The sequence below is a fragment of the Megascapheus bottae genome, chromosome 17, assembly GCF_031878675.1.
Source record: "Megascapheus bottae isolate mThoBot1 chromosome 17, mThoBot2.hap1, whole genome shotgun sequence".
NCBI lineage: Eukaryota > Metazoa > Chordata > Mammalia > Rodentia > Geomyidae > Megascapheus > Megascapheus bottae.
The window spans coordinates 11,326,822-11,386,619 of record NC_143525.1 but is presented as its reverse complement, the minus strand read 5'-3'; the positions used below and the strand labels follow the sequence as shown (position 1 = coordinate 11,386,619).

Below are 59,798 nucleotides of genomic sequence, written 5' to 3'. Positions count from 1 at the left end.
AAGAAAAGGTCTTTATAACTTTTGCTTGAGCTAACTTCAAATTGTGCTGCTTCTATCTTTGCCTCCCAACTTGGTGGGTTATTGGCATAAGCCACTATGCCTAGTTTTATTTTTTAAGAATAGTTAATTCTGGGGCTGGGAGTGCTTGCCTAGCACACATGAAGACCCGGGTTCAATTCCTTGGGTACCACATACATAGAAAAGATGAAAGTGGTACTGTGGCCCAAACAGTAGTCTTGAGGAAAGCCCAAGGACAGTTCTCAGGCCTTGAGTTCAGTCCCCAGGACTGGCAAAAAAAAAAAAAGTTAATTTTTCCAGTTAACTGATGGGATTCAGATTGCTAAATTTTGCTACTATTATCAAACATATTATGATTATTATCTTAAAACATGAATGATTAGAATAAAAGAGGCCATAATGGCAAAAAAAATTTCCATTCTAATGTTCACCAAAATGAAAAACAATGCTAGGAAATGTTATCTCCATGAAACTAAGGCCCCAACTTCAACGTTCAAACACCAATAGCCACATGGTCCATTTTCAATGGAATGGAGTGTGTGTAGGACCATGCTTCAGGACCCATGCACAATTCTTCTAGTGTGGATCATGGTGCAGGTGGGTGATGGAGTGTGTAGTTCTGAAGAGCCTGGTCCTGGTGCGCCTACCAAATTCTGAGGAGGGCAAGGCCCTTTGGTCAGATCCAGAACAGAGAGCATCTAGACTCAATAGTTCATGTCACTAAACATTTCCTTAGGTTTTATTTCCTTCCATCTAAGCCCCCTGGAGAGGAAGTGAAAAAGAAAAAGATGAAGATGGATAACCATACATGGTGTGGGTGTAGGATCACTATATCCTCAGCCCAGTAGGTCAGGAATGCTCTGTCTAGCATGTATAAGCAAGGAACCAGAAGCCAAGTGGGTATAGAACTGGCACACTCCAAGTTGGGTGGGGTGGTTCATGCTTGTAATCTTAGCTACTCTGGAGGCTGAGATCTGAGGATCAAGGTTCAAAGCCAGCCCAGGCATAAAAGGACCTGAGACTCCAATTAACCTCTAGAAAATGGGAAATGGTACTTGGCTCAAGGTTAGGGTGATAGCCTTGGGTTGAAGAGCTCAGAGGCAGCGCCCAGGTCCAGGGGTAGGGTAGTAGCCTTGAGCTGAAGAGCTCAGGAACAGCGCCCAGGCTGAGTTCAAGCCCCATGACCCACCAAAAAAAAAAAAAAAAGGAAAAAAAGAAAAAAAAAGAACTGGCACACTCCTGCTTATCATTTTGTTCGAGGCTAGGGCTGTATCATTTTAACATACCTTAGTTGTAGCTTTCTGCTGGTTAATTGGAGTTAAGAGTCTGCAGAACTGGGATTCTCAGCTCTCAGCCTCCTGAGGAGCTAGGATTAGAAGCATGAGTCGCCAGCACCTGGCTTGGAGAGGCTTTTGGAGCCCTGTTTACCTGTGACTGAAAATATTTGCATTTCTACTTTTTTTTTTAACTTCAAGAGCTTTTAATTGGCTTGATCAAACTGGTTTGTGGCATGTTACTTATCAACTTATCAACATTGGTAAGAAATGATTTGAACTGTTTTGTAGCACTGATAAAATTAATACTCAGTTTATTCTTATCCCTGTATTCCAGCCAGCCACCATCAATCAACATGCCCTACATTTCTCTTGATGTGATGCACAGTCTGGAGAATTGTCCTTTAAACAATACTTTCAAAATCAGAAGAGGGCATAGTGCTGATTTAACCATTTTTATGAGGTCATTATTACAAGACAACTTTTGCTTTTTAAATATGTATATGTGGAGTCCACATTGGAAATCTGTTGGATCACTGAAGACCACTCAGGAGGCCAGGGAGAAAGGAAGCCATAGCCAAATTGTTGCTCACTTTTTTTTGCAGGTACTGAGCTTGACCTCAAGATCTGGGCACGGTCCCTTTGTTTTGTTTTGTTTTGTTTGTTTTGCCAGTCCTGGGGCTTGAACTCAGGGCCTGAGCACTGTCCTTGGGCTAGCACTCTGCCACTTGAGCCACAGCACCATTTCTGGCTTTTTCTATGTATATGATACTGAGGAATCGAACCCGTGTCTTCGTGCATGCTAGGCAAGCACTCTACCACTAGGCCAAACTCCTGGCCTTCCTTCATCTTTATTTTTTCCTCAAGGTTGGTGCTCTACCACTTGAGTCACAGCTCTGCTTCCAACTTGCTTGCTTGTATTCTCTCTTTCTTGTAAGACTCTGCTTCCAGCTCTTTCTCTTGAGTGGCTAGGATTAGCAATATGAGCCACTGGCTCCCAGCTATATATAATCCTCTTTATGTAACACACAAACCAATTGAGGAGAGCATCAAATGATATATTTAAAATCAATGGTATATTTAAGTAATATTAAATTTATGTGTATATTTTAAGTGATAAGTTACATAATGCTATGTAACCTATTAGATTAATTGTGCTATTTTTATTAAAAACAGATCAGTTTGAGGGTAGTTACTGGTAGCTCATGCCTATAATTCTAGTTACTTGGGAAGAAGGTCATGGTTCAAGGCCAGCTCCTGAGGAAATAGTTTGTGAGACCCCCCATCTCAACAAATACAGGAGCTAGTGTTACATACTTACTGCCCCAGCTATAGTGCAAAGTGTAATAGGGCGAGACCAGCCTGGGTAAAAAGTGTGCCTCTATCTCAAAATAACCAGAATAGCAATAACAGAAATGGGATGGGGTGGGGTGGGAGGAAAGGGTCTGGGAGGGCTCAACAGGCACAGTGCCTTGATTTCAAACCCCGGAATCATAAAATGTACCTATCAATTTTTGCATAATTCCAATAAGCAGGTGTTGGATTAATGAAAGAATTGAGAAAAGAGGAGCAGCCAGGTGTGGTGGCTCACACCTGTCATCCTAGCTACTCAGGAGGCTGAGATCTGAGGATCCAGGTTCAAAGCCAGCCCCAGCATGAAAGTCCATGAGACTCTTATCGGCCGGCCATTAACCACCAGAAAACCAGAAAAGTCGCTGAGGCTCAAGGGGTAGAGTGATGGCCTTGAGATAAAGAGCACAGGGACAATGACCAGACCCAGAGTTCAAGCCCCATGACTGACAAAACAAAACAAAACAAAAAAGGAACAGCAACAAGGGTTTCATGGACATTAAATTCAAAGAGCCAGTAAGCTCTGGGAAAGATAGCCTTGGTAGGAAAGATGACAGTACAATCTCAGGAGGTTGAGATCTGAGAATTGTTGTGTGAAGCCTCCCAGGTAGTTCATTTTTATGTGTGTGTGTGTGTGTGTGTGTGTGTGTGTGTGTGTGTGTGTGTATGTCCATTTGTTTGTTTGTTTTGTGGGTCATGGATCTTGAACTGGGCCTAGGTGCTGTCCCTGAGTTCTTTAGCTCAAGGCTACTGCCCTACCCTGGAGCCAAACCCCACTTCCCGTTTTCTAGTGGTTAGTTGGAGATAAGAGTCTCAGGTCCTTTTGTGCCTGGGCTGGCTTTGAACCTTGATCCTCAGATCTCAGCCTCCTGAGTAGCTAGGATTACAGGCATGAGCCATCATGCCCGATGGCGGTGGTGGTTTAGTTTTTTTAGACTCTTTTCTCCAATTACCCAGTAAAAGCTGGAGCCCAATCCTTAAGTCCAAGCCCCAGTACCTGCCCCTTGCCCCATAGAAAGCTCCCATTTCTCACATAAGACTGGTAGTATTTTAAAAGTCCAAGCTCACTATCTCCCTGAGAATATCAGGCAACAAAAGTGCCACTAGCAAGAGAATCAAGAGAGGATAAGTAGTTCATTTGGGGAAAGATTTTGGCAGCACAGGACCTAGTGAATGTGACAATGCCTACACCCTGCGATGCAGTGAAGCCATCCCCTGGGGATGTGCCCTAGAAAAGCATGTCCCTATGTGCCAGGAAACAAGTACGGGGTGTCAAAGGAAAAGCTTTAAATACGGAAATGTCCATCAGCAGTGGGAGCTTCATGTAATGAAATACCACAGAGCAGCACAGACGCACGAGCTAAATTAAGTCCCATGCATTGACATGAGCTGGGTGGGAAAAAGCAGACTGCTGCAGAAACTATACAGCATGCTGCTTATGCAGTGTTACAGATCAACACCAAACAGTCCAGTCCAGCATGGGATGTGAGTGTCGCAGCCAGGTGAGGAAGGAAACCACACAAGGGCTGGCCTGGCTCAAAGTAGTGAGGTGAGGTCCATCAACCTGGCAGAATGACTTGGGGTCAGGACATGGGCCAGAGAAACCAGCTGTGAGGAGGGATGTGGTAGAGATGGCTACTTATGCGGATCTCATTAAACACATGGATATATTCCAAGCAATGGGAGCCAAGTTTCTCACTGTGGAAGAGAGGTGCTGGTGACTCCCATCTGTAATCCTAGCTTCTAGAAAACTCAGATCTGAAGGATGGCAGTTTGAGACAAGCTGAAGCAGGAAAGTCCATTAGACTCCATCTCCAGAAAAGCCAGATGGGAGCATATGGCTTCCAGTCTAGCAAGCATGAGCACTGAGTTCAACCCCCAGTACCACTGTGTGTGTGTGTGTGCGTGTGTGTAGAGAAGAAAACTGGACTGAACTCTGACATCAAGTTGCAATCATGTTTCATGATCTTGGAGACAGCCCTCAACACACATGTGAATTAAGCTGGTATGTCTACATGCATTGACACACTTCCCAGTGATAGCCTTGTATTATTAGTTCCCAGGAGGCTAGAAAAAATTACCACAAGGGCTGGGCGCAGTGGCTCATGCCTGTAATCCTAGTTACTCAGGAGGCTGAGATCTGAGGATGTGTTTCAAAGCCACCCCAGCACTAAAGTCCGTGAGACTCTTATCTCCAATTAATAACTAGAAAACCAGAACGGTAGTCAGGTACAACACGCCAGCCCAGGGGGTAGGATAGTAGCCTTGAACTAAAGAGCTCAAGGACAGCACTCAGGCCCAGAGTTCAAGCCCCAGGACTGGCCAAAAAATTACCACAAATCAGATGGGTTCAAAAAACATTGCCTTACATTTCCAGAGACCAGAGTCTGAAATCAAATCAAGGAGCTGCAGTATCCTCTCTGAAGGCTGCCTGCTTAGCTTCTGCAGGAATTTGCTAACAGTCCTGGATATTTTAGGATTGTAGCTGGATCATTCCAGTCTCAGTCTCCAATGTCATAGAACATTCTCCCTGTGTGTCTGGGTCCCTGGGTCTTCCCATGGCCTTTTTCTAAGGACATCACATTTATTGGATTTAGGGCCCACTCAAATCTATTCTGATGTTATGCTAAATTTGTAATGGAAAAAAATGTCCAAATACCATAAATTTTATATGTGGTTTGACTTTCTATGATTTCCTTTCTCCATGATCAGCTGTAATCTGAAAATATCCAGAAATAAAGTACCTTTTTGTTGTATACTTTTTAAATTGTTTATTATTAAAGAGGTGATTACAGAAGGGTTAGTTATATAAGTCAGGTAACGTAAGTCAGTGTCACCCTTCCCTCCTTCTCTCCCAGTTTTCCTCTTCTGTCCCCACCCACAAGTTGTCTAGTTCATTTTCAACATAGTGTTGAGGGGTAACACCGCTGCATTTGTTCATTTGTTCACCCTTTGTCCCAGTGCTTTTGCTGCTGCTGCTTCTCTTCTCCTTCTTCTTCTCCTTCTCCTTCTCCTTCTTCTTCTTCTTCTCCTTCTCCTTCTCCTTCTCTTTCCTCTTCCCCTTCCCCTTCCCCTTCTCCTCCTTCTCCTTCTTCTTTTTCTTCTTCTTCTTTTTCTTCTTCTTCTTCTTCTTCCTCTTCCCCTTCCCCTTCCCCTTCTCCTTCTCCTTCTCCTTCTCTTCCTTCTCCTTCTCTTTCTTCCTCTCTTCTCCTCTTCCTCCTCCTTCCTCTCCTCCTCCTCCTCCTCCTCCTCCTCCTCCTCCTCCTCCTCCTCCTCCTCCTCCTCCTCCTCCTCCTCCTCCTCCTTCTTCTTCTTCTTCTTCTTCTTCTTCTTCTTCTTCTTCTTCTTCTTCTTCTTCTTCTTCTTCTTCTTCTGTTGTTTAGATACAGGCTCTGTGACACAGGCTGTCAGCAAACTTTGGGCTCATGCTATCCTCCTGCTTCCAACCTCCCAAGTAGCTGTGACTGCATGTGTAACTACCATACCACTAGGCCAAAGTCCTGGCCTAAGATGTTTTTTTTTTTTTCTTTTTTGGTACTGGGGATTGAACCCAGGACGTTGCATTTGCTAGGCAAGTGCTTTGCCATTGAGCTACATCCAAGCCCTAAAAGATTTTTGTAAGAAGAGGATATTTACATACTTAAAAAAAAACTTACAGGGCTGGGAGTTTGGCCTAGTGGTAGAGTGCTTGCCTAGCATGCATGAAGAACCAGTTTACTTCCTTGGTACAACATACATAGAAAAAGCCGGAAATGCTGTGGCTCAAGTAGTAGAGCTCTAGCCTTGCAGAAAGCCAAAGGACAGTGCTCAGGCCCTGAGTTCAAGCCCAAGGACTGGCAAAAAAAAGAAAAAGAAAAAAAACTTATAGCCAAAGCAGATTATTGCAAATATGACAATAGAACAATGAAACCTGTTGAAATTGTTTTGAGAAATGGGTAGAGGAAGAAGTCCTTGATAGAGGAAAAGGTGAGATTGATTAGAATTTAGTCTAAATATGTGGAAATGTAACAATGAAATACCCCTTCTTTTATAATGAATGTAAGGTAATAATAGTTAAAATAGCAAAGTAACCCTTGATGAGGCTTGTTCAGAATTCACCAAGCCCTGGGTTCCCTCCCCCAAATCATAAAACATAACTTTTTTCCCAAAAATCTTTAAAAATATTTTGGTTGTGCTGGGCACGGTGTCTCATGCCTGTAATCCTAGCTAGTCAGGAGGCTGAGATCTGAGGATCAAGATTCAAAAGCCAGCTGGGGCACAAAATGATCTGAGACTCCCATCTCCAATTTATCCATAGACTAATCAGCAAAAAACCAAAAGTAGAGGTGTTCAAGTGGTAGAGTTTTAGCCTTGAGTGAAGGAGCTAAAGGACAATACCCAGGCCCTGAAGGTCCAATCCCCAGTATTGGCACAACAAAAATAAAAAGATTTGAAGGTTAAGGATGTAGTTCAGTGGTGGAATAGTTAACATTCGAGGCTCCTTATTCAACCCCCAGAACCATAAAAGGTAAATAAAATTTAAAAATAAAATACAACAATTAAAACTAACTCATGCCTGCACAAAATACTTGTTCATTATAGTGATGGTGGTGGATAGTAACTTTATCAGGAAGACCTGATGAACCTCCCAATCAAGCCTTTGGAGTGAGCCTCGTCAGTAGAGTTAAATAAATACAAGCTGTCTGATAAGACACACAAGGGAAAAGCGCTGGATCTGTTCTACATTCCCACCCAAGATGCATAAAATGAATTTAGTGATAAAGACATCACTCACAAATGTGAATCTTCAAGATTATTGGCCTGTAATTTTCTCAATTGTCACAGCCACAGAAGGCAGTTAGAGATGAACCAAGCGTTCTAGATCAGAGTGATGAAAGAGCTATGAAGCGACTCATGCCTGTAATCCTAGCTAGCGGGGAGGCTAAGATCCGAAGATTATGGTTCAAAGCCATCCAGGCAGAAAGGCCTGAGAAACTACACCTCTAGACAGAAAAATGCTAGACTAGAAGCATGGCTCTATAAGTGGTAGAGCACCAGAATGCAGACGGTTTCTATGCGTGAGGATTGACTGCTACAATAATGATTCTATTGTGTGTATAGTTTATGAATACAATATTATACCCATCTCATCCTGTATCAAACATGTCAGAGTAAGAAAAATACACTATGTGTTTGTATTGCAAAAATTAATGTGCAGCCAGGAGCGGTGGCTCACGACTGTAATCCTAGCTACTAGGAAGCTGAGATCTGAGGTTCAAAGCCAGCCTGGACACTAAAGACCATAAGACTCTTATCTCCAATTAACCATAAGAAAATGGGAAGTGGCACTGTGGCTCCAGGGGTAGGGCAGTAGCCTTGAGTTGAAAAGCTCAGGGACAGCACCCAGGCCCAGAGTTGAAGCCCCATGACCCACAAAAAAAAAGTGCAATGGGCACTGGCGGCTCCTGCCTGCAATCCTAGCTACTCAGGAGGTTGACATCTGAAGATCGTGGTTCAAAACTAAACTGCCCAAAGAAGCTGGAAGTGGAGCTGTGGCTCAAGTGGCAAAATACTAACTTGGAGCAAAAAAAGCAGGGACCAGTGTCCAGACCTTGAGTTCAAATCCCAGGATTGGCACCAAAAAATAAACAATGTATCCATGGGCACCTATGGATATAAAACTACATACATATTTATAAAATGCATAAAGGCTTAGAAAGGCACTGAATAGCAAACACAGAGCATCTGAGATATGTATGTTTGCATATACGTCGAATTTTTTGATGGCTCACAGAGGAAGATGGAGAGGACACAAGTGTGTTCCAGCAATTTGTGGAAGTCTCTGCTGTGAAGCCACACGAAAGCATTACAGTGCAGCTGGAGAGGGAGGCTCTGTAATGAAGAAGGGAGGCTGATGCCTTGGAGTTCATGGCTTCTATAACTCAAATGCTCTAACTAGTAGCATCTTAAAGTATATGCTGCTTTTTACTGGGGTAGGAAAAAACCAATTTAATGAGTAAATGTTTGAGATACATTGCTTTTCTTCCCCCCTTTGTCTTTTTTTTCCTCATCAATATTTCAGGACCCTCAAAAGCATGGAAATTACCTGACACCATAATCCTAGCTACTCAGGAGACTAAGATCTAAGGATTTAAGTTCAAAGCCAGCCTGGACAGATAAAATTAAAAGACTCTTAACTCACAACAAAAAGCTGTGGCAGTTACCTGGGCCTCCCTTGTCTTCTAAGCTGCTTTCACTAGAAATTTTCTTGTTTGAATTTTACCTTTGTCATGTACATGAATTTCTTTCTTTTTGCTAGTCCTGGGTTTTGAACTCAGGGCCTAGCTGCTGTCCTTGGGTTTGCTCAAAGCTAGCACTCTACCACCTGAGCCACAACACCACTTCTGGCTTTTTCTGTGTATGTGGTACTGAGGAATCCAACCTAGGGCTTCATGCATACTAGGCAAGCACTCTACCACTAGCCCATGCTTCTGGGCCCATGAATTTAATTTTATTATTTTTGCCAGTCCTGGGTTTGAACTCAGAGCCTGGGTTCGGTCCCTGAAGTTTTCTGGCTCAAGGCTAGCATGCTGCCACTTGAGCCACAGCTCTACTTCTAGTCTTTTCTGAGTAGTTTATTGGAGCTAAAAGTCTTGTGGACTTTTCTGCCCAGGCTGGATTCAAACCATGATTCTCAGATCTCAGCTTCCTGAGTTGCTAGGATTACAGGCATGAGCCACCAGTGCCCAGTTCATGAATTTTATTTTAAAGTGATAATGTAATGACTGGGGCTACAAGCAGAGAGCACTTGCCTTGTGTGCACAAAGTCCTGGGTTTTACTACTGAAAAGAAAAAGCTTTATACATAATAACCATGTCTGATAATGAAGATCAGAGAGTATATCTCACTGTCTGTGAAAAGGCGTAAGGCTTACTTTTAAGCATTAAAGCCAGGATTTCCAACAAGACAGTGTTGGTAGCACTGGTGGTAGGTAGTGCTTGTTGGAACAAGATTTTTTTTTTTTGCCAGTCCTGTGGCTTGAATTCAGAGCCTGGGCACTGTCCTTGGACACTTTTTCTCAAGGCTAGTGCTCTGCCACTTGAGCCACAGCACCAATTCCAGCTTTTCTTGTCTAGTACCAAGGAATCCAACCCAGGGCTTTGTGCATGCTAGGCAAGCACTCTACCTCTAGGTCACACTCCCAGCCCTGGAACAAGAGCATTTGGGGATGGAGGGGGAGAAAGAGAGAGAGAGAGAAAGAGAAAGAGAGAGAGGGAATAGGAAATTTCAGATTTCATGTGGAAATCTGAAATCTAAGACTGACTGCAATACTAGAAATGGAAAATTCCACAGCATGAAGTTTTGTTTCATACAGAAAATTACAAAAAATATTACATAAGGGCTAGAGGTACCACTCAAATGTAGAGTGCTTATATAGCAAGTAGAAGGCCCTGAGTTTACCCTGCTACCAAAAAAATATAGCATATAAATTTACCTTCAGCCTATGTGTATAGGGAGACTATAAAAATGTAAATGAATTTTCTGGTCATTTGGTTCCTGTCCTCAAAATGTTTCTTCGTGTGTATACAAGTATACTGAAAGCTAAAACACAAACTCAAAACACTTCTGATCCCAAACATTTCAGATAAAGGATACTTAAGCCACCTGTATATGCGCATGTGTATGTATATATGCATACCCATCACGTGATAGTTGTGTGGATAAGAGGTTAAAGTGAATTAACCCTCTCCTAGGAGCATTTTGTAAGGACTTAAACACTATGAATAACATTAATTTCTTTTGGATTTATTTTATGTGGTACCAAGGAATTAAACTCAAGGCCTCACGTATGGTAGGCAAAAGTACTCTACCATTAAGCCACATGCCTAGTCTGAACTGTGGGCCTGGGTACTGTCCCTGAGCCTATTTGTGCTCAAGGCTAGTATTCTACCACTTGAGCCACAGTGCCACTTCTGGCTTTTTCAGAGTAGTTTATTGGAGATAAGAGTCATGGATTTTCCTGTCCAGCCTGGCTTTGAACCGCAGTCCTCAGCTCTCAGCCTCCTGAGTGGCTAGGATTTCAGGCGTGACCCTCCAGTGGGTGCCCAGCTCGTCTATACTTCCTGATGATTCTCTTTCCTTTGAATACTTTGAACTGCTGGGGCAAAGTCATTTAGTGACTTGCATAGCTGGTGCCAGATCCCTTCCCACATCTGGCTGCCACAAGCAGGGAGCTTCCAGCCAAGCAGTTCCTTTGGCCAACAATAGGGCTGCCGCCAAGACAGCACAGCTGCTTCCAATCCCCCAGCACAGCGCTGCAGAACACTTCATTCCAGCTGCAAGACAGCTACAACTGTTGTCATAATTCCTGCTCCACAAGCCCTAGCTTCAGCGATGGCCAGACCTGGAATCACAGAGTTCCAAGATGAAACTTGGTGAACTCCCCATGACTCTGCCCCCCACTCCCCCCCAGCCATTCTCATCCAGGGCAGGAAGTGAGCATCTGCCCTGCCAGCTTAGAGAAAGCTTGAGATTGGTGCAAGTCACCCATCTCTGTATAAGGCATGTGATGATCAGAATCGCAAGTTAGGCTGTGGGTAAAGTACACTCACATTTGCACTGAACTCCCTATACCACGTTCATTGTCTGGTTACCAGGCTGAGAGCCTGCTCCTGGGGCTTGAATTCAGGGCCTGGGTGCTGTCCCTGAGCCTCTTCCAGGTTTTGAGTGGTTACTTGAAGATGCATCTCACCAGGACTTTTCTGCCCCAACTGGCTTTAAACTGTGATCCTCAGATCTCAGCCTCCTGAGTAGCTAGGATTACAGGCATAAGCCACCGGTTCCCAGCTTTAGAACAAACTTTTAACCAGAGAGATAGATGTCAGGGTCAAGCCGTGTTGATGTAAAATCAACTGTCATCTATACTTCGGACATAAGATGTTTTACATTCTTAGTCAGTTGAACAAATCCTCCACAAGTCCATGGGTTCAGGAGGTAACAGTGTGCGAGGGCAGGCATGGTGTAAGTCAGCATGGAACGTGGACCTCGACTTTGTGAGGTTCAGGATCAAACCTAGGGCCTTGATCATGCTAGGCAGTCACCCTTAAGCTGTACACCCAGCCTCCCTACCTGTTTTAGTTGTTTTTTCAAGTAAGGTTTTGTGGGGTTTACCTTGGCCAAATCGAACTATGATCATGTTAACATACATCACTACATTATCCTCAGCTGGTTGGTTGAGATGGGGATCTGGCTAACAGCTGGGACCACAGGTGTGAACCACCATACCTGACCTCTTTTGTCAGGTTTTTCTTTTCTTTTCTTTTTTTTTGCCAGTCCTGGGCCTTGAACTCAGGGCCTGAACATTGTTCTTGGGCTTTCTCAAGGCTAGAGCTCTACCACTTCAGCTACAGCACCACTTCTGGCTTTTTATTCTGTATGTGGTACTGAGGAATCGATCCAGGGTCTTTGTGCATGCTAGGCAAGCACTCTACCACTAGGCCAAACTCCCAGCCTTTTGTCAGTTTTGATCGCAGAAAACCACTTAAGAGTACAGAGTAATGGTTTCCTTTTTTGACACAATGATTTGAGTCTTTTGGTGTTTTAAGTAGAATTTAGGCGTCCTTCAAACTCCAATAGGGAGATTCTAGTAGTATATAATCCATTACTGTCAAGAAATTTCTACTAAACTGCTTTTTTGTGTGTGTGCCAGTCCAGGGCCTTGAATTCAGGGCCCAGGCACTGTCCCTAAGCTTTTTTGCTCAAGACTAGTGCTATACCATTTGAACGCCTTTTTTTTTTTTTTTTTTTGCCATTAATCAGAGATAAGAGTCTCCTGGACTTTCTTGCCTGGGATGGCTTTGAACCATGATCCTAAAATCTGTCTCCTGAGTAGCTAGGATTATAGGTATGAGCTCCTAACAAGCTTGTTTGCTTGAACACAAGAAAGCAAAGTCACAAGGAAGACTTGGGGTTTCAGAGTGCCCCCAAGACTGGCTCAATTATAATTCTAGAAAAGGACACTCATGGAAATCACTTGCATGTGTATCCTGTATTTCCAAGGTCAAGGAAAAGGTGGCATTCTGACTCCTGTTTCCTGTTATTTTCCTAGGCTTATGTATTTTTGTTTTCTACATAATTATATGCACACTTGTGTATGCTATTTTAATTTATACTTTAACATAAAAATGTACATTTAGCTTGTGGATATGAACATTTGTATTAGACCATAAACCTTCTCATACATCATAATTTTTTTCTGTTTGTTTTGGCTGTGTGGGGATTGAACCGAGGGCCTTGCACATGCTAGGCAAGTACTCTGCCAAAGAACCACATCTCCAGCTTATACCATCACTTCACAAAGCTACAGAATATTATATCACATGAATAATTGGTGTTCATAACATCTTGTAATCAGTTCCCTTGGTTTTGACAGTCATATTTTCCTTTTTTTTGTTCTTTTTGTCAGTCCCTGAGCTCTTCAACTAAAGGCTACTGCCCTCTCCCTGCAGCCACAGCCCCGCTTCCCATTTTCTAGTGATTAATTGGAGATAAGAGTCTCACATTCTTTAGTGTCCGGGCTGCTTTTGAACCGTGATCCTCAGATCTCAGCCTCCTGAGTGGCTAGGATTACAGATGTGAGCCACTTCGACTGGCAAGATTTTCCTTTTTTTGTGTGTGTGCCAGTACTGGGGCTTAGACTCAGGACCCCATATTCTTTTTTTTTTTTTTTTTTTTTTTGGCCCCTTCTCTTTCTGGCCCCGCTCGCTCCGGCCCCGCTCGCTCCGGCTGGCTCCGGCTGGCTCTGGCTGGCTCCGGCTGGCTCTGGCTGGCTCTGGCCCCGGCCCCTTCTCCGGCCCCGCTTGCTTGCTTTCGCTCTCTGTCGCTTGTTGCAGTCTCGTCTCTGCCACTTCCGGCTTGGTTGTGTATGTGGGATACCGAGGAATCGAACCCGGCTCTTTGTGCATGCTAGGCAAGCACTTTAACCGCTAGGCCAAACTCCCGGGCCCGGGACCCCATATTCTTGTTTAGCTTTTTTACTCAAAGCTGGTGCTTTGCCACATGAACCATATTTTCAGTTTCAACTTTTTGCTTGTTAATCAAGGAATCTCACAAACTTTCCTGCCCAAGGTGGCAATTCTTAGATATCAGCTCCCTGAGTAGCTAGGATTACCGACATGAGCCACCACAGCCCAGTACCTGCTCCCTCCTCACATCTAACAAGAATAAAATTTACGATGGGCCCCAGTGGCTCATGCCTATAATCCTAGCTATTCAGGAGGCTAAGACCTGAGGATTGCTGTTTAAAGCAAGCCCAGGCAAGAAAGTCCATGAGACTTTTATCTCCAATTAACCATCAGAAAACTGAAAGTGGTAGTGTGTAGCTTAAAGTGGTAGAGCACTAGCCTTGAGCAAAAAAGCTCAGTGACAGCATTCAGGCCCTGAGTTCAAGCCCCACAACTGATTTTTTTTTTAAAGTCTATATAGCAATCTCCTGAATTCACAGATACACAAAGTCCTTAATAAAATTCTAGAAATCAGAATATATAGTAACTTTAGAAGGAACATATAGCTTAACCATTTTATTTTTCCCCTACCAGAGCTCATGTGTGCGCATACCCAATAATATTATTGGAAAAAAATTGTAAAAATACATATAATTATTTCTATAAATGCACAAAGGGAAGTCTTCATTGAAATTCTTCCTAAAAGCAATAAAACGTTGCCTTGTTCACATGACAAAAAAGATCTATTGAAAACCAAAAGCTGAAATTACAGTTAATGGAGAAACATGAATTATTCCTCCTTAAAGTAGACAAGGGCATATTAACATTCATATTTAACCCGAGCCTAAAAAGAAATCTGACAAAGCTATTTGAAAAAAGGTTATACATAAAGAAAAGAAGGAAAATCATCATGTCTTGCAAATGAAGTGAAAATCACCTCCAAATTGCTAGAGACAATAAATGAATGCTCCAGAAAAAGGGAGACATACCTCTAATTAACTTAGAAGGATTTTCTCTTTTATAACTGTGCATTTTTTATCTTTGTTATTTCCATTTATCTTTTTTGTGTATGTGCCTGTGTATACTAGTCCTGGGGCTTGTACTCAGGTCTGGGTGCTGTCCCTAACCTTTTTTTTTTTTTGCTCAAGGCTGGTGTTCTATCCCTTGAGCCATAGTTCCACTTCTGGATTTTGGGTGGTTAATTAGAGCTATGGGTCTCAGAAACTTCTCTACTGGGGCTGCCTCTGAGCTGTTATTTTCAGATCTCAGTCTCCTGAGTAGCTAGGATTACAGGTGTGAGCCACAAGTACCTGTCCTTATTTTTTTTTTTTAATTTGAGATAAGATCTTGCTACATTGCCTAGGCTGGTTTCAAATTTTTGGCCTCAAGCTATTTTTTTTTTTTTTTTTTTTGCCAGTCCTGGGCTTGAGCTCAGGGCCTGAGCACTCACCTTCATTCAAGGCTCTGACATTCTACCACTTGAGTCACATCAACACATCCTACATTGTGTGATGTTTAAATAAGGTCGCACACGTTTGTCACCAGCTGCTGAGGGTTCTTTGCAGTGATTTGGATGGAAATGGTGACTAGACAGCGTTCCCTCCTTTTGTGTCGGCTGTTCCAAGATTGGCAAGCTGTAACACAAGTGTTATAGTGTGTAATACCAGTGTTAGAGCTTTGGGCTTCCGTGCTAGTGCCCACCACTCAGCAGCTGGTGAATTACAGCTCTGAGCTGAGGCCGGCAGGACCTTGGCTCCTGGTTGACAGCTCCGGGCTGCTCCTTGGAAGTGGAAGCCAGTAACTCTCAGAGGCTTTCCGAGACTCTGCCCGCGGCCTGAAGGGCAGCTCTCCGGCAGCCTCCCCTCCTGGTCTCTCCTGCAGCTGCAGCTCTCCGCAGCCCCTGGTCCCCAGCGTCTCTCGGGCAGTCCTGGCCTGGCCTCAGTTTCCCAGCTGCTCTCTCGCGCCCTCTGGTGGAGGCTTGGTGCACCGGGGACCCGCAGCGCTAGGCGTGGCCTGTTAGTCCACCGCGTGATTTAAAAAAAAAAAAGACCCCAAGGAGGCAACAAAACCGGTTAGCCGGGCCTTCCACTGGGTCCTACGCCGCAGGACTGAGGCCGGGCACCGGAGGGAGGTCTCTCCCAAGCGGTCCGACCCCGCACTGGGTGTCCAGGCTGGGGGGGGGGGGGTGAGAACTGTGGGCGTGGCCACCTGGAGGGAGGGGCGGGGCGGGGCGACCTGGGTGATGAGCGGGGCAGTCTGGGACTGTGGGCGGGTCCATCCGGGGGCCGGGGAGCGGGGCGGGAGGTCCTCTAAAGGTCCTCGGAGTCTCTTGGAGCCGGGCCTGGCGTGGGCCTGTGGCCTTGACAGCTGGGGTGTTTTCCCCTCGAAGCCTCTCTGGTGTGTCTGCAGCTGGCCTGCAGGTGTCGGTGGGGTCGCCCCGCCCTCCAGCTGGCAATTATCCAGATGACAGCTGGAGGAACCCCGAGGGAGCTGGCTGCCACCAGCCGGGGTCCTTCAGGAGCAGGAGCAGAGGGGGTCACGGCGCGGGGAGGGGAGACGGGGCGGGGGGGAGGGGGCGCAGGGACCGTGGCCAGCACAGTAGCGAGTCCCGGGGTGGCCGCGCCACGGAGCTTCTGGGTAGGCAGATGCTGTGGGAGGGTCTGACAGCTGCCAGTCCACAGCCCGTCTGTGTCCGCCCACCAGTTTACAGCAGACCTAATACAGTGTTTCTTGTTTTTCCTCGAACGTTTTCTAATGTGTTCTAACAAGTAACCTGAGGAGGGTGCGGTCCGCCTGACGTGTCTCGAATTTCTCCCCTGAAACATCTGCCATTTGTGGGGAAAACAGTCTCACTCCTTTCTTTTAGCCTTTTGAAATTTGCTGTTGTTATTGACAGTATACTTGATTACTATCTGCTGTGTACTACCAATAACACCTCAAAGCTGTGTGTGTGTGTGTGTCTCTGTCTGTCTGTCTGTCTGTCTGTCTGTCTGTCTGTCTGTCCTGGAGTTTGAACTCAAGACCTGGGTGTTATCCCTGAGATTCCCTCAAGGCTACCCCTTGAGCTGCACTTCCACTTCCAGTTTCTTGGTGGCTGTTCAGAGACTTTTTCTGCCAGGTTGGCTTCAAATTGCAATCCTCAGATCTCAGTGCTCTGAGTAGCTAGGATTACAGATATGAGCCGCTGGTGCCTGGCTTTCTTCAAAACTTCTTACTCCTGTCAAACTCTTACTACTTACTTTTCCTTTCCTCCATGCTCATTTTATCTTTTTATTAAGTCAAATCAGATTCTTTTTTTTGTCAGTTGTGGGGCTTAACCTCAGGGCCTGGCACTGTCCCTGAGCCTCTTTTGTGCTCCAGGCTAGTGCTCTACCACTTGAGCCACACTGTCACTTTCAGTTTTTGAGTGGTTAATTGGAGTTGTGTCTCATGAGGATTTTTCTGCCCAGATTGGCTTTAAACTGTGATCCCCAGATCTCAGCCCCTTGAGTTGCTAGGATTACAGACATGAGCCACCAGCACCCGAATAACTCAGAAATTTGGGGGAAAAAAATAAAACTAGTTGCTGACTTCCTAGAAGCTGACTTTTTACTCATTTCCAAACTTGTTTCTGAACAAGGCTGGACTTTTCTTTTCCTCCTTAGAATCACATTTAAACACATGAAGAAAACAGAAGCAAATTTAAGAACAAGTTTCCTTTGCCTTTAGTTTACAAAGAGACAAAAAAAAAAGACAACTTGCGCAGGATCATTTAAAGAAACAGTATTTAAATGGGTCCGTGTGTTCTGTCAGTTGTTCAAATAAACAAAAACTGTGAAAATCTGGTCACCTCAGCCTAAGCAGCGCAAGGACTAGATGAATGGCACCGACAGTCCATCTTTGACTCAATTAGGCTGAATCAATCTTGTCACTGAGTTCCCAAGGAAATTCAATTACAGGTCAAGTGTAGGAAGCCCCGTAATTGTGGCTTAAGCAGCAGAAATGACAGGGGATCGATAGCAGCCTGAGGATGAGGTTGACTTCAAAGCCCCTGAATGGGGAGTGGGGAAAAGGCTCACAGAGAACCAGCCATTAAGAGGTTTGCCTCAAGCTGAAGTGACAGTGGTCAGAGCAGAGCCCTGGAAAGGGGATTTATTCAGTTACTGGCCCTTACTGGGGTAACTCATGAGGGGCAGAGACCCTCTTTTCTGGTGGGAGTTATGGGAGTGACTGCTCCATCTAGTGATTAATAGAGTTTGCAAGGAAGACCAGTTCTACATTAAGCATTTGTGTGGCAAAATATTTTTAAGTCATAAATATATTCTATGAGTGTCTTGAAGAATGCTACCATTTGGGAATGATGGGTAAAGGGTCCAGGAGATGAAATGCTATTTTTACTCCAGTACACGGATTTACACTTATGTCAAAATAAAAAGTTAAGCTAAAAATTAATAAAGTCATCTTGGAAATATAAATATCAGTATATAGACATAAAAATCTATGATGGGTTATATACTCTATAGACATAATGTTTTATTACATAGATTAATATGTATCTATGACATACAAACTCTCAGCTTAATTTTAATTATGTTCTAAAATCTATGTGCCAGTGGTTGTATATAGAAATTCCCTTCCTGAATACTTGTTTGTTAAACATGACATTTGAAATATGATAAATTTATTAACTCAATGTTAATAAATTCTTTAATTAAAAAGTTAATAGTCAAAAGACTTACATTACAGTGGGGTGGTGGTAGGAGGAAGATAAAATTGAAACCTATATCAATGACCAAAGCCCAACTCTCTACAATACAAAGAGCTTCTAGAAATTGTGAAGAATGGTGGCTCACCCCTGTAATCCTAGCTACTCAGGAGGCTAAGCTCTGAGGATCAAAGTTCAAAGCCAGCCTGGGCATGGAAATGTGAGAGTCTTATCTCCAATTAACCATCAGAAAACCAGAAGTAGTGCTGTGGCTCAAGTGGTAGATCAAGTGCTAGCCTTGAGCTGAAGAGCTCAAGGACAGTACCCAGGCCCAGAGTTCAAGCTCCACAACTGACCCCCCCCCCCGAAAGTAAGCAAATGACATGGAGAGGTAGTTCACAAAATAAAATGAAATACAGAAAGTTGGGCTGGGAATGTGGCTTATTGGCAGAGTGCTTGCCTAGCATACATGAGGCCCTGGGTCCAATTCCTCAGTATCACATAATCAATAAATAAAATTAATTTAAAAATAATCTATAAGAAGAAACAGAGAAAGTCTGTAAACAGATATTAAATGCAAACTAAAGAAAAATATAAAGTAAAACTACAGTGACACCATTCCCTCCCCCTCTCCCCCCATCTAATAGACTGGTAAAAATCTCCAAATCCGAAAGTTAGGCAACATCATCTATGGATAAGCATGTAGAAAACATATTTGGATTTTTGTCTTGAGACAGTATCAATCCAAGTATCTTGTAATAGTTGAATAAATTATAGTCTCAGCCACACATGGACTAAATATAATACAAACTAAATAACAATACAAATACAATCCATGTTTCCATTTCCTTTCTTACTTTTCTTTATCTTTCTTTTTTCTTCTTCCTTCCCTCCTCTCTTTCTCTCTCTCTTTCTTTTTCTCTTTCTCTCTTTCTTTTTTTGCCAGTACTGGGGCTTGAACTCAGGGCCTTGATATTTTCAATTACTTAAGCTAAGCTACACCTCTACTTCTAGCTTTTGGTGATCAATTGGAGATAAGAGTCTTACAGATTTTTTCTTCCTACCTGGTCTGGCTTTAAGCTGCCATCCTCAGATCTTAGCCTCTTGCGTAGCTAGGATTACAAGTATGAGCCACCAGCTTCTGACTTTATGGAAGATTGCTTTGTACTGATAAAAAAAATTCTTGAGTCATTATTACTAAGAAAGTACTGCTCAGAAGAGTGTAGAGGGCATGTTGCCTCTTAAGGGGGAAAAAAAAAAAGGATCAGAGTACATGTTTGTAAAACCACTGCTTCTAGCCCATAGAGGAGAAGGGCATGTGAAGGAGACAAGAATAGACTGAAGTTTCTCAGTAGATCCTTTCATGATTTTAAATCCCCATGGCCCAATGTCTAGGTGCTTCTGTTCCGTAATATTTATTGAAATGCACACATGGAAATGGGAACAAGAGGCCTTTCCTCTGTTGTTGTTGTTTGTTTCTTTTCTTCTTGTCTTGTTTATCTGTCTTTGGGAGTGGCAAGAGGAGGCACAGAAATACAAGGGTGAACAAATACAGGAATGGTACTCACTGGACGCTTTGTGGAAAAGGAACTAAACGGAACAGGAGGTAGAAACTGGAGGAGAACAAGAGAAAGGGTGACATTTTCAAAAGGATATGTACTCTTTTCCTGGCTTACGTACCTGTAACCCTTTTGTATATCACTTTTGTAATAACAATAAGAAAAAAATATTCAGCTGGTCCCTGGCTGCTCACACCTGTAATTCTAGCTACTCAGAAGGCTGATATCTGAGAATCGTGGTTCAAAGCCAGCTGGGGCAGAAACATCTTATCTCTAATTTATTAGAAACTCTAATTTATTAGAGACTCTTTTTTTGTTTTGTTTTGTTTTCTTTCTTTTTCTTTTTCTTTTTTTCTTTTTTTTGCCAGTCCTGGGCCTTGAGCTCAGGTCCTGAGCACTGTCCTTGGACTTTCTCAAGGCTAGAACTCTACCACTAAAGCCACAGCACCACTTCTGGCTTTTTTCTATGCATGTGGTACCAAGGAATTGAACCCGGGTCTTTGTGCATGCTAGGCAAGCACTCTACCACTAGGCCAAACTCCCGGCCCTTATTAGAGACTCTTATTTCTAATTAACCTTGAGCTGTGGCTCAAGTAGTAGAACACTAGCCTTCAACAAAAAAAGGTCAGGGATAGACCCAGGCTCAGACTCAGGACCAACAAACACAATAAAATAAAATAAAACTTATCCCTATGATATAGAGATGCTCTACAGGGAAAGCTGAAATGGAGATCATTTATGGGGAAAAAAAAAAGATGTTCACAGAAGCTCAGGGATACATGTTTGGAATAGTAAAGTTTGGCAACATTAGAGAAGAAAACAACCTTAGAATCTGCTGGGTGTGGTGGCTCATATGGCTCATACCTGTAATCCTAGCTACTCAGGAGGCTGAGATCTGAGAATTGCAGTTCAAAGCCAGCCCAGGGACTAAAGAAATTGAGACTCTTATCTCCAATTAATCACTAGAAAACGGGAAGTGGGGCTTTGGTCCAATGGATTGGGTGGTTGCCCTGAGCTGAAGACTTCAGGGACAGTGCCCATGACCCACAAAAGAAAGAAAGGAAAAGAAAAGAAAGAAAGAAATCAGCTAGTGCTTCATTTTGCTTTGCTTTGTTCTGTTTTGGTAGTGCTAGGATTGAACCCAGGGCCTCCCCTATGTTAGGCAAGCACCCTACCACTGAAAGATACTCCAGCCCACAGTTCTGTATTTCTTATATTACACACAGATGAATGAGACTAAGACCAGAGTAGGCTGGTGGCTCATGCCTGTAGCCTTAGCTATTCAGGAGGCTAAGATCTGAGGATTGTGGTTCAAAGCAGGCTCAGGCAGAAAAGTCTGTGAGTTACTTATCTCCATTTAACTGCCAAAAGGCTAGAAGGGGAGTTGTGGCTCAAGTGGTAAAGTTCGAGCTTTGAATAAGAGAAAGCTCAAAAACAGTGTCCAGGTCTTGAGTCCAAGCCCCAGGACCCATGTACACACACACACACACACACACACACACACACACACACACACACACACACACACACAAAACCAGGGTGACTGGGTAAAGAATGAATTCATGAATTCACTAGCCTAAAGAGGATTACCGTGAACAATGCGCAGATGCAGTGGAAAGGAATCCGGGTCGCTCCGTTTCTGTGGATAATAGCTCTTTCACAATATGGTCACCACTGAAGAGATGGGGCAGGTTGGTGAGGAAAATGGATCTCTCTTCACTGGATGGGTAAGAATCATCCAGAAGCCATATGCTCTTCAGACAGTTGACAACACCAGTACTTGGCACAGGTTCCACAGGAGATTTCACTCCACCATCTTGTGATTTCAGGACTGGTGGAGCTGGAGTGTAGCCCTTACCAAACAACCCAATGCACAGGTGACAGAACACAGGACTGACTCTTTTAGGACCTGGCCAGGTTGGGGAGACCCTTGGAACAGCACATCCACCCAGGAGCAAAGGGACAGGAGCCATTCCTCAAGGAAAGAGGATTAAAAAAAGACAGATCAGATAACTAAGAATTATTCATTTCAACTAATTCTAACCCTGCCCCCTTTTATACACCGGTACTGGGGCTTGAACTCAGGGCCTGGACACTTTCTTAGCTATTTTGCTCAAGGTTGGTACCCTCCCACTTGAGCCATAGCTCCACTTCTAGCTTTTGATGGTTAACTGGACATAAGATTCCTATAAACCATTTTTTTCCCCAGTCTGGGCATACCTCAGATCTCAGCCTTCAAAATTGCTAGGATTATAGGCATGAGCCACTGGCGCCTAGCTTCTAAATAAAAAACAATAGAAATGCTTCTTTTTCTGTTCTGAAAAATTGAAGCCCATGGTTTAGAATTTAACTTTCCCAATGACTCAGTGCCTTCATTATAAAAATAAATGTGCCATCATTATAAAAATAAATTAGCCTTGACTGTGACACTGGTTGGTCCCCTGGGACACTGGCATGAAGGTGCAAACCTTTGTTTTTCACACTCACAGCCAGACAGCTCTTCTCTCCTCTCTCTGCATGTGCTTTTTATAGCCTGTCTGTTCTTTATTTCAGCTGCCATCTCCCTAAGCTAGCAGTGCCAGAGTCTCACTTAGAATTTGACAAAGGAGGAAGGCTCTTTCCTGTACAAAACCCCTTGTTTTATTTGTTTGTTTATTCTCACTCACTTTATGTTTGCCAGGAATGGGACCTGAACTCAGGCCACCCACTCTTTTTTTTCTTTATTGTCGGGGTAATGTATAGAGGGGTTACAGTTAATTCGTCAGGTAGTGGTTGTATTACTTCTTGCACATTGACACCCCTTCTCCTGTTTTTGTTCCCATTTCCCTCCCCCACCCAGGCCACCCACTCTTGCTTGCCTTTTTTACTCAAGGCTGGCACCCTAGCCCTTGAGCCACACATCCACGTCTGGCTTTTTGTTGGATAGTTGGAGATCAAAATGTCTTGGGTTTGTCTAACTGGGCTGGCTTCAAAACATGACCCATGAACCTTGATCCTGAGTAGCAAGGATTACAGGCATGAGCTATTGCTACCTTGTATTCTCCCCCCACCCCCCTTCTCTCTCCCCCACTCCCACCCCCATAGCCAGTTTCAACAAATTTTCTGCACTCCTTGCTCCGTATCCATTGTTCCCTGTCTTCGCTGCTATCATGGCTTGTTTGAAAAGAGCAAATGTAGCCGTAGCTGGGCATAGTGGCTCACACCTACTCCTAGCTACTCAGGAGGCTGAGATCTGAGGATCAAGGTTCAAAGCCAGCCCGGGCACAAAAGGACCTGAGATTCTTATTTCCAATCAATCTCTAGAAAACGGGCATTGGGGCTTGGCTCTGGGGTACGGCGGTAGCCTTGAGCTGAAGAGCTCAAAGACAATGCCCAGGTCCAGGGGTAGGGTGGTAGCCTTGAGCTGAAGAGCTTGGGGATGGTGCCCAGGATGCATTCAGACATGGCCTCTCTCTGCTACCCTTGTCTTTTTGCACCTGCATCTCCCAAACCTTCATACTGTGGTCTCTGAAATCCTAAGGTAAGCAAACTTCTCTGCATAGATTTCCAAAATGAATTCTATATTTAGCCTGGTGAGGCATTCATCTGGTCAAAATCATGAGTTTTAGAAATTCAGAAGTACAAATACTGTTCAACCATCCCTTCCTCACCCCCTACCCCCACACCAGAGGAATCTCAGCTGATGCTTCTGGTATTTGCATTTTTTTTTTTTTTGCCAGTCCTGAGGCTGAACTCAGGGCCTGAGCACTGTCCTTGGGCTTTCCTCAAAGCTTAGTGCTCTACCACTGGAGCCACAGCACCACCTCCAGCTTTTCTATGTATGTGGTACTGAGGAATTGAACCTGGGTCTTCGTGCATGCTAGGCAAGCCCTCTACCACTAGGCCAAACTCCCCACATCCTGGTATTTGCATTCTTAATTTTATTTTTCAATAATAGGCAGGTTCTCCTATTTTTTTTCTATTTTAAAAATCATTTGTTGCAGTAGGCCGTGGTGGCTCATGCCTGTAATCCTAGCTACTCAGGAGGCTGAGATCTGAGGATTGCAGTTCAAAGTCAGCTTGGGCACTAAAGTCTGTGGGACTCTTACCTCCAATTAAGCAGCAGGAAACCGGGAGTAGCACAGTGGCTCAAGCCATAGGTGGTAGGCTTGAGCTGATAAGCTTAGGGACAGCGCCCAGGCCCAGAGTTCAAATCCCTCAACCTACGAAAAGAATCATCTGTTGACATACAAAATAAAATAACACATGCAATCATTCTTTTCTCTCTTTTTTCATTTTTATTTTATTTTTTTCCCTTTCTTTCTTCTTTCCCTCCTTCCTTCCTTTTTAATTAATTTAATTTTGGCCTGGGCTTTGAACTCAAGGTTTTAAGCTCACTCAGCTTGCTTTCTTGGCTGGTGTTCTACTCTATGAGCCATATCTCCAACCTGAAACCCTGTTCAAAACCCAGAAACATACAAAAACTACAAAAAAAATTTTAATGTGATGAATAGAAATGGGTAGGATCATAATAAAGGCTGAAGCACTTGTTCATGTTGTTTTCCCAAGCTTAAGAGGCCTTAAATAAATCTGCTTAATTTGTCCTAGTTAGGGAAAATTAAAAGAGCCAGTAAATAAATACTATAATGAGAAAGTTGGCCTTGAATTGTTTGAGATGCTCCTAGCTCCTCCCTCCCTCTCTCCCCTCCCCCCTCTCTTCCCCCTCCCTCTCCCTCTGCCAGTTCTAGGGCTTGACCTCAGAGCCTGGGCACTGTCTTTGAGCTTTCTCAAGACTAGCACTGTACCACTTGAGCCACAGCACCACTTCCGTCCTTTTCTGGGTATGTGGTACCGAGGAATTGAACCCAGGGCTTCATGCATGCTAGGTATACACTCTACCGCTTAGTCACATTTCCAGGCCCTCCTCGGATCTCAAAAATGAGGACTTTTGAAGCACCTCTGTCCCTTAGTCTAACTCTGGCCAGGAATCCGGGGCCAGAATGCACACAAAGAGAGGAAGACATGAGGTTTCTGGGACTCCTCATCGTGAACGTCCATGACTACCCCCTGGGGTAGTCAGCTCGATGAGTCCCAACCGGCTGAGGTTAGAGCTGGAGAATGGGAGGTGCAGGTGAAAATGATGAGAGTTATAGCCAGGTGCTCGTGGCTTGTACCTGTAATTCAAGCTACCGGGGCTGCTGTGATGAGGCTCATAGTCTCAAGCTATCCTGGGCAGAGCAATCCAAGAGCCTCTTATTGCTAATTAACCAGCAAAAAGTTGGAAATGAGGTATAGCTCAAGTGGTAGAATGCCATTCTTGAGTGCCTACAGGGGAAGAGTAGAAAGACAATGGAAAGGGGTCTATCATCGTGGAGACCACTATGGGATTTAAAAGTCATATTAAGAGATACAGAGGCTGCCTGGGCAAGTGGCTTAGTGGTAGAGTGCTTGCTTAGCATGCATAAAGCCCCAGGTTTGATTCCTCAGTACCACGTATACAGAAAGAGCGGGAAGTGGTGCTGTGGCCATAGAGCGCTAGCCTTGAGCAAACGAACCTCAAGGACTGTGCCTAGGCCCTAAGTTCAAGCCCCAGGACTGATCAAATGAAAAAGAAGGGCCAGGAGTTTGGCCTATTGGTAGAGTACCTGCCTAGCATGCACACAGACCCAGGTTCGATTCCTCAGTACCACATACATAGAAAAAGCCAGAAGTGGTGCTGTGGCTCAAGTGGAAGAGCTCTAGCCTTTAGAAAGCCCAAGGGCGGTGCCCAGGCTCTGAGTTTAAGCCCCAGGACTGACAGAGGAAGAAGAAGAAGAAGACATACAGACACTTATTAGAAGCTCCTTCCAGAATTGGAAGGCTCCCCTGGTACAGCCACCTGGTCCATGGCATGAAAACAGAAGATATGCTGAATCTAGACAGCTCTTCTGCCTCTCGGGCATGAAATACCAACAAAACCTGTCCATCAACACCAAGAAAAGCCAGAGACAGCAGTGAGGGACGAAGACACTGCCACGGGGAGAGCCCCACACATCACAGGCAAATTGGGTGTACCCCAGGGAGGCTACAAATGGATGTTAAAAGGCATTGACAATCATTGTAGGCTAGCTCTGCAGGCTGGGAGGTAGATGTCAATGCTGAAGATATTGTCAGGGGATTGAGACAGAAAATACCACACCAATTTAGCCTGTCAAGTCACATTTCTTCAGCCTAAAGAATACATTCTCATTCTCGAGTAATGGCTTGATAGGAATTTGAATGAGTAATTGGAACATTGGTTATCTAAATGGTTAAGGGAGGGAGATAAAGGCAGGAAGGGCGGGTACATAATATTTTCTTGAATATGTGCTCAATATGAAAGCTGCAAAAAGAGAGTCTGGTGTCTTTGCCTTCCCCTTCTTGGGAAGATCCGATAAAGGACATGAAGGAATGCTGGCACAATTACACAGCTCTATCTGGTTGGGTAGTTTGGGTGTGAGACTATCCCGACTGGATAACTGCCTGCAGCCCCTCCAGCCCCCGATCCAGGAGCTTTAAACCCTTTCCTGCTGTCAATTTGCCAGTTGAGGCACTAGATTTGCATTGTGTCCCCTAGCTCTTTGTCAGTCAGCAAGAATAAAGATCGTTCTCTTCTCAGAAGCCAGTATCATAATATTGGCTTTTCTAGGCCTCAGCGGTTTTACCACTGACCTATCTCTGGCGATCTTGTGTAAACAAGTCGTTTGGCAAAATGGACGTTGTGTGTTGGGGAAAAGAAGTAGATAGTCATCATCAAATTTCTATGTCACCATGATCTGAGAAGCCTAAACCACATGGAGACAGAGTGCAGATACTCTCAGCTGTCTGCTCCTGCTAAGCTACCAGGAAATAGTAACATGGCTGCTAGCCATGCAGTGAGCCACCAGCCAAAACCCGAATTAAACAGCTGCCCAGGGCATTTCCACAATCATGAAATGATAAGAGTCATTTATGTGGCTCAATGTTTAGTCTTTTCTTGCCTAGCATAGGCAAAGGCCCTGGGTTCCATCCCCAGCACCACACATACACACACACACACACACACACACACACACACACGCACTGAAATGATAAATGATTGTTGCTTTAAGATACAAAAAGTTGGGATGTTTTATTTCTTAACAATAAATCAACAAAGCACCTGATATTCCCAGTTTCTGAGGTTCCTAGGACTCTGGTGGGTTTGATGCCTGTAACCTGTGGGATGCCCCCATCACACTTAGGTTTGCGTCTGCTCTGTCAGTTCAGACATTGCTCACCTATCCTCTTCCCACTTTCCAGACTGCTGATTTCTCTCGTCTGTTCTCATTCCTCCTCTGGTCTTCATTTTCCCTCTTCTTTTGAGGCTTATGTTTTCTTTTCATCCTTTCGTTGTAATTTGAGCAGTTTCAGGAGAGAGAGGATCTAGGGCTATTTATCCCATTTAATTCAGCTTCTCTGAATCTTAACATTTTCACCAATTATCCTTTCTGCTCCCAGACTCCATGGAGCCGTCATTTAGGAGTTTAGTCAATCACCTCCAGTTCTCCAGTTCTTTTTTGGAGGTGGTGGGGGAGAGGACTCGTGTGTGCTAAGTGGATTTTCTACCACACCTAAGTCAGCTCTCCCCAAAGGCTCCCCTTTTTTGTTTTAGTCATTTTTTAATGGGGTCTTGAACTTCTCCCTTGGGCTGGCCTTGGAGCAGGACCTCACCTTACCCATCCTGTGTGTTGGGGATGATGGACTGGGAGCCAGCATGCCTGGTTTATTGATTGAGCTGGGGGAGGGTCTCAGTAATGCTTTGCCTGGGTTGACCTTGAACCTTGATCCCACTAAGAAACTGGGATTTTGAGTGGGCTCCACAGCCAGCCCCCGTGCTTCTTTGATGAGCATGTCGTTCACCTCCTTCTCCATCTTCCGCTTCCAAAGACTGCCAGCATCCATTCACTGGTAATCAAATTGGTCCTTTCTTTCTCTTTTATTTTTACAAGAAAGTTTCAGCTGACATCAGTTAAAAATTGTATTGTCATTATAAAGGCGATGTACAGAGGGATTCTAGTAACATAAGCCAAGAGCGCATCTCTTTTTGGACAATATTACCCCTTCCCTCACTCTCTTCATTTTTCTTTTTCCTTCCTTCCTTCCTTCCTTCCTTCCTTCCTTCCTTCCTCCCTTCCTTCCTTCCTTCCTTCCTCTTTCCTTCCTTTCTTTCTTTTTTTGCCAGTCCTGAGGCCTTGACTCAGGGCCTAAGCATTGTCCTTGGGCATTCCTCAAGGCTAGAGCGCTACCACTTGAGCCACAGCACCACTTCTGTTCTTTTCTGGGTATGTGGTACTGAGGAATTGAACCCTGGTCTTCATGCATGCTAGGCAAACACTCTACCACTAGGCCACACTCCCCGCCTCTCTTCCCAGTTTTTCTATCCTGTCCCCACCCACAAGTCGTATAGTTTATTTTCAATATAGTGTCCAGTGAGTACCACTGCTCCATTTGTTCACTCTTTGTTTCTCCATTTCTGTGCTTCCCCTCACCCCTCCCAAAGACAGATAAACAAGCAAGCAAGACAAGAAGAAAAGCAAGCAAAAATAACCTCTTGTTTCTATTTCCTGAGGTTCATTTGGCAAAATGTTATTTTCTTGGTTGCAGAGGGAGGCTTCAGAGGCAAGCCAAGAAGAGACTCAAATCTTAGGTAACTGGGCTCATTGGATTCAAGTCTGGAAGGCTGGGAGGCCAGAGTAGTTGCAGCCACTTGGTGCCTATTGAACAATAAAGACAACTGGAGAAGAAGAAAGTCTGAGGCCTGGGGTTGCCTACACCTGAATCCTGCAGTGCCTGAAATCAGCCCCATACCTTATTTAAAGTTACCAGAGGCCATTCTTAGCCGATTGGTCTTGTGGCCCTCCCTGAATCTGCTATGAGGAGGGTAATGTTTTAAAATGGCATTAAGAGTCACAAAGCAACAGCTCTCTGAAAAACAAAAACCAACAAAAACCAAAAAAATCTTCAGACATAGCCTACAGTGCCCCCTGGTGGCAAAGCATTGTTTTAACTCCAGATAATAGGCCTTTCATTTCTATCCACCTCGTGTCCCAGCAATGTGTGTACAGTCTATTTAGATGTATTTCCTAGTTTATAAACTATGCAGCTGCAGCTAGATAGCAGACAGATAGATAGATAGAGATAGAGAGGTAAAGAAAGGTAGAGGGATAGATCTATCCCTATATATCCTGATCACAAACCATTCCTATAATACTTTGTAGCTCAGGAATACAATCCAAACAAAATGTCCCTCAAATCATGCAGGGAATTTCAAGTGTGCATGAATATTAGGAATCAATTTTCATAACAGTCAAAAAAGAAAAGAAAATGTGCTTGGCACCGGTGGCTTATATCTGTAATCCAAGCTACTCAGGAAGCTGAGAGCTGAGGTTTAAGATTTGAAGCCAGGCTGGATAGAAAAGTCCATAAGACTCGATCTCCACTGAACCACCAAAAAGGCAGAAGTGGAGCTATGGCACAGTGGTATAGTGAGCAGCCATGAGCAAAGAACCTAACAGAAAGCTTCCAGGCCTAGTACCAGAACAACAACAAAAACAATGGGGTAAGCATCCGACAAAATGGATAGAAGAGGAAAATCATTAGAGTAGGACGCCAGACCTGAATTTAAGTTAAGAAAATGAAAATGAGAGCTGAAGGCATGGCTCAAGTGGTAGAGTGCCTGCCTAGAAAGCACAAGGTCCCAAGTTCAAACCACAGTACCATTTTTAAAAATAAAGGGAAAAAAATCCCCATATCCCCAATACTTACATTTATATAAAAATAACCTAGAGGGCTGGGAGCATGGCCTAGCAGTAGTATGCTAGCCTACCATGCACAAAGACCTGGCTTTGATTCCCCAGAACCACATACACAGAAAAAGCCAGAAGTGGCTCTGTGGCTCAAGTGGCAGAAAAAAAAAAAAGTCCAAGGACAGTGCCCAGGCCCTGAGTTCCCAGGACTGGCAAAACAAACAAACAAAAAATCAACCTAGAGTATACATACAATGAAATATGTGAAGTGAAATAACCCAGACCTGGAATAGGCTAAGTCATAGAAAAGAAAGCAAAGTATAGGTATTCCCTGGGTAGAAAGAGATGGAAAAGTTAGTGTTTAAGGGAAACAGAAATTTTCTTGAGGAATTGTGGAAGTTTAGGGTATGTATAGTGATGGTGGTTACTTAGAATTGTCACTTAAGTGCCACCAGATAGATGGATATAGATAGATGGATATAGATAGATGGATAGATGGATAGATGTGTTAAGGGGTTCATTTTGTTATTGTTGTTTTTTTGGTCAGTCGTGGGGCTTGAACTCTGGGCCTAGGTGCTGTCCCTGAGTTCTGCAGCTCAAGGCTACCACCCTGCCCCTTGTGCCATAGCACCATTTCCAGTTTTCTAGTGATTAATAGGAGATAAGAGTCTCTCGGTCTTTAGTGCCCAGGCTGGCTTTGAACCTTGATGCTCAGATCTCAGCCTACTGAGTAGCTAGGATTACAGAGATGAGCTACCACACACAGCCATGTGTTAAGTTTTGTCATTTGTGTTTTGCCACAACAAAAGTACTAGCTTCTCATCATTCTTTCCCCACTCCTGCAATCAGTGCAGAAAAAAGAATTCATGGAAATTCAGAATATAATCTACCAGTTTAAAAAAACAAAACGTTGATCACCAGTGGATCATACCTCAGATCTCAGAAGCTGAGATCTGAGGATCATGGTTCAAAACCAGCCTGGGCAGGAAAGTCTGTGAGACTCTTATCTCCAATTAACTACTGAAACAGCCAGAAGTGGAGCTCAAGTGGTAGAGCCCTAGCTTTGAGAAAAAAAAAAAAAACACTAGGAAAGGGGCCGGGAGTTTGGCCTAGTGGTAGAGTGCTTGCCTAGCATGCACAAAGACCTGGGTTTGAATCCTCAGTACCCCACATACATAGAAAAAAGCTTAAGAGCTAGAGCTCTGGCCTTGAGAAAGTCCAAGGACAGTGCTTAGGCCCCAAGTTCAAGCCAGGATTGGTTTTAAAAAAAAAAAAAAAAAAAGCTTAGGAAAGTGCCCAGGTTCTGAGTTCAAACTCCAGGACCAACACACACACACACACACACACACACACACACACACACACACACACACACACACACACGAAACAGAGACAGAGAGACAGACAGAGAGAGAGCGAGACAGACAGACAGACAGACAGAGACAGAGAGAGACAGAGACAGAGAGAGACAGAGAGAGAGACAGAGAGAGAATAAAATAGAATGGACTGTGTCTTAAAATCATTGTAATTTAGAAAGCCAGCCAAGGAATCTCTTAGAAAACTCTGGAGGACTAGAAGACTCTAGGCCTAGATGCTGTCCCTGAGTTCTTCAGCTCAAGGCTATCGCCCTACCCCTTGAGCCACAGTGCCACTTTTAACTCGTTTTAACATTGTTACCATGGCTCCCAGGACAGCATAATTGCACTGTAGAAATTGTGTAGTTTTCCTTGGTCATAAGGCCATTACATCAGAGCTGATATCTCCCCATTTAAGCAAGCATGTAGTTACAGAAGCAGACCTAGCAGCTAGTAAAAGGATCACTTTCCAGAGTCTCTCACGGTTCTGTCTTCTGACAAGGGCTTGGCTGACATTTACCAGAACATGCCTCTGTATTTTTGCTTGAGTTCCCTTCTCTAGGCCCACAGCCTTACCTAAGTTTGCTATTCCTAGGATCTCAAAGAAAAGAGGTGGAGGCATCTTTCCTTGGTTCTCATAGACTCTACTTGAAGTTCTAATTATTTTCATATTTAGTCAGTTCTATTTCCAAACAAGTCTGTGGTCTCAGTATTAAAAAACAAAGTCAGGCGTCAACTCAAAAGTGCAAAAGATATTTCATGATACAAAAATAACATTTCTTGTCTGATCTGCCACCTCAAGTCACTAGACAGGTCAGCACAGGGACAGCCATTCTTCTCCTAGCATACCCAGATGGTACCACTGGAAAAGTGCTCAGAAGAGGAAGAAGGATAGCCCTGTTGAGATGAACTCGGAAATGATGGTGCATTTAGCTACTACTAAGAAAACAGCTAATCTGGAGAGGACAAGGACCCCCAAAGCCAACAAGAAAGTGTACTTTCTCCTGCGGCTGGTGTGAGGAAGGAAGGAAACATCAACCTTTAGGCACATCACAGGCACATAACCCGCTGCATAAACACAAACCAGAATGAACCACACAGTAAATGGTAAAACCAGGAGCAAGGATAGGAAAGGAAACCAGCAAGACAGGATTAAGTCTCCACTGTCATTCCCAAACGCTTGAACAATTTAAAGTAACTGACAAGAATCATAGAAATGTAATAACATTCTTTTTAATATTCTGGAGCTAAAATACTAGAACTTAGACTCTTTGAACTAACCAGGGTACATTTATTGTTCAGATATTATGTCACAATAAATTTGATTTTAAAAGGAAAAAAAAAAAACGCTGGGAACTGGTGGCTCACACCTGTAATCCTAGCTACTCAGGAGGCTGAGATCTAAGGAGCATGGTTTAAAGCCAGCCTGGGCAGGAAAGTCCATGAGATTCTCATCTCTATAACCATCAAAAAAACTAGAAGGGGCAGTGCCAGATCCAGAGCTTAAGTCTGGGGACAGAAAGGAAGAAAAGAAAGAAAGAATGAAAGACACTCTCTCACACACTCTCTCTCTCTCTCTCTCTCTCTCTCTCTCTCTCTCTCTCTCTCTCTCTCTCTCTCTCTCTCTCTCATTATTTATGTGGTCTTTTACATGAACTGCCTTGTTGGCCTCCCTCTCAGGCTGCAGCCTCTGGCATGGCTTGTCAGGCTGTGTGTGTGGCAGAGCTTATGACCAAGGCCGAGTAATCCCCTAACTTCACTTGTGCCACCCCATAATCCCTACATTCACAAGAAGGGAGCAAAGATAATGCTTCTCAAGTTGCATGGGGGATGTGTGTGTGTGTGTGTGTGTGACACATGAGGGGGTATATTGTTAGGGCCATCTTTAAAAATATAATCTGCCGCAGCCCACCCACAAGCCACAATAATCCACATCCTTCCCACATAAAAATACCAGCTTCATCCTAGCCTCAACTCAAATTCTAGGATTTCAGTAATCAAACTAGGTCCAGATGCAGATGAAGCTTCCCAGATGTGGGTCACTATTTTTTTTCCAGTTCTGTCCTGAATTAAAAATGAGATTGTCCCAACCCTGGGGGTGAGTAAGAACTTCCCCTGGAATGCATGCAGCCTCCTGACAGCCCACTAGAACTCCCTGTATTCTTTCTGCATGCCCAACGCTGTGGGGCTGGGGGAGATTGGAGATCTGGACAAATAAAGACCAAGAATCTGCCAACACTGGCTTTTGTCTTCTGTGGCAGCAGCTGTGTAAGCTGGTTTCACATACTGGATGTCACCCTCCCTAGTGGAGCCTCCTCATTCAGGTTTCTTTAGAATATTCAGCTTTGAAACCTTGTAGCTAATATTCCACACTAGGATTCAGAACCTGACCCCACCCCTCCCCCACCCCACCGAGGACTGATCCTTGGGAAAGTGCTCTACCACTGGATCCACAGCACACTGCAGCTCCCCCCCCTCCCCCCCCAGCCAATGACTGCTAATTTATTTATTGTCGGCTATGGGGCTTGAGCTCTGGGTCTGGGTGCTGTCACTCAGCTCTTCCGCTCAAGACTGGAGCTGGATTCACAAGGCCACTTCTAGTTTTCTGGTGGTTAACTGGACATAAGAGGCTCAGAGACTTGCATGTCCACGCTGGCTTTGAACTGTTATCCTCAGATCTCAGCCTCCTGAGGAGCTAGGATTACAGGCGTGAGCCACTGATGCCTGGTTTTATTTATTTATTTACTTAGTTATTTATTTGTGACTTTATTTTTTAGATGAGTCTCCATAACTTACCTGGGATAACTTCCAAATCACTGAAATAGGGAGTCAAGAAGTCCAGGAGGCCCAATCCAAGGTGACAAATGAATTTTTGTTTGTTTGTTTATTGTCGGTGGTAGGGCTTGAACTCTGGGCCTGGGCACTGTGCCTGAGCTTTTCAGCTCAAGACTAGAGCTCTACCACTTGAGCCACAGTACCACTTCTGGCTTTTTCTATGTGTGTGGTAAGGAGGAATTGAACCCAAGTCTTTGTGCATGTTAGGCAAGCACTCTACCACTAGGCCAGACTCCTGGTGCCACAAAGGAGCTTTTATTAGCTGGGTGGCTGGCAACTACTCTGTCCTGGACTTTGGTGTCTCAGAACTTCTTTGGTGTCCTCTCAGGGAACAGGGCTTATAAAGGCACAAAACACTTGCAGGTGGAGAGGTAGTTTTGCAAGCAAGCAAGCTGATTCAACTAGCCTTATCATTCGTGATTTCATAAGATCACATCCTGGTGCCATTAGGCTTGGGGGCAGTTCCACAGCTCCCTCTGGATATAGCCCAGGGTGTCCAACAGTTGTGATCAGACCTAGGTGGAGCGCATTCTGCCAATACAGCTGCAGGCTAGAGACACATGCAGTTGCAGGGCTGGGGGTAGGGGTTAATAGTTGTGCTTAGAACCTGTCTGGTTGCTTCGTTTTGAAAGGGCTGAGGGCCTAGAAGGGAAGTTGCTAAGCCGAAATTGCTTTCCTTTAAGCTATATCCCAAACTGGGTTCTTAAATCAGGATTCTCCTACGTCTATCTTCTCTGAGTACCTAAGATTACAGGTGCACCACCTGGTTTGGGATTCAGAAATGTAACCATCAGCTGATAGCGGGGTATCAGTGGCTCATGCCTGTAATTGTAGCTACTCAGGAGGCGGAGGTCTGAGGACTGTGGTTTATAGTCAGCCAGGCAGAAAAGTTCATGAGATTCTCCAGTTAACTACCAGAAAATCAGAAATGGTAGAGTGCTAGCCTTGAGAGAAAAAGCTCAGAGGCAGTGCCCAGGCCCTGAGTTCAAGCCCTATAACCCAGAAAGAAAGAAAGAAAGAAAGAAAGAAAGAAAGAAAGAAAGAAAGAAAGAAAGAAAGAAAGAAAGAAAGAAAGAAAGAAAGAAAGAAAGAAGAGGAGGGAGGGAGGGAGGGAGGGAAGGAAGGAAGGAAGAAAAGAAAAGAAAGAAGGAAAAGAAAGAAGGAAAGAAAAAAAGGATTCAAATTGCGGCCACATCATGATACTTACCAGGGCAAGGATTTTTTTTTTCTTTTTCTAAATATAGAAAAATTGAAAACAAGGGCTGGGAGTTTGGCCTAGTGGTTAAAGTGCTTGCCTAGCATGCACAAAGACCCGGGTTCGATTCCTTGGTACTGCATACATACAAAAAAAAAAAAGAAAAATTGAAAACATACTCTGGGGTGCAGCGCAATGGTCTATACATATAATCTAGCACTTGGAGTCAGAAGCAGGAGGTTTGTGATTTTGAGGCCAGCCTGGACTAGAGAGTAAGATGTGTCTCAAAAAAGAAAAGGAAGTTAGTGCTGGTGGCTCATGTCTGTAATCCTAGCTACTCAGGAGGCTGAGCTCTGAGAATCATGGTTTGAAGTCAGCCTTGGCAGAAAAGTCCATGAGACTCTTATCTCCAATAAATCACTCAGAAAAATCCAGAAGTGGTACTGTGGCTAAAGTGGTAGAGCACTAGCCTTGAGCAAAAGAAGCTTAGAGACAGTGCCCAGGCCCAGAGTTCAAGCCCCAGGACTAGAAAAACAAAACTGGAAAACACACTGTATAGCCTATGGGGAAAGTAACATTTGAGTCATTGCAGGTGGGAGTATAAAGTGGCTTATCCCAGCTGAGGAAAACTGGGAAACATCTCAGATTACAGTGCATTTAGCCTAGCAATTCACCCGCCAGATGTGTGTTAGCCATGATGAATGAGGTTTGTATAAGGTGATTTGTTGGAACAGTGTTGTTCATAGCAAAGTCTAGTTAGTGAATCAAGTTAGGATTGTTTCATTCAATGCAACACTGCATTTCTATAATCAGCTCCCCATGAAACAAGAAACAAAACCTCCAAGATGCTGAAATGAAATAGCAAGGTTCCGAACAGTATCACTGTTTACATTAAAAACAGAATGATAAGGAAGTGTTCGCTTGTTGGGTGTGGTAAGGCGCTAGTTACTCAGAAGCAAAGGTAGGAGAGTCCGTCTGGGGGCAGCCTGGGCAAAAATGTGGAGTCTATGAAAAACAAACTAAAAATCAAAGGGACTAGGGCAGGAGGCTAGCTGTAGAGTCCTGGCTCAGAGTTTGAGAACCTGAGTTCAAGTCCTAATACTGGAGGGGCGGGAAGAGAGATGGGGGGCAATTTTTCTTGGCTTGGGCATGCGGAAGGACCTGCGAAGGATACACAAAATCGATCAGTGGCTCTCTCTTTTGAGGGGAAACTGAGGTGTCAGGGGATGCGGTAGAAGTGAGACTTTTCTCTGCTGTGTTCTACTTTTATTTTTTTTTCCATTTTGTTTGTGAGAGTACTTAGCCCTGAACTCTGAGTCTCGTGTGTGTGTGTGTGTGTGTGTGTGTGTGTGTGTGTGTGTGTGTGTGTGTGTGCTGGTATGCTGGGGCTTGAACGCAGGGTCTCATGCTTTCATCTAGTAGGTTTTTAAAAATTTTTATCAAGGCTGGTGCTCTACCACCTGAGCCATACCTTCACTTCCAGCTTTTTTGCTGGTTAACTGAGGATAAGAATCAGACTTCTAGGATCTGGAGCATGGCCTAGTGGTAGTGTGCTCGCCTAGCATGCATGAAGTCCTGGGTTCAATTCCCCAGAATCACATACACAGAAAAAGCTGGAAGTGGCACTGTGGCTCAAGTGGCAGAGTGCTAGCCTTGAGAAAAAGTGTTCAAGGACAGTGCCCAGACCCTGAGTACAAGCCCCAGGAAAAGGAGAAAGAAGAAGAATCAGACTTCTTCATGGGCTGGCTTTGAACCAGGGTTCTCTGATCTCAGCCTCCTGAGTAGTTAGGATTACAGGCACAAGGACCTGGTGACCAACTCGTCAGCCCTTTTTCACTTTATTTTTCTAATTAGGTCTTCTGTGTAAGCCCAGGCAGGTCTAGATCCATTTCTTCCTGTTTATTCTTGCTGTGTGGCAGGATCCACAGGTACAGGCTCTTTTTATTAGTTGAGATGGAACCTCCTGAAGATTTTGAAGGTCTAGCTTTAAACTCTGATCTTCAGAATTTCCACTTACTGAGTAGCTAGAACTATCAAGCAGGAGCCACCCCACCTGACTCATATATGCCTTTTAAGAAGCTACTAACAAGCAGGTGACAGTTTCTTATGCCTGTAATCCTAACCATTCAGGAAACTGATATCTAAAAATTGTGGTTCAAAGATAGCCAAAGCAGGAAATTCCATGACACTTTTATCTCCAATTAACTACCAGAGAGCCAAAAGTGAAGCAGTAGCTTAAGTGGTAGAGTGCTAGGCTTCAGCAAAAAATTTCAGGGATAGCACCTAGGCTCTGAGTTCAAACCCTAGGATCAGAGCTATTATTGAATTAGTAAGGGTGGTTAAAGTCTTTAATCTTAGCCACTTGGAAGGCAAAGTTGGGAAGTAGGGAGAGCTTATTGTTCAGGGCCAGCCTGGGAGTAAAAAAATGTTTACACTCGGGCCCAGAGTTCAAGTCCCACGACCGACAAAAAAAAATGTTAACAAAATTCTGTCTCAACCCAATGGCTAAGTGCAATGGCATATACCTAACCAGTGCAAAAGAAAACACAGGAGAATCACAGTCCAGAGTGGCTAAAGCATAAAGCAAGCACTATCTCAAAAATAATCCACACAAAAAGTAGCTGGTGGGTTGGTTAATGTAGTAGGGTCCCTGTTTGGCAAGTGTGAGGTCTTAAGTTCACTCGAAAAATAAAAATCACTGCTGTTAGACAAACAGAAGCCAATTCCTTTGTCAATTCCTACACATTTTCTGCTTCTATGAGCATTCAAGGAGAGATAAGAATATTCCTCCCCCCCTCCCCAAAAAAGGACATTTTGCTTTTCCTTCTAAGAAAGACTTTCTCAAGTGGGAGCTTTCACAGCTTCTCAGGCTATTCATAGTAGTCGGATTTAAAAATAATTCTGGTAAATCCAGCTTGCTGCTTCTTTAAGATTTGGCTCCACCCTTCTTCCAAGGGTATATTTTGTTTCAGTCCATTACAGACAGAGCAATTAACCAGCTACAGATAAGAAAGTTGAGCAAGCTCCTGCAGCTTCTATAAAAGGGAGAAGATACTGTGGTAGCTGCTACTGGTGGTAATTCTGGAATGAGGACAAAGACAAACCTAAAAGTATTCTCCACCTGAAATATAACTTTAAAATGGTATAACTACTATATTTAAAAAATATGCCAGCTCTTAAAACAATAAAAAAATAGAATTATGAAATGATCCAAAAATTTCCTAAGGAACTGAAAATAGGGAAGAAAGATTTGTATGTTCATCATGGCATTATTCTCAGTAGCCAAATGGTAAAAGATACCCAGTGTCCACGGAGAGATGATTGGTTAAACAAATGTATTTAATACAATGTAGTATAATATATAAACAAATATATTCACATAAAATGAAATGCAATTCAGTCTTTATAAAGGATAACATGCCACAATGTGGAATGGACCTGAAAACTTACCAAATGAAATAAAACAGATTTTTTTTTTTTAAAAAAAGGACAGCTTGGCACTAGTGGCTCATACCTGTAGCCTTAGCTACTCAAAAGGCTGAGATCTGAGGCTGTGGTATAAAGTCAGCGCAGGAAATTTCCTAGAGATTTCATTAACTACCAAAACCTGGAGTGGAGGTGTGTCTCAAGTGGCACAGCATCAAGCATAAGCAAGAAAAGTGAGAAAGACTCAAGGTCCTGAGCTAGAATCCCTTGTACCAGCGTGTGTATGTGGTACTGAGGAATTGAACCCGGGTCTTTGTGCATGCCAGGCAAGTGCTCTACCACTAGACCACACTCCCGGCCCATTGCCACTCATCTTTATCATTTTTATCATTGTTGGTGAATGAGTTCTAGAGGAAATTTGAGGAATTCCTGACTTAGCCAAATCAGTCTGAGTTCCATTTTCATCTGAGAAACAAAAAGGTTGGTAGAGTTTCCATGATTCTAAGAGGTTGTAGGAGAAAAAGAGACATGTGAGGAAACAACCTTCAGGGAAAGGAACAAAGGATGTGCCAGGTGCTAGTAGCTCAGATTTGTAACTGTAGCTATTCAAGAGGCTGACATATGAGAATCATGGTTCAAAGCCTGCTCTGGCAGAAAAGTCCATGGGATTCCAGCTCTAACCAGAAAAATGCCAGACTGGAAGTATGGCTCAAGTGGTAGAGAACCAGCCATAAATGGAAAAGCCAAGCAAGATAAGGTAAATGAGAGTAAGATGCAAAAAGCAACATAAGGGGCAGGGAGTGTGGCCTAGTGGTAGAACATCTCTCTAGCATGCACAAAGCCCCGGGTTCAATTCCTCAGTACCACATATACAAAAAAAGCTAGATGTGGTGCTGTGGCTCAAGTGGTAGAGCTCTAGCCTAGAGAAAGCTGAAAGACAGTGCTCAGGGCCTAAGTTCAAGCCTCAGGACTGGCAAGGAAAAAAACAAAAAAAGCAACATAAGACTATACAAGTGAATACTGACTCTACTACAGATCAGATATTTAACTTTTTATTTTTTAAATAACTTTAATCAATAGATAAAATATTTCAGCCATACATACCAAAAAATATCTAATATAGCAACAATATATCTGCGTGAAACCTAACAGAGCTTCGTGTTTTACTAGATATAGTATGTGTATATTTTAAAAAAATTTTGTTTGTCTTTTCTTTTTTGGTATTGGGGATTGAACTCAGGAAGTTACACTTGCTAGGCAAGTGTTTTGCTACTGAGCTACATCCTGACCCTAGTTTTTAATTTTTGTACCCATCCTAGGGCTTGAACTCAGGGCCTGGAGCTATCCCTGTGAGTTTTTCCAGTTGTTGTTGCTGTTCAAGACTCTACCACTAGAGACACAACTCTACTTCCATAATATAGAATATATTTTTCCTCTTAATCTTATCATCTTTAACCCTTAGTAACTTACAAACTGTAAGACAAGGACTTATGTATGTGTGTGCATGCATTGGTCTTGGTTCTTGAACTCAAGACTTAGACACAAGCCCTGAGCTCTTATTGCTCAAGGCTAGCATAGCACCTTTCTACCTGCTCCACCACTTTTAGCATTTTGATGGAGATGAGAATTTCCATGGCCTGACAGACTTTGAGGTGGGACCCTCAGATCTCAGCCTGGGTGGCTGCAATTACAGGTATGAGCCACCTAAGTCTGACTTCTTTCTTCATTTTTTTTTGGTCAGTCCTGGGACTTGAGCTCAGGGCCTGAGCACTGTCCTTGGGCTTTCTCAAGAATGGAACTCTACCACTTGAACTACAGCACCACCTCTTGCTTTTTTCTATGTATGTGGCACCGAGGAATTGAACCCCGGTCTTCATGGCATGCTAGGCAAGCACTCTACCAGTAGGCCAAACTCCCAGCCCTTCTTTGTTCATTTTTAACATTAGTGTAATATATCTTTCATATAGATGCAGCTATAGATCAACATAGACTTAGATAAGTAGAGATATAGAGACCTGCTCTGTTAGCATTTTTACAAATACCTTCCGGTCTAAAGGATATTTTTGTTGTTGTTGCTATGTGCTTTTGGGGGCCAACTTCTTTTTTTCATTGTTGTTTGTTTTTTAACTGTATTTTTTTGTCTTGTTTTTTCTTTATTGGTACTGGGGATCGAACCCAAGACGTTACCCTTACTAGGCAAGTGCTTTGCCACTGAGCTATATCCCAGCCCAGGCTTTCTTTTTAATGGAAATTTACTAAAATTATAATTTATGATGCATTTACATTTCTATACAAGATAATCCATCTGGCTGCCTGCAATAAAGATGCCACTTTAAAAAAGTCGGGTGGAGTGACTTATGCCTGTAATCCTAGCTACTCCCAAGGCTGAGATGGTGGTTCAAAGCCAGCCCACAGGCACTAAAGTTTGTGAGACTCTTATCTCCAATTAACAACAAGAAAACCAGAAGTGGCTGCTGTGCTCAAGGGTTAGGGCAGTAGCCTTGAGCTGAAGAGCTCAGGGACAGCCCAGAGTCCACAACCCATGACTGACTAAAAAAACCCACAAAACTATCACTTTAAGCCACATTTACAGATTTCAGTTGTGCTTGAAGAGAATATCAGATACGGTACATAGGTTAAAAATTTATTAATCTTTCTTTTTATGGTTTTTACTTTATGTGTTAAAAAACTGAGTTAATATAGGGCATCTCTTTTGAAACTTGTCACTTTTTATTTGGAAATAACTTCAAATTTATAGTTTCACAAAAAAATAAATACAAAGAATTCTTTTATGCTCTTTACCCAGATTTATCTGTTGTTAACATTTTTACCCGTTTGTTTATTTGAAGTTATTGTATATACAATATACACATGTAATCTATATCATATGTTTCATTTGTGGATTACATACAGCATGATATTTGAATGTATATTTTCTAAAACAGGGATAGTCTCTAACCAAATTATGAAGTTATTACTTCATAAACCTGTATCTTGACAACTTTTATCAAATCTATCATTCATATTCAATTTTATCAGTTGCCTTTTGTTGTTGTTGTTGTTGTTGTTGTTGTTGTTGTGGGTCATGGGGCTTGGACTCTGGGCCTGGGCGCTACTCTTGAGCTCTTTAGCTCTAGGCTACGGCCCCTACCCTGGAGCCAAGCCCCACTTCCCTTTTTCTGGAGGTTAATTGGAGATAAGAGTCTCAGGTCCTTTTGTACTCGGGCTAGTTTGTATCTTGATCCTCAGATCTCAGCCTCCTGAGTAGCTAGGATTACAAGTGTGAGCCCCCACACCCGGCTGCCTTTTTTTTTTTAAACAGTCCTGGGGCTTGAACTTAGGACTTGGGCAATGTAGCTGAGCTTCTTTTGCTCAAGGCTAGCACTCTACCACTTGAGCCACAGTGCTACTTCTGGCCTTTTCTGTTTATGTGATATTAAGAAATCAAACCCAGGGTTTCATGCATGCTGGGGTGTGTGGGGGAAGCGGAGTGGAAGAAGTTGAAGCAGGATCTCTGTGTAGCCTGGGTTGGTCTCAAACCCACCATTTCCTACATCACCCTCCCAAGTGCTGAGATTATAGGGGCAAATAATCACATCTAACTGATGTTTGTATTCTTTTTTTTTTTTTTTTTTTTTTTGCCACTTGGGGCTTGGACTCAGGGCCTGAGCACTGTCCTTGGGCTTTCTCAAGGCTAGAGCTCTACCACTTGAGCCTCAGCACCACTTCCAGCTTTTTTCTATGTATGTGGTACTGAGGAATCGAACCTGGGTCTTTGTGCATGCTACGCAAGCACTCTACCACTAGGCCAAACTCCTGGCCCCAGATGTTTGTATTCTTTATAGTACTTTTATAACTATAAATTTAAGGTGCTGTTTATGAGTTAGAAGAGGGACAGAGAAAAAGCAGTAATTATACAATGGAGAAATATGGCAACATTTGCTCAGATGACCAAAATTAACCAATGAGGAGACAGAGAGAAACTCTATGCCTATAGACAGGATACCACCAAAAAGGATATCCATCTCCCTGGGCTCCGCCCCTCCCCCCACAAAACTCCAGTAATTATACACCATTTTCTCTTTTTCGATTCAGGAGTGACCTGTAGGGAAATACTCTACCTACCTTAGCATCTGCAGATGAGTCTTATCTCATCTATCCTGTACTATGATGGCTGAGAAAGAATTCATTTTACAAGTTTTGTGTTTACCTGTCAACTCCAGGCTACAGTTTGTAGCCTGGAGGTGAGTGTGTGCATGGTGTGAGGTAGGGATCTGCTTTTATTTTCCTCCCGTGTGCAGGTAGCTCATCTCATCCAGGCTGCAAATAAGACAGCCACCCCAGAGGTGAACCTGGGGCCCCATCCTCCACTGGCCTGCCTCTCTCTGATTAAGGGATTCTAATCAGCTTGGGGAGATTAAGGGCTCTGGCAGGCTGTTCCCACACCCCCCACCCTGGGCTGAACAGACAGAGGGGGATCGACCTGTGACCCCTCACCCGGGCCCTGGGCCCGAACCCTGGACTTTCTGGTGAGTGGCAAAGGCCCCTCTGCAGGGCCTGGTCTTAGGCCAGACTCAGGACTCAGGTGTGGTCTAAGCACGAGGGCGAGTCCTGGGTAACTCCTGTTAGCCAGGAGGAGAGAGGCGAAAACAAGCTGGGAACCAGAAGAAGGGGAGGGCAGGAGGGGGGAGGGCAGAGGGGGGGTCTAGCCTCATGCTGACCCCTCCCCCATCTGATGGTCCATTTCTGCCATGGGGGTGCTGTGGAGGTGGAAATAGCCCGTGGGTGAAGGGGGATCCGAGACACAGGCTTGCGGGTGTGTGCATGTGGGGAGCCCCGGGGGGTCTCGATCTCTCGGCCTGGCGGTCTGTGTTCACAGGAGCCGCCATGACCGCGTCGGTTGTGCTGGAGGGCGGCCTTCGCGACCCCTCAGCCGGCGCCTCGGCCGGGGCGCGGCCCTGGAGGGACGCGCGGCGGCTCCGGCTGCTGCTCTGCCTGCTGCTCTCGCCCCACTCCGCGCTCTCCTCGGTGTTCAAAGTCGGGGTGCTGGGTCCCTGGGCCTGCGACCCCATCTTCTCCCGGGCCCGGCCGGACCTGGCCGCCCGCCTGGCCGCCGACCGCCTGAGCCGCGCCCTGGCCCCGGAGGGCGGCCCGCGCTTCGCCGTGGCCCTGCTCTCCGAGCCCTGCCGGACGCCGGGGGCCCTGGGCGCCGTGTCCCCCGCGCTGGCCCGCGTCTCCGGCCTGGTGGGACCCGCCAACCCTGCGGCCTGCAGGCCAGCCGAGCTGCTGGCCCAGGAGGCCGGGGTCGCGCTGGTGCCCTGGGGGTGCCCGGGGACGCGGGCGGTGGGCACCACGGCGCCCGCCGGGACCCCCGCGGCCGAGGCCCTCTACGTCCTCCTCCGCGCCTTCCGCTGGGCGCGCGTGGCCCTGGTCACCGCGCCCCAGGACCTGTGGGTGGAGGCGGGGCGGGCTCTGTCCGAGGCCCTCAGGGCGCGGGGCCTGCCCGTCTCGCTGGTCACTTCCATGGAGTCTTCCGACCTGTCTGGAGCCCGCGAGGCTCTGAAGAGGGTCCAGGATGGGCCTCGGGTCCGAGGTAGGCTCCCCACCCCCGCGGGGCGGCCGGAGAGGCCGGCGGGGACCTGCGGGCCGCCCGGCAGCCGCCAGCCCCGTCTCTGTCCGCAGTGGTGATCATGGCCATGCACTCGGTGCTGCTGGGCGGCCAGGAGCAGCGCTACCTGCTGGAGGCCGCGGAGGGGCTCGGCCTGGCCGACGGCTCCTGGGTCTTCCTGCCCTTGGACACACTCCACTACGCCCTGGCCCCAGGCCGGGAGGCCCTGGCCGCGCTCGCCAACAGCTCCCAGCTTCGCAAGGCCCACGATGCGGTGCTCACGCTCACGCGCCACTGTCCCCCGGGGGGCAGCGTGCTGGACAGCCTGCGCAGGGCGCAAGAGCAGCAGGAGCTGCCGTCCGACCTGGATCTGCGGCAGGTAGGAAGCAGGGAAGAGGGAGGAGAGCCAGGAACGTGGACAGCAGATAGCCAAGGGGAAGGAGAAAAGACTGGAGCTAGGGAGGAGGTGGAGGAGGAGGAGGAGGAGGAGTGGTGGGGGAGGGTCCAAGGAGGAGAGAACAGCAGCTTAGTATATTGCACATCTTAGTGTATTGCACTTGCCTTGGAGATATTTTCTATGAGGCCTCAACGTTTCCTCTGGTACACAATTGAGATAACTGAAGATCAAGAGCTCTGACAGCTTGTAAGGCAGGTCCCCAGGTGAAGCAAGAGGCTCCTCTAACCAAATCTAAAAATGATTTCCAATGTCTACCTAATATCTAGGCTTCCCTAAGTTTCCAGAAACCCAGCTCAGACCATCTAGGCCCAAAGGGGCTTGACACAAGATGGAGAAGAATGTAGGTATATAGGCAGAAAATTAGCCAACACAAAGGCCGTATTCAAAAGGGGACTGTAGATCAAAGGGGCTGAGATAGTCTCCATCAATAACCTAGCTTTCCCAGAAGATTTAGGGTAATCAAGGGAGAGTGAAAGAATGAGAATAGCCAGTAAGAGTAAGATTGGGACGGAAGGAAGCGTCAGCCAGTGGACAGAGAAGGGAAGAGAAGTGGAAAGAAACTTTCTTTCATTGTCAGTAAAGACAAATGGTAAAATAAGGAATGGCTAGTACAACTTTCTACTAGTTGCCCAAGTCAGACCTAAGAGAATAACCATGATTCCCTCTACTTGGTCCTCCTACATCCAGACACCAAGCTCTATCTCTTTTCCTTCCTAAAGCGCATTTGAGTCCATTCACTTTCTCTATCCTCAATAGCCCTGGTTCAGGCCATAATATCTTTGATCCCAGTCGCAGATCATAATCTCCCAAATGGTTTCTGCTTCAATTCTCCGCCTTTTCCCTTTCAACAACTAGATCAGGTTCTGGACACGTGACACACACCATGTCACAACCCAGTTGAAGCCTCCCAGTGGCTTTCTGCATAGCTTTAGCTTGAATCAGAGACCTCTAGTGCCCCATAGGGATGGAGGTCTCCTCATGAGATGTTGCAGGACTTGAACCTCTCTTCTCTTTTACAAACTGAAGCCAAACTGAGCAACTTCAGTTTCCCTAAATGTGTCCTTTTCTTTTGCCTCAAAGCTGCATAGTCCTGAATAGTTCTGATTCATCCCCAGGGATGATTACTTACTTCTGGGACTTTCCTCCTTCTCCTCCCCCCTTCCTCTCCCTTCTTCTCTTCTTCCTCCCCTTCCCCTGAATTCTGTCCCTGAAGCGCCATCACTTTCCCCAATATTTATTTATTGCACCGCTTTAACTTCAACTGTCTCCAATTAAATGAGACAGATACTGTTTCAATATGCCTCTTATGTTTCATGTTGTCTGGCATGCTAAGAGATAGGAACTGGGAATAGTAGAGACCCAACAAAACCAAGAGGTATTTTGATAACAGAAAAGAAAAGAAAAAACAGGTTGGGGGGGGGGACAGAAAACAGAAGTTAACCAAAGATTCCCAAAGAAAGCTTTTAGGTGAATGGCAGGTGATGAGATTGTGTATGCGCGGAGGCCTGCATGTGTAGGGCAACCCACGGAAGGAAAAACCCACGTTGGGAGAGAGGCAGTTAGAATCAACCATCTTGAGAGAAGAACTCCCGTCTGGAAAAAAAGAGATTGTGTGTGTAGGGAAGGCCAAGTGGAATTCCAATAGGAAGGGAAGCCAGAGAGCCAACGAATGGGGAAGTCCTGTGGGAAATTACTGGCTAGGAAGCGGTAACTACCTGCAAACACAACGCTTGAAGGGCACAGCGAAAGCACTGGGAGGCACCTCTGGCCCCTGAGGTTTTGCTTCCTTCTCCAGGTCTCCCCGCTGTTTGGCACCATCTACGACGCCGTCTCTCTGTTGGCCTGGGGCGTGGCAGGAGCGCTGGCGGCCGCAGGGGGCGGCTGGGTGTCGGGGGCAGCGGTGGCCCGCCACGTCAGGGACGCTCAAGTCCCCGGCTTCTGCGGGAGTCTGGGAGGAAGCACGGCGCCTTCCTTTGTCCTGCTTGACACGGACGCGGCAGGGGACCAGCTGTTTGCCACATACGTACTGGACCCATCTCGGGGGTCTCTTCACTCGGCGGGGACCCCCGTGCATTTCCCGCGTGGGGGTCCAGGGCCTGGGCCAGATCCCTCCTGCTGGTTCGACCCAGATGTCATCTGCAATGGAGGTGAGGGGGAAACGCTGCAGCTACCACTGGGACGGCCCAGATCCTTCACCAAGTTGTGGAAGCGGAAGAACTCTCATCCTGTCGTTCTTCCAGACCCTTCTAGATCTCTCTCCATCACCCGGCGTGTTCGGGACCCCTCTCTTGAGTCTCAGAGCCCTCTAGCACATTTCCCAGCATTACCAGAGTCCCTCTTTTAGGAATCTGTGACCTTCTCTCAGAGTGCCTTCCCCCATCCCACCCCCTACCCCCGTTTCCTGGAGTCTCCTGGGACTGGTCTGACTGCAGGCCTCCCTGGAAAGTGAGTGAGGGTCTCTCCTCTCGTTGTCTCCTTAGGGTTGGAGCCAGGCCTGGTCTTTCTTGGTTTCCTCCTGGTGGTGGGGATGGGGCTGACTGGGGCCTTCCTGGCCCATTATGTGAGGTGAGTCAGGGAGTGAGGTGAGGGAAGGACCGGGCTCTCATCAACGTCTGTAGCAAGCGTGGTGGGCTGAATCCACTCAGAAGCAGAAGGGTAATATACCTGGGGTGGGGGAAGGGGGAGGTCACACCTATAACCCTAGCTACTCAGGAGGGCAAGAAAGTCCCTGAGACTCTTGAATTACCTATGATAAAACAAAAACTGGGAGTGGATGTGTGATTTAAAGGCAACAGAGACAACCTTAAGAAAAAGAAAAGCTAAGGGACAGTGCCCAGACCTTGAGTTTAAGCCCTAGTACTAGCACAAAAGGAAAGAAGAAAGGAATAGAGGGAAGGAGAAGGGAGGGAGAGAGGAAGGGAAGGGGGAGAGAGAAGAAAAGAAAGAGAAAAGGAAGGGAGGGAGGGAGGGAAGGAGAGAGGAGGGGAGGAAGGAAGGAAAGAAGGAAGACTTTTCGTAGGGAGGAGAGTAAGGATTCTGAGGAGCTGGCAGAGCTCAGGGGACGTCTACTTTGGGCCTAGCTTCCTTGGCGCTAACAGCATCCCTCTCCCGTATCCCTCCTGGCCTGTCTTGCTGAACTTGGTCCTCTTGTGGGGATGGCTTCCTTTCCCCACCAGGCACCGGCTCCTTCATATCCAAATGATCTCAGGCCCCAACAAAATCATCTTGACTCTGGATGACATCACTTTCCTCCAGCCATTGGGAGGCAGCTCTCGAAAGGTCAGGAAAACAGGGGGTCAGGACCCAGCTGTCTTCTCCCTACATATTTGGTCCCTGGCCTGAGGCAGCCCTCACTTCAGTCCGCAGGTGGGAAGCCTCATTTCTGCCTTCAGTTCTATCTCAGGTCTGAGCCCTAGAGACCTCAATACGTGCAATGGGGTAACAGCTACTTTACTAGGAGTGGTGTGAAAATCCAAGACAATGCACATTGTGTAAACTGTAAAGTGTTGTGCATTTGGAGAGTAATGTCATTCTCACCTCTTGTAATTGAGATTCCTTCATCACCCCTCTTCAATCCATACAACTCAGGAGACTCTGGCCTCAGAATACTTGTGATCCCTAGCATTGATCTCTGCCCCCTAGGTGGTCCAGGGGAGCAGATCAAGTCTGGCTACTCACAGCGTGTCAGACATTTGCAGTGTCCCCAGCCAGCCCCCCGACAGCACCAGCATTGGCATCTATGAGGTGAGCTGGGCTTTGTTCTACTCTGGGAGGGTCAGAGAGGGAGGCATGCTCAGGCGGAGAGGAAGCAGGAGGCACACTCTCAAGGAAAACACACAGTCCTGTCTACCCCTGCAAACTCCAGGTGAGGATAGAACGCAGTCCAAGAAAAGGATGACGGGCCAGGTGCTGGTGCTCATGCCTGCAATACTAGCTACTCAGGAGCTGAGATCTGAAGATTGTGGTTCAAAGACAGCCCAGGCAGGAAAGTTAGTGAGACCCTTCTCTCCAGTTAACCATCAGAAAACTGGAAGTGGAGCTGTGGCTCAAAGTGGTAGAGTGCTAGCCTTGAACAAAAAAGTGTAGGGACAGTGTGCAGGCCCTGAGGTTCAAGCCCCACAACCAACCCGGGGCAGTGGGCGGGGGGAAAGGTGATGGATTCTCATCCAGTCTGATCCAGGTGAGGACTTCTCAAAGGCCAGTCACACTTCCCTGGAGGTTGGAGGTGCTGTGGAGCATAATGTTATCCATACAGCCACTAGGCCATCTCCTGCCATGTTGGGAACCCTGGCCCTGCTCCTTGGCATTTCCACCCAAGTCAGATCAGACTGAGAAACATAAGCCTTAGAGCATCACAGAAGGGCGTTGGGGCACTGCCTGGAGATGAGAGAATGACACTAATTGAATTGGAGGAGTAGAACTCCTGAATTCCAGCTCAGGGAGAAAAATGTAGAAATGTGCACTAGATCACCCCTGGAGCTGAGGATTCTTTCTCAGAAGAAGCACTGTTGTCACTGTGAGCAGGTTGTTCTGGCCTTAGCCAAAACATGTCGTTTGGGGTGGCAATACAAATGTCCCATTATTTCCAAATGCTTCTTTGGAGTCAGTACTAAGCTTTCATAACTCTTCTAATCTACATCCCTTACTTCTGCCTATATGATTTGCAAAGGCAAAAAAATCAGAACAAGTAGCTTCTTGGTCATTCTGATGACAGCAGTAGATCACTGAGCCAAGCTCAAGACAGGTCCTGCCAACAGCTGGGTACAATCGAGCCCACAGTCAGAAAGGAAAACTGCCTATTGGTTTATAATACCCAGACACCTGACACCAGCGCAGTATTCTCTCCTTGCTAGAGATGGTGAGGAGGGCTTTTAACAATCCACTTTTGCTGGCACTAGTGGCTCATGCCTATAATATTAGCTACTCAGGAGGCTGAGATCTGAGGATCATGGTTGCAAACCAGCTTGGGCAGACAAATTGAGAGACTCTGATCTCCACTTAATCAGCAAAATGGGCTCAAGTGGTAGAGCACCAGCGTTAAGCGAAAAGGCTAAGGGACAGTACAAGGCCCTGAGTTTGAGCCCCCAAGTACTAGCCCCAAATAGAACAAAACAAAATTCAGTCAGGGGGACTGTGGGTAGCTACATTGTATGTGGGGAGGACTGTATTCAGGCCTTTTGCATCTATCTCTCCCTCAGATAGAGAGACATGGGGGTCTTCATTCCTGAGGCTCTCTGGTCTTGGGAGAGTGGAATGAGGAGATTCTAGAGTTCCCTGCATCATGGGGCTTCAAAAGTTTGAGTTTCTAATTCTATCTTCTCTGGTGCAGGGAGACTGGGTGTGGCTAAAGAAATTCCCAGGAGATCATCACAGAACTATCCGCCCAGCCACCAAAACAGCTTTCTCCAGGGTAAGAGTCAGGTCCGTGATATGGAATGGGACAGATAGCCCATTCCTCTCTCCTTGCCTTCTCTTTGTAGTCAGGTACAGAAGTAAGTTTCAGTTAAGTGTTCCCTCCATTCTAGAGCAAGTTATCTGTCATTCTCTCCCTTCGATGGCGGTCTAATCATAATTTATATTGATAACACATGATAACATGTGTAATCACACACGTATGTTCATCTGTAGGCTGCCTTATTTATTTATTTATTTATTTATAATCTGCCTCTTGCATGGACTTCAAACTGAGCCAGGGCTTCCCTGTAACCCTTCCACTGCATTTCCATCTTATTAGAGAGACCCAGTGAATGTTTGTTGGGCTTGTTGGGTAAATGACAGAAAATTTAAAATGAGGGGCTGGGGAGGTGGGTTAGTGGTAGAGTGATTGCCTAGCATGCATGAAGAAAAGGCCAGAAGTGGTGCTGTGGCTCAAGTGGTAGAGTGCTAGCCTTGAGCACAAAGGCTCAGGGACAGGCCATGACATGAGTTCAAGCCCCAGGATGAGAGACAGAGAGAGAAAGAGGGGGGAGGGAGGGAGGCAGAGACAGACAGAGACAGAGACAGGCAGAGCCAGAGTGAATATGAAAAATGAGTTTCAACTTCTGTCAGACTTTTTGTACAGAATAAACCTAGCTGAACTGACCCAGGCTGAATAAAGTAGAAAGGGTTGCAAGGCAGCAATGTGGTTCATTTTGGTCTTTCAACCCTGATGTCCCTCCTCCTCCTCCTAAACACCCAGCAGCCTTTTTCCTGACCTGCTTCCCAGAGGTCTCCATGGGAGCTCAAGGTCACTGCTTAGTATTAACTTCAGAGAGCTGTCTACATGAACCAGCAGACTAAACCATGTAATACCTGATGTTTTAAATAAAAAGAAGCCCTTTTCTGGCGATGTGGATCCAAGAAAAGCTAGGAAGAGCACTAGTCAGTCTCTAGTCCCCTTGTTTTCTTGTTTTCCACCGTGGGTGTGGCCTTAGGATGACTGCTCTTTCTGGCTGGTCTTCCCTATTTTGGGAAGGGTGGGAGTCTCAGAAGCCTTGGACAATCATACAGGGAAGCAAAGCCCCCCAGCCAAGTCTACAGAATGTGCCCCGAAGATGGTCAGCCACTTTCTGGTTCTCCCTGAGAAGATTGCTTTAGCACTGGGTACTGGTGGCTGACACAGTGCCTGGCACTTAGGAGGCTGAGAGCGACTGGTTATGATTCAAAGCAAACCCAGGCAAACACATCGGAGCAATTCTTAGCCTCAATGAACCACAAAACAAACATATCCAGTTTTCTAGTGATTAACTGGAGGTAAGAGTTTTTCGGTCTTTAGTGCCTGGGGCTGGCTTTGAACCTCGATCCTCAGATCTCAGTCTCCTGAATAGCTAGAATTACAGGCATGAGCCACCGCGCCCCGCTTTTTCTTGTAAGTTCAGTACCTGATCGGCACGACTATATTGTATTTCCCCAAATACGGAAGTCCCCGCAATAACACACGACATACTCTATAAACCATTTCATTCATCTCCAATCCCACAGTCCCAGCGTACATACTGGGGCACAGTCAATAATGTCCTTCCACACATTGTCCCCTGTCAAATGCCTGTCAGCTTTCACCCCTTTCAGCTCCAAGAGCTTCGGCATGAGAACGTGGCCCTCTACCTGGGGCTTTTCCTGGCGGGGACGGCCGAAAGCCCCGCAGCTCCGGGGGAAGGCATCCTGGCGGTGGTCTCCGAGCACTGTGCGCGCGGCTCCCTGCACGATCTCTTAGCCCAGAGAGACATAAAGCTGGACTGGATGTTCAAGTCTTCCCTCCTCCTGGACCTCATCAAGGTGAGTTTCGGGAGCTGGGGGGGGGAGTGAGGGAGGAGGGAGGGGTCAGGGAAGGGGAGGGATGGGCGTGTTCTCAGAGTAGAGAGGAGGCGGGCCAGGGAACCACGCTGGCATTGAGGCCACCTCTCACCCCGGTCCAAGGGAATGAGATACCTGCACCATCGCGGCGTGGCGCACGGACGGCTTAAGTCCCGGAACTGCGTGGTGGACGGGAGGTTTGTGCTCAAGGTCACCGACCACGGCCACGGGAGGCTGCTGGAGGCGCAGCGCGTGCTGCCGGAGCCTCCCAGCGCGGAGGGTAGGAGTTCCCGCCGCTCTGATTGGCGGCTTGGCGGAGGGGGCGGAGTCACCCTGGGCGCCGTCTGACTCGCGGGGCGTGGCCTGTCGGGGAGGGCGGGGTTTTCTCTGAGATGGCTTTGGGCGGGGCTCGTGAGCCCGGTGGGCACAAGCCTGAGCTTTCTGGGTGCGGACGGGTCTGTGCCCAGCGCCGCCACCGTCCTCCGTGAGCTCAAGCTCCCTTTTCCCCTTCGTCCCCAGATCAGCTCTGGACAGCCCCGGAGCTGCTTAGGGACCCAGCCCTGGAGCGCAGGGGCACTCTGGCCGGCGACATCTTCAGTCTAGGCATTATCATGCAGGAGGTCGTGTGCCGCAGCCCCCCCTACGCCATGCTGGAGTTGACACCCGAGGGTAAGGAGGGTTCTGGCCAGGTTGGCACTTTTAAGGTCTTGAAGGCCAGAGCCAAATCAGACTTAGACTGGCTTCCCCCCCCTAATTCTTTTCATCAAAACCCGGCCGTGAAAAGTAGGTGGGAGCTTCCTTACAGCTGAGGTCTCCAGATCACGCTTGGCAGTGGGAAGCCAAGCATGGAGGAATGGGCAGACTGAACCAGATCTGAACGACTTTCCCTTTCTTGAGCCTCTCCTGATGCTAAACTGAATCTGCTCCTTCATTCGACTGAGCAGGCTTCTCTCTGCTTCTTGGAGATAACTGGGGAGCAGGAGAGGGTAAGGGGGCGATCTCCTCAGATTCAAATCTACTGCTTGATCGCCCTAACCCTCCCTTATCACGTATGCAATAAAAATTTATTAATGTCACCTTCCATATTGCACTGAAGTTCAGGAATAAAAGGACCCCCCCACCCCACCCCCTTCCATCAGCCTCTCTTCTTAGGCTTCAACAACTAGGCCGCAGCCCCCACAGTCCCCTTTTGCTTGTAGAAGTGGTACAAAACGTTCGGAGCCCTCCTCCACTGTGCCGGCCCATAGTGTCCATGGACCAGGCGCCGATGGAATGCATCCAGCTGATGACACAGTGCTGGGCAGAGCAGCCAGAGCTTCGGCCCTCCATAGACCGCACCTTCGACCTGGTCAGAGACTGGGATTGGGCAAGGACTGGGCTAGCCATTGGGATCCTAGATTCTTGTTGGCACCCTGGGAAGATAACAGGCAGGCAGGCTCTGGGACCTCCTAAGGGACATCCTGAGGGCCAGGAATTCTGTGGAGCAGACTTAGAATAAGAATGAGCTCGAATCAGGCTATGGAGACCTTTGGGTCTCTCACAAGCAGCGCTTAGGGTGGGAGAAATATTTAATTCAAGTAACATTAAATGAGACCCAAGTATGTGTTTGGCTTATTGTGATAGAAAGATCCTTGGTCTGGGAGTTCAGAGACTGAACTGGCTCTAGTGCTCTGTCAATTTCTAGCTGGAAACAATGACTTCTAGAAACCCTCATTTCCCATGTGCCTCCCAATAATCTCTGAAAACACATAGCCAGAACCTCCAGGTGTTTGATGAGTAGATGAAGAGGGAAAACCGTGCTCCAAAATAGAGCCCCAAAAGAGGGCTCACAAGAGAGGACAAGGCAACTTCATCAGCTTCCTCCTCCTCCTCCTCTTCCTAGTTCAAAAGCATTAACAAGGGCCGGAAGACAAACATCATTGACTCAATGCTGAGGATGCTGGAGCAGTATTCCAGTAACCTAGAGGATCTAATCCAGGAGCGCACAGAGGAGCTGGAGCTGGAAAAGCAGAAGACAGATCGGCTGCTTACACAGATGCTGCCTCCGTGGGTGCCGTTATGGAGAAGGGGTGGGGGAAAGAGGGCAGCTGGAGTCGAGCCAGACTGGGCAAGTGACCCACACATCCACACTATCTCACCCTCGCCCAGATCTGTGGCTGAGGCCCTGAAGACGGGTTCATCTGTGGAGCCCGAGTACTTTGAGGAAGTGACTCTGTACTTCAGTGACATCGTGGGCTTCACGACCATCTCAGCCATGAGTGAGCCCATCGAAGTGGTAGACTTGCTCAACGACCTCTACACGCTCTTCGATGCCATCATTGGTTCCCACGATGTCTACAAGGTGGCCTATGGCAGCGACAAGACTTCCTGACCTCAGCTCCTCCCTTAACCTGATTCTTTGCCCAATCCCTCACTCCAAGCCTGGCTGTCCATGATGTCAGCAACAATCCCGGTTTAGCTGTGCTGACGACAGCCATCACGATGGAAGCCTCTCTGGGTGTACCGGGAGGAGCGCGTGCGCAGTGCTGCGCTGACATAATTCCTTCCTCCAGGTGGAGACCATTGGGGACGCCTACATGGTGGCCTCCGGGCTGCCCCAGAGGAACGGGCAGCGGCATGCCGCCGAGATCGCCAACATGTCCCTGGATATCCTGAGCGCAGTGGGCTCCTTCCGCATGCGCCACATGCCGGAGGTCCCTGTGCGCATCCGCATTGGCCTGCACTCAGGTACCCTCCCTGCCCACCGCACATTCCCGCGCACGACGCAGACCCTGGGAATGCGCTCGGGGCTTCCCTTGGTGGAGAGTACGGGTACCAAGCCCCCCCCTCCCCAACGCCGCCGCCATCTCCGCAGGTCCCTGCGTGGCGGGCGTCGTGGGCCTCACCATGCCGCGCTACTGCCTGTTTGGGGACACCGTCAACACTGCCTCACGCATGGAGTCCACGGGGCTGCGTGAGTGGGACAGGGGTGGGCGGAGTTTGGGGGGAGCAGGTAGGCGGGGCTCGATGGAGAAGGGGGACTCAGGGCGTCCCCCCCACCCCCACCCCAGCTTACCGCATCCATGTGAACATGAGCACCGTGAAGATTCTCCGAGCACTGGATCAGGGTTTCCGGATGGAGCTGCGAGGCCGCACGGAGTTGAAGGTGAGATGGGGGCGGGAGGGGAGCACCCGGCGTCATCCAGAGCCTCCAGCCCTCTCCCAGGTCGCCTAAGTCCCCCCTCTCTTGGGTCTCTCCAGGGCAAGGGCGCCGAGGACACGTACTGGCTGGTGGGCAGGCTCGGATTCACAAAGTCCATCCCCAAACCGCCTGATCTGCAACCAGGGTAGGTACGGGGTGAAACACCAGGCAGGCGGGAGGGGGGGCCTTCGCCCCTGCTCCCTGCCTCTGGCCCGCACCCCCACAACCCTTTCCCCACCCCCACAGCCCCCTTCCCCGAGGCCACCACTCTCCCTCTTCTCGCAGGGCCAGCAACCACGGCATCAGCTTGCAGGAGATTCCCCTGGAGCGGCGACTGAAACTGGAGAAGGCCAGGCCGGGCCAGTTCTCAGCCAAGTGAGGTTGGTCCGCAGCAGATGCTGTCTCCACCCCACCCCACAATACACCGGTGAGGGAAATGTTTCCTCACTGTGGGCCATCCATCAGAGCTTGAGGGATTAGTGCTGTGAGCAGAACGCTCCAGCCAAGCCAAGGGCGTTGATCTTGCTCCTAGTTATCCCAGCCTGAGTCCCAAATCTAGAGATTTCTCCTGGGAGGGAAGCAGTGTGTCTCAGGGATACTGGTTCCACAGGATGGGAGCGGTCCAGGAATCGGGACTTCCCCTCCTGACCTCAGAACATACACAGGGCTATGCCCTGGGCAAGAGCTACAACTCTAGGGGGCAACCTCTGCCAGCTGACTGTGTCAAAGTTGTCCCTGGATTTCTGTCCTTCAGAAATCCGCCTCCCCTGTAATCTTAGCTACTTAGGAGGCTGAGATGTGAGGATTAGAGTTGGAAGCCAACCCAGACAGCAGGGCCCCAAGAATTCCTATCTCCAATGAATTAGCAAAAAGCCAGACATAGAAGAGTGGTTCACATGGTCCAGCTTCAGTCTTGAGCAAAAAAAGCAAGTGAGACTGCAAAGTCCTGAGGTCTGACTCTCCCTTTCTGTGTAAACCCCCTGACCCTTACCTTCACTTTCTCCTAAAACACTCATCTTTCCCCCAGGATTAATTTGGAAGGTCCTTTCCTGAAAGCTGCTGTTACAGGTGATGGGAGAGTCTGGCTAATTTCAGTGGCTTCTATCCAAGAATTGTGAGCCAAGACTCAGCTGGGAACCAGTTTCATGATCTTTGGAAAGCTCTCCAGGATTGAGTTTCCCTTGATGGTGGAATGAGAGAGAAAAGGGTGTGCTCAGTGGCTTCCATCAACCCGTGGTCTTGCTTGCTGGCCTTGGGGCATAGCTCCCAGGACCCCAAGATTGTCAGGGGATGCTAGGGTGGAGGATTCCCCCCTTTCCAGGGCCTCTGGAGAACAGTGAGGAGAATCGGAGTTTGTCTGGTCCAGAGAAAAGGGAGGTCATGTTTCACCAGGGCAGGGGTGGTCATGTGGCTGCCTGAAGTCTCTTTCTCATTTCCACTGCCCCCAATCAAAAACTGGCTTCCTCTCCAGTGGGAAAAATCAAATCTCTTGGCCAAGTGCAGAGAGAAAAGCTTGCTCTGAGGTACTGGGAAAAGGTCATTGAACAGCACCAAACCTTTACTAACCAGAACAGTCAAGAAATAGGTTATTCTCTGCTTAACTGGGCGTTACTGCGCATGCAGTTGAACAGAAAAAACCTGTCTGCTTCAATCTTTGTAATATATGACAGTACCCCATCTGGGAATTCCCTAGCAGAAGTTTCCTTTGTGGAACTCTGAGGTTTCAGAGCCTGGGCCTTGGTGTCCTTTGCCATTGCCACAGAACCACCAATAGGTAGTGAGGGTGTAGTCCCTGGTGGGATGTAAATGGATTTAGAGGAGATGTTGCCAGTGGAAGATAGGTGAATCAGAGGGAATTCCTAAGTGGGAAAATGAGCTAAACCCTCAGCACAAGAAGTATGGCTGATGGATTTACAGTGGCAGCATCACTGGGGGTAGCCCTCTCTAAGTGCTTCTAACCCATAAAACTGAACAACTCTTGGATTCTTTCAATTATGGAATCCTTAACGTCTATAAAACATAGGCTAAAATCTGGGTATGGTAGTACATGCCTATAATCCCAGCTACTCAGGAGGCAGAGATAGAAACCAACCAGGGCAAAAATGTTGAGACCCTATGTAAAACTCAAACCAGAGCAAAAGGGATTAGGTGTAGGGGCCAGGATTTGGCCTAGTGGTACAGTGCTTGCCTAGCATGCACAAAGTCCTGGATTCAGTACCACATACACAGAAAAAATCCAGAAGGGGACCAGAGTTTGGCCTGGTGGTTGAGTGCTTGCCTAGCATGCACAAAGACCCTGGATCGATTCCTGGGTACCACATACATAGAAAAAAGCCAGAGGTGGTGCTGAGACTCAAGTGGTAGAGCTCTAGCCTTGAGAAAGTCCAAGGACAGTGCTCAGGCACTGAGCTCAAGCCCTAGGTCTGTCAAAAAAAAGGGGGGGGGATTAGGTGTGAGGCTCAAGTGGTACAGCATTTGAGGTCCTGAGTTCATACTCCAGTACCACCAAAAAAAAAAAAGTGAGGCAAAAAACAGCCATTAGATTTGTTTTGGTTGGTATCTGAAGTACTTTTGAGCTAACATTTAAAAATAAATGCTAAATCTGTTTCTTAAGAAAAAAATATATATGCATATATGTATACATATATATACTCATCCATCAGTATCCACAGGGGACTGGTTCCAGGACTTTCACAAATAATCAAATCCTTGGATGTCCAATTCATTTATGTAAAATAATATAGTATTGGGCCAGGAGTGTGGCCTAGTGGTAGAGTGCTTGCCTAGCATGCATCAAGCTCTGGATTCAATTTTTTAGTACCAAAATACACACAAAAAAGCCAGAAGTGGTGTGTAGCTTTATTAGAGTGCTAGCCTTGAGAAAGCTCAAGGACAGTACCCAGGCCCTGAGTTCAAACCCCAGAACTGGCAACAACAACACCATAGTATTTACACAGAACCCATGTACTTCCTTTTATTTCCTGTAAGTGACCTCTAGATTGTTTAGAATAATTAATATCATGTAAATGTTGTACAAATATTTGCTATGCTGTATTATGTAGGAAATGATGACAAAAAGTTTGTATCAGTACACATGTAACCTTTATAGGCCTAGCTACATAGTTCACACATGATGGAGGGTTAGTTGAATCCTAGAAGCAGCGTCCGAGGGTGAGAATGGAAAAGGCTGCTGAGTACCCCAGCATCGCATGATCTTGCATCTCCCCTTAGCAGCTCTCTGCTGGAGTTCAACGATTGCTTTATTTATTTATATTTTGTGCTGGTTCTAGGTCTTGAACTCAGGGCAATGCGCTTTTTGGCTTAAGGTTGGTGCTCTACCTCTTGAGCCACAACTCCACTTCCATCCTTTTGTGGTTAATTGGGGATAAAAGTCTCATAGAGTTTTGTGCCCAGGTTGACTTTGAACCTCAGTCTTCCCATTTCAGCCTCCTGATTATAGGCATGAACCACTGCTGCCCTACTGCAACCATCACCTTAACCCAGGTCTTCACACTTCAATTCTCCCAACACACACAGATTCTGAGACACCAAGGTTTCCCGACAACCCCTATGTATGCTGTAGACACTGAGAGTAAGACTTCTAGAGCCACAGATATTAAAATAGTATAGGCACTTCTATACATTGCTTTGCTTTTTGCTTTTTTTTTCTGATTGGCTGGTTGGCTTCCTTTGCTTCCTAATGATAAACAATTTATAAGAAATAGCAAATTCAGTCCTTATAAGTTCTGGTTACCTAAGGTGGTGCTTTAGTGAGTAATTTAGTATAATTTAGATTTAAATATTTTTTCAACCACATTTGAAGATGAATTCAAGAAGAGATCCAAACAAAATAAGAAAAGCCTAATGTGCACACACACGGAAAATTATTTACAGGGGCTGGGAAGATGGTTTAGTGGTAGAGTGTGTGCCTTTGCATACATGAAGCCCTGGATTCCAATCCTCAGTACCACATACACAGAAAAGGCTGGAAGTGGCATTGTGGCTCAAGTGGTAGAGTACTAGCCTTGAGCAAAAGAATCTCGGGGCCTGAGTTCAAGCTCCAGAACAGGCAAAAAAAATTTTTTTACATTGTTAAATAGCTCCTGTAAGATTTTTCTCCGTACTTGGCTCCCAGGATTGGAAGGCAGACTTCAGGTTGCTGGCCTTGGATCCTAGGTCTAGCTGGGATCCTATGCTTTCCTTCCTCCTCAATTGCCCTCCCCACCCCTTCCTCTCTTATTTCTTCCCTATACCAGAGGACTGGTTATTGGTGCGTGATTCAAGAAGCCACATGGAGGAGTACCCCAGGGTTAGGTGCTAGAGGACCTAGCTTGGGCAGGCTGGGGCAGAGAACCCCAAAAGAAGAGGATGCACAGAGACCCAGATCATCAGATCTGCACTAGAGGCAGAGTGGACAGGGCCCAGCAAGTCCATCAGGTGCTTAAATCAGCCTCATTTTCAGACCAGCTGTCCCGATCTACAATGATTAGATGAGCTGGGGGTGAAAGGTGAAGAACCCCCCACCCTCACCCCAGAACTTATAAAGCTAGTCACTCTTCTTTCTGATCCTTCATCTCCTCCTTTCTCTGTCTCTGGTCCCTCTCTGCCCTTGCTGCTGTCCCCAGAGCCTCTTCCCCCCCCTCCCCACACACACCAAATCCTTCCCGCTCTTTCTCTGCAGTTTCCCCCAACTTCTGGGGAATTATCTGGGGGCTCAGATCATCACTTATCACTCTTAGAGCTCCAATTCAAGCTCTCTCAAGACGTATCATTTCCCAGCCCATGAGAGTACCTGGTACGGTTGCAGGCACTCCTCACCTTCACATGCGTTTACACTA

The 59,798-nt window shown here is 46.3% G+C and overlaps 1 protein-coding gene across 1 annotated transcript; it reads left to right on the top strand.

Annotated features, from left to right (window-relative positions):
• Positions 1-43,329: 43,329 nt before the first annotated feature.
• Gucy2d (guanylate cyclase 2D, retinal) lies at positions 43,330-56,275 on the top strand. Its single transcript, XM_090351483.1, has 19 exons — positions 43,330-44,035; positions 44,125-44,429; positions 46,303-46,654; positions 46,988-47,072; positions 47,684-47,786; positions 48,150-48,251; positions 49,837-49,917; positions 51,555-51,761; positions 51,903-52,059; positions 52,299-52,448; positions 52,979-53,127; positions 53,662-53,825; positions 53,928-54,120; positions 54,332-54,506; positions 54,634-54,732; positions 54,830-54,924; positions 55,020-55,105; positions 55,246-55,340; positions 55,988-56,275. Exons 1-18 carry the CDS (start codon positions 43,330-43,332, stop codon positions 55,337-55,339), a joined length of 3,303 nt encoding a protein of 1,100 aa, XP_090207609.1. The 3' UTR covers position 55,340; positions 55,988-56,275.
• Positions 56,276-59,798: the final 3,523 nt, after the last annotated feature.

Coding starts and splice junctions, on each gene's coding strand:
- Gucy2d (XM_090351483.1), top strand. CDS start 43,330: ATGACCGCGTCGGTTGTGCTGGAGGGCGGCCTTCGCGACCCCTCAGCC. Junction 51,762..51,902: donor TCCTCCTGGACCTCATCAAG/GTGAGTTTCGGG, acceptor CCCCGGTCCAAG/GGAATGAGATACCTGCACCA. Junction 54,733..54,829: donor CATGGAGTCCACGGGGCTGC/GTGAGTGGGACA, acceptor CCCCCACCCCAG/CTTACCGCATCCATGTGAAC.